The sequence below is a fragment of the Notechis scutatus genome, chromosome 1 (genome assembly GCF_049901735.1).
Source record: "Notechis scutatus isolate UNSWTSFEM ecotype Mainland chromosome 1, rNotScu1.2, whole genome shotgun sequence".
NCBI lineage: Eukaryota > Metazoa > Chordata > Lepidosauria > Squamata > Elapidae > Notechis > Notechis scutatus.
The window spans coordinates 228,886,082-228,948,764 of record NC_142009.1 but is presented as its reverse complement, the minus strand read 5'-3'; the positions used below and the strand labels follow the sequence as shown (position 1 = coordinate 228,948,764).

The window sequence follows — 62,683 nt, the reverse complement described above, 5'->3', positions numbered from 1 at the left end:
TTTACAGAGTCAGCCTATTGCCCCCAGCAGTCTGAGTCCTCATTTGACTGACTTTGGAAAGATGGAAGGATGAGTCAACTTTGAGCCTGGTGAGAGTTGAATCAGCAAATTGCAGGCAGCCGGCAGGCAGCAGAAGTAGCCTGCAGTACTACATTCTAATCACTGTGTCACTGTGGATCTTTCCTTTAGAATATCCATCCATCCATCCATCCATCCATCCATCTATCTGTCATCTGTCAGTTAACCATTCATACTGTCTGTGCATCTCTCTTATCTGTGTATTAAACACAAAATGACACTACTTCAGATTGTCACTCATCTGATTTAGAAGCAGCCTCTGATGAGTGATGCTCTCATGCCTGATGTATTGGAAGAGGAAAAACACTGTAATGACATTTAAATGGGTCCATCTTTCTACTCCTCTTAATGATTTTTTCTCAAAACATATTGCACAAATGCAAAAGGAGGAGGGAGAGGCCTGAGGTATAATTGGGAAGGCCAGTAGCTTTCCAGGATCACTTCCTTGCTGGACCATTTTCCTACAAGGCAGAAAAGGGGCTTCTGAAAAACGTATTGCTCCTGACCAGCAATACTGTAAAGATACCGTAGCTGCTGTCCATTAGAAAATGCCTAGCAGATCTTCTTGTCCCTCAATACAGATCTGTCTTCCAGGGGCAATTGGAACAGTCTGCATCATGAACACCAAAGTGAAATGGATTTATCTTATTCATTTCATCCGGAGTAAATGGAGTTAATACATCACTGTCTGCATGATCACCTTAGCCAAGATACTGGTAGAATAAGAATAGGCCAACGGCCAAGACGTAGAGAATGAAAGAAGGCCTCTTTAAAAGCAGTATCAGAAGCATTTAATTAGGGGCATGGCAAAGATATAGAAATAGTGATGTTCCCAGTCCATCCAGCCTAAAATGAGAAATTGCCTTTCTCTAAGTAGGACACTGTCTGATCTGGCATCAGAAGATTCTATTCATGATGTCCTTAGAAATTTTCCAGAACTAAAGTGTTATGTGTTGTGTGTCAGCTTAAAACAAGTTTCAGAACACAAGTGATGGGGACTTCCATATCTTTTAGGACAATAGTGTTATTTGTTTGATATTTTGGCTTACTTTTCTTCAGTTGGCTACCCTCATTCTGAATTGCTCATTTCCCAGAATCCCAAAGGTGCTTTTTTCAAGAGGCAACTGGACTTTCTGGTTTTTCTTCGAAGACGTTTCACTTCTCATCCAAGAAGCTTCTTCCCAGCATCTGTGCTAAGCTTAGAAAACAAACAGAACATGTTAAAGTTAAAGAACACCCAGAAGAGGTCAAAGTTAACTAGCCCGTATCAGTGCAAGGGATGTGCAGTGAAGCTTATTAATTTCTGTTGTAATCAACAGATATATCTATTTTTCCACCATTATCCTTCAAAGGAAACAAAAAGAAAAGGAAAAAAAAGGCAAATTAGTTTGTAGCCCTGCTAATATTTCTACAGATACTTGGTGCTACCAATGAATAACCCACCATCTTTAACCTGCTTCCAGTCCCAGTTATGTCTTTAAAAGGTATTTACAGGTAGACCTTGATCATAGCAGAGCCTGTCCCCTCATGGTTGTAACTCACGATGGTTGTAAAACGGGGTCAGTCATGTGATGACCTTTGCAGTGGTCAATGCTAAGTGAACCGATGGTTCACTACGAGTGTGATTTTGCCAAGCACCAGAAATAAACGTTGGTTTTCGGCAAAACTATTGTAAAACGCAATTGTGTGACTGCAAGAAGCTGTTAACAGCTGTAGATGTGGCCTGGTTACTGCATACCTGAAATTCAGTCATGATCCTATGGAGGTCCTAAGGCTGGAACTTTGAATCTGAGTGGTAAGTACCCCCCCACCCCCCGGTAGGTTTATCAGAATTTTGAATGGTTGCTAAGCGGCCTCACTCAGACTGCATGCACACGTGTCCAACTGCACCAAAATGGAGGTAAGGCTAAATATTCATAAGACATCAAAAGCAAGGCAATGCATGTATATTCTGGCTGCATTTGGGTATTAATCCAACATGCTTTAGTTGTGAACTAATAAGCTGTCATTTTATTGAAGGTTTGGGTGCTTGCATAAATCTCCCTGACTGAACCAGATTGCTGGTATGTGTGGTTGAGGGAAGAGTTTCACTAGGAGGTTTGCAACTCGTATCACACTTATATCAAGAAGAGGACAAGAACTGGCAAAAAGCTGTAGGGAATAAAAGATGGCCAGATGCCATGACACTGAAAGAAGTCTTAAGCCTTGAACGAGACAGAAAACATTCAAAATCACTTTAGAAAGCTAGACAACAGTTCTGATTCGATTGCATTTGTGTTCAGAAGAAGGTTACAATGTAGTACCATAATGTGTGGCTAGAACTTAGAGAAGATGTTCAATATGTTTGCTGTTTTGAATGCTAATATGTTTCAATGAGGAAAAAAAGACCAGTTTTCAGGAAGTCTCTTTGACAGAGGGCATCCTTTGATAGTGGCTTTCTGTTTAATTTTTATTTATTTAGAGAATTTATATGACTGCCCACTCACTTTCAGTGATTTTAGGCGACTTACAAAAAATAGAAATTCTATGGCTTGCCTATTTTATATAATGGCTCTGGAGAACCAGTAGCAGAAATTTTGAGTAGTTTGGAGAACCGGCAACTACCACCTCTGACTGGCCCCGCCCCCATCTATTTTCTGCCTCCCGAGTCCCAGCTGATTGGCTGGGTTTTCTTTTGTTGCCCTGCATAGGAGAACGGAGCTGGAAAGCAGGTTAGTGGGGTGGGGAAGGAATGGGATTTTGCAGTAACCTTCCCCAAGGAGTGGGGAGGGAATGGAGAGTTTACAGTATCCTTCCCCTGCCACACCTACAAGCCACGCCCACCAAGCCATGCCAGGCGCACCAAGCCATGCCAGGCCCACCAAGCCACACCCACAGAACCGGTAGTAAAAAAATTGAATCCCACCACTGAGGCTGATCCAAAGGGCTGGGCGGCTATTTCTTGGTTGAGTGCCTGCAGTCTTACACAGCCACCTATTCAAAAGTAAGGAGAGAGCATATACCATTTGAGTCTGGCTGTCCATTCCCCAGATGGGAGTAACCACTAATTATTTTTTCTGGTTTTGGACCAAAGTTTTCGAACTGACTTGCTGGAGAGCAGCAAGCAACAGCAGTCATGAGAATCGCCAAGGATGTGGTGTTGTTGGAGAACATTCTTTTTTAGAAAGTGCCATCTTTCTCCAGGTGGCACACCTGTTGCTACTGTGACTGTAGCGCGGCAGAGAGAAAGGATGTAGCTCAGGGGCAAAGGATGAGTTTGCATATATAAAGCCCCCCCAAATCAAATTGTGGCACCTTCAGTGAAAGGTTTTCAGGTAGTGTGCCTGAGAAACAGCTCTGCTCGAGACCTCGAAAGGCTGCTGCCAATCAAGCTAGACAGATCTGGGTTAGATGAATAATTGGTCTGACTCGATATAAGACAGCTCCTTCTGCTTAGTTAATTAATATCCTATCTTTCTGATCCAAGGATTCCCCCTCAGGCAGCTCACAAAATCTGTATATCTAAAGCTAACGAGGGTTCTACAAGTGTCAGAGGGAATATCTAGTAGGTATCCATGACACAATTACTGGAGTGGCAAAGTAATTTCTGCCCCCCCCCCCTCTTTTGGCTACACCTTCCTCTCCTGTCTGGTTGAATTGTGAGCTTTTTTTTGAGGAGTGCATACAGAGCCCCGTCAACCTTTGTTAATGGAAGAAACTCATTTCCCCAAGCCCATTCTGGGGTTAAAGACTAGCTGTGCTGCCATTTTGGTCTTTCAGTTTGTAGGATTAGGCAGCTGGTGGATGCTATTGGGGAAACATTATATTGAAAGTTTGAAAATAAATTCTGAAGGATATTTCCCAGTTTTCTTTGGTGACCTTCAGAGCTCTCCCAGTAGCTTATTTACTAAGCAACATACGACTATTACCAATGTGAGTTTCAAAAAATATATGCAGCACTGTAAACTGCTTTGTTTATTTGGATGGGAAGGGCAATCAGTAAAACACGTTATGATATGAGAAGAAAGTTAATTTTCATAATGGAACAGAGCAAAAAAAAAAAAAAAGTTTAGAAACTGAGGTCTGTAACCATGCTTGTCCTAGAAGTTAAATTCCAGCTTCCACAAACTAACAATGGCATCTCCTCCAGGTTCAGATGACATCATGTTCCTGAGCTAAAGCCTCTGTATTTAGTTAAGAAGCTAAACATTGCAGGAGGGCAGGTGTAAAATAGCACTGGGTGTGCACTGATTAATGGTTCCCAGTGGTTTAACGTTAAATTGAATACTTTGAGCCCAACATTTTGCAGGTGGTTGAATTCATCGAGTGCAACATTATCTAGATGACTTAATAGAAACAGCATGTGGTCTTCTCTCCAGATAGAATTCTGCCTCCTCCTTCAATCCATATTTAGGGCCCTGTTGTTTGGGCTTGGATGCTGAGAAGCATCAGGCCTTATTAGTACTTGATGGAAGATTGCCAGGGAACACTGAGGCTGTAGGCTAGACTGGAAATTGCAAAAAAGAAAAAAGAAAGTAAAAAATATCTTGGAAGGGGTCCATAGCAAACCACTTCCATGTTGCTGCCAATAAATCTTTATAGAGGAGTTCATTAAGTCACCAGGATTCAAAATCATTTTGAAGCAGATCTTCTTTTTATGAACCAGAGTTTATGCTAATGTATGATTGGTTTTCCTGAGTTCTTACTGTCATAAACCTTTATAGTGTGCCGTCATTTAATGAAATGGGGAAGAATTGGACCTCAAAAATGCTGGAAATTTTTGCTTTAAGGTTCTTGAAATGGACTTGAAAACAAACAAGATTGCCATCTATGAATAATTAAAAACTTGGTTTCAGGAACATTTGATTATATTTTAGAAATAGTATTTTCTCCCACACATATAAAGAATCTCTGCCTGGAAAATGTCAAGCAGTTTTCCTTTGTTTTCCATTATTCATAATATGCGACTCAGAAACAGCTCAATTAAACTGAAAGGCAAGGTATCAGGGACAAAAAATCCTTTCAACTAAAGGTACAGTTAATGTAGAGAATTCATGAGCATGGAACTGGAACAAAACAGGAGTAGCAATTACATGGTCATTAGGCCAGAAAGCTTTGTCTAGATTTATGGCAAATATTCAATATTCATTAAGTTACATTTATTTTTAAATGTTCGTACCCTTCTTCCAATACATATTTCCAGGGATCATATTACAAAATACATATCAGTTCATTGAAGAAATCCAATTTTTAGGAATAAGGAAGGAAAATCCCATTCTTAGAAACCATGTCTGTGAAAACTATAGCTTGTTCAGAGTGTTCGAAAGAATGTAAATTGGTTTAGACGTGCACCCTCTAGAAGGTAAAAGAAACCTTCTTACTGGATGAATGCACAAATCACGATCTGCTTAACCTAATATGAACCCAACTATTGTACATCCAGCTATACAGAATGTATTTGCAGAACGTGCCAACTCAAGGATATGTGGCGTTGTTAGGCCACATTGACCAATGGCACCAATACCTACTAATGCAAATATTTGCATTTTTAGAATGACTCAGAAAGAGTCATTCGTGCCCTGAAACTGTGGCAGCCTAGGTCACTGCTTTCTCAGCCTTTAGCTTAAGGCTTGCATATGTATCCGTATATATGTATGTTTTGGGGCCAAAGTGGCAGCATGTTGCAATGCTCCCAATTTTCTAGGTGCTCATAATATGCTAAAGTATGGATTATTATTGTTGTTGCTATTGTTGTTAATTTAATTTATATTGCCGCCTATTTGCATGCAAAGACCTAGCTCTCTGGAAAAAAGTTCTAATGCTGAGAAAGAATAAAGAAAAAGAAGAGGAAGCCCAGCTGCAAGATGGATGATACAGTTAAGTGGCAATGAGTGCATCTTTGAGAGACTTGAAAGACCAGTTTGGGACAGATGCACATGGTGAAAATCTATGCGGTTCTTAGGAGTTGAAAACAACTTCATGGCATGTAATAATCAATGGCTGGTTAGTTTGAGGTGCAGAGTGTTGCATGAATAATTTTTGGTTAAAAGTCCATTCTTCCCTTCAGGATCAAATTTGGGGAGGGGGTGGGGGGAGAGGAAAGGTTTGTCAGTTTCCAACAGAGGAAAATTCTGCTTAACAGGAATCGACTGGTCCTTTTACTATTCTTCGTCATTTCCGCTTATCTGACAAGCAATAGATGGAATGATGTGGTCATTCCATCTATTGCTTGTCAGATAAGCGGAAGTGCATCTCTTTCAAGGGTACTAAAAGACAAAAGTTCTACTGCTTTACATCAGTATCAAATCGTAGCAAATAAAATTATTGTTTGCCACATGAAAGAGGAAGATCAGGGTGCAAAAAGAAAGCGGTATTGATATGATTTGTGTACAATCCAGCGGGGGGCGATGTGAACACACTGTGATGCAGTGAATAGGTGGAAGGGTGTTTTCTCTTGTTCAAGTAGAGCATGGCTTTCAAGGCAAACACCCGGCTTTCCCTCAAGTTCTCCTTCTCTGGTGCAAGGCTGCATTTCAAGAGGGAAGGAGTGGATATTGATGACTTCTTTCCTTTTAGCCAACCTACTCTTCAAAACGTAATTTTAGACTTTGAGTACATTCCCAGCCAGCTCATTGAGAGTAGAAGCTGAGGCTGAATGAACCTGTCTGAACAGGAGGAAAACTAACCCTATCTTAGCAGGTGGCACTGCCTGGCAGACTTCTTCTGGGATAGACAATGATCAGTGCTTTGATGGGAGATTTCCAGAGAACGCCAGGGCTGTTGGGTATTTGGGGAAATAAGAAACACCAGAGAAGGTAGCAGTGCAGAACCATTTTTATAGGGTTGCCAAGAAAACTGTTTGGATCTGAGCATGAAGTCACCAGCTCAGCTCGAAGCAATCCTAAGGAAAGGAGGTAGAGCTCAGTGTGACATACCACTCTCTATCAATGAATACAAGTGTTGGGCATCTACGCTATGATTTCTCATGAACGGAGCCAAAACTTTGCAGAGAATACATTATAGCAACTTAAAATGTGGCTTTAATTTGATAATGACCTGAGAAACATTCAGCAACGTGCAAAGGGGAAAACTCAACATTCTTTTAAGAACAACAGAGAAAGGATGCTATTTTTTTTAAAAAAAGGCCAATCTCACTTCCTCTACTCCCCCCTTACACCCTCCCCCCCCCCAATCATCTGTAGTTGTAGAATATAGTCGTGTTGTGGTAGAATAGCTTGCCTTGATGATGCAGGTGCTAAATGGGTAAGGTTTTTTACAATTTTTGTTTCTTTCATAAAATGGAGGCAACTTTGTTCTTAATAACAAAACAAGCCTCTATGCGGCAGGAAACAGTTCCTACAGCTGCAGATCAACCAGATAAAGAAGCTAGAAATGAGTCAAGGCATGGGGGCGGGGAGGGGAGGGGGGGAAGAAGAGGCTCCCCCCCCCAGTGTTACAGTTATAAACAGCAACAATAAAATTAGCAGAAACCCCCAACATTTGCCCTGGTTTGGGATGCAACAGTTGCTGGGGGAAGCTGACAAAAGATTAAACAAACACAAGTTCCATTTGTGTTTTAAACATATATTTTAAATATATAGTGAAATAAAGTGGTCGATTGGATCCAAATACTCTTTGATGAAATAGATTAGGTAGACCTATCTCAGTTGCAGTTCAGGTTCAGTTTTGGCACTGAAAGAACCTCACTTGCTGTTGTAGGTTCTTTGGCAGGAAAGAGACAAGATGAGTAGAGTTCTCATTTTTAGGTGTTATACATCAGCCATGTTTGCCATTTATTGTTTACTTGGTATGTTTTTGTGTGTGTGTGTGCATATTGTACATGTGTATCTCTCTATGTGTGGTATATGTGTTACATACACACATACACACAGAGAGATTTGTCTTTCTTCTCTATGCCACTGAGTCACATTGTCTGAGCTGAGCAACCATAAAAATGCTTTAAATAGATGAACTTTATTGATTTTCCTGGACCTCTCAGCAATTTTCAGTACCATTGGCCTGGCATCTTTTTGTCCAGACAAGGTGCAGCTTACAACCGCCTTCAACTGCTTCTTGCTTACACCTGGATGGCAAATGGTTACCTGGGAGTAGGACTTATCACCGGTTGCTTTTGGTACATCTGTTACCATTTTATTATCTTTTTACACTAGGCAAAGATGCCATTAGTGTCGCAGGTTTTTAATAATAATATTCTTGTGATATTTTTGACTTTATGTGGCTGCTTTTCCCCTCTCTTACTATGATATTATGCTATTGATTAAAATATAATAATTGAATTTAATTTATGTTGTATTAATTGTTTTGAATGGTTGCATGTGTAAGTTATCTTGAGCTGTTATAAAATAAGATATGTTGTACATATATTTTAAATGTATATAAATAAACAAGCCATCACTTCAGTGGTGTTCTAAGCATATTAACTAATCACCAGAATTTAAAGCATCTGGATGGAAAATTATTCTTTAAAAAACAAAACAAAATTTGTTTGCTAGAAATCTCAGAATTGAAAATGGCTCACCAAAAGGCTTGTCCCTACCCCACAGCCCCAGCCCTCATAATAACAAATGTTAAGTCTGAACTTGATTGATGGAGAAAAGTATTAACACAGAAACAATGATTGCATTCATGGTACTGTCTGTGGAGATTTTTAGTCATCCAGGTCATGGTTGTCCCAAAGATGCTTTTTCAAGAGGCAACTGGACTTTCTGGCTTGTCTCTGAAGACATTTCGCTTCTCATCCAAGAAGCTTCTTTGAATTACGCCGTCTTCGGTCTGACTTAAGCATGGTATATAAAATCATACATTGCAATGTCCTACCTGTCAATGAATACTTCAGCTTCAACCATAACAACACAAGAGCACACAATAGATACAAACTCAAAGTAAACCGCACCAAACTTGATTGCAGGAAATACGACTTCAGCAATAGAGTGGTCAATGTCTGGAATACTCTACCCGACTCTGTAGTTTCTTCCCCAAACCCCAAAAACTTTAACCTTAGACTGTCTACTATTGACCTCACCCCTTTCCTAAGAGGCCTGTAGGGGGCGTGCATAAGCGCACCAACGTGCCTACCGTCCCTGTCCTATTGTTTCTCTTATTCTTTTATTTTTCTTATATGTACCCATTTCATGTATTCACAACTATGTATACATTTATACTTATTATCTTGTAAACAATTGGCAAATCAAATAAATAAAATAAATATTCAAAATGATGGCAGGAGGGACAGAACCATTCCTGCATCTCATGACTCATATGCTACGCTAGCCTGAATGGGGGAGTAAACCTCTGAGTGGCCATATCATACTAAACCAATATATGTGGATATGTGTGTGTGTGTGTTTTAATCGTATTTTGTTAACTGTTTCTGAGCAAAGGGGAAAAAAGAGAGATAAACAAGAAAAAAAATCTAGAGTAACTAAATAGTTATTTTTCCAGCACGATAGATTTAGATTAATTTTTTCAATATTTCTTTAATTAGTTTTAAATGATTGAGTATTTAATAGGAAGGGTTAAGTATCCTTGTAGCAATTATCAAGTAAAAAAAACTTTGATATACTTAGTGGGAAAGTAAGATTTAGTAATATTTAATTAAAATAGCAAATTGAAAAAGAAATTTAAGTTTATGAATTGGTTCCATTCTATTATAAGTAATCATTGCAATTTTTCAGCTTGCCACCAAGTTATGGAAAAATGATCCAACCTGGTTGTTATTTTACCAACAAGTTTTAAAGAGTGAACTGTCCATTTTAGCAAACAATATCGGAGTGAAATATCAGCAGTAAAATACCATTTTTTTCTAAGTATGTTTGGTATGAATTTAATGTTTTTCTTCCATTGAAATTCCTCTTGAGACATGTTGAATATTATATGTAGGATCTTCATACATTTAATCACAGCCTCTTTAAATTGTTTGGTTTCTGAACATATTTCAACACATAAGGCCCAGCAAATGCTCTGAATTTGCGTTAAAGGGTTTTCAAATTCATTAAGAGTCTCCGCGTGTTCCCACTAATTTCTGAGATTCTTTCAAATGTTTTCTTGAGGTTCTTTTAAATCTATGTTTATTTGAAAAAGGAAAATGGTTGCATCATTCTGGCATTTTCAAAGAAAGTTTAAAAATGTTTTCTTCTTAATAATCAAATCTTGCAGTTTATACAATTTATTATCTCTCAACTGTTTGCTTCCTCTTTATTAAAATAAAATTTTAATAACTAGGTGAGAGATAAGTCATTCTTCTCCTGTATTCATCACAAAATTTTTAAACACTGTTTATGATTGCATGATCACTTTATAAGCCATTTATTTCTGTTTGTATCAGTCGAAAGATTTCTGTACAAACCATTTGGGATTTCTGTTCTTTCAATAAAGGTAACTCGGCCATAAGATGATAGGATGATATGATCCAATTTGTCATCCAAGTTAGACAGTAAAGTGGTTGGAGTTGCTGGACCATCATGTTCCTCCAAATTTAAAGTTAAATAGTTAACTTAAATTTATTAGTTCATCAAAAATTGTTACTTGTCTCTATCTATCATTTAATACTTCATTTTCAATATTTATTGGGAGCATTTGGACAGAAAATTAAACCTTGCCAGTATGTTCATTTTAATAACTATGATTTCTCTTAATTAATATTATTTTAATTTTCTCCATCTTAAATATATATCTACTGTCGTATTTTTGAAATTTTGTAAAAAAAAACACCTTATGTTTAAATAGGACTTTATTATCAACCTATGTGAGTTATGGTTCTAGAATACAGTGTTTAAACTGTAGATTCTATTTTATAAAGTTAATTAATTTTGGTTATTCAAGAAACCATTTTTAAGCAAATCAAGATTTAATTTGTTATATGAACATAGCAAAATTCTTCATCTGAACGATTACCGCTTATTGTTTGAGACATGCTTTTAACTTAGATCCTTATTTTTTCACATTAAAAACTTAACATCTTATTTAATCAACAGATTTTGTTTCATGTTATTAACTAATACTGTATAAAAGAACAAGATTAAGATTTCTCTCAAATCACTTAACTAGATACTTGAAGATGCAATGTACTTTCTATGCAACACTATAAAATGAAAGCTGTTCATTCCTCAGCTTGGTTCCCAATATACAAACAGATAGATTTCATTAGGCTGTTGTAAATTATAACTTAAGTCTAATTCCAAACTTTGTCCTCCAACCCTCAGATTTGCCAGCTTGGAAATTATGGGAAATGCATCTGGGTGAGTCTAAGGCTGAAACCTAGCTTAGATAATAGGCTTGACATGACTTGAATGGCATCCATTCTCACTCCCACTATGCAACCACCACAATTATTTCCCTTTTTCCCTGAACCAGTTCTAATGAAACCATCTGTGTTTTCATTTCCGTTGACTATGGTGATAGAAGCACAGTATGATGCTATTATCAGGATTCATATTCCAGCACATTTTATGAAAGCTGCCCATCCAACAGTGACATTGTTCTTTTCTACATTCACATTGCCTTGATGGAGGACATCAGAAGACTCTGAATGCAATGAAGTCCAACCAACATGTGAAATACAAGCGACCCAGGATTTAACGAGAGCGGTGATGTGATTTGGAAGATACAGCAATATGGGAAAATGTGTCATAATTTTCTCTGAATAGATGCAGTTTCCTCTTGCTCACTCAATATTCGGAGACAATATGAAAACCCACCTAGATTAATACTCTCCACACAAAGATAAGGAAACACCAACATTTTTATTATGAGGCAGAAAATATGTATTGAAATTTTCTCAAGGCATAGTACAATTTAATATAAAGTGACCAATGAGTCCCTCTGGAAGGAAGAAGCTGAGATGAAGGATGTGGAAACTTCAGAATGGAATGGATCTTCACTGGGAAAGGCCTGCAGCTATACGTAAATCTGTGCCTTGGCTGGTAAGGGAGTGAATACTGCTGTAGCAGGTAACGAAATTAAAGACCTACAAAAGAAGTAAATTTAGATGTACTGTAGGAATACAGCCAGCAATGACTATCAACACATGGCCTGTCACTTAAGTATATGTCTGGAATAAGACACCTCAGAGTGTGTTTATACCAAACAACAATCAGGGCCTTTGCTAAACAAAGGCAGGATTTGCACTTCACATTAAACTCTAATGTGGTTTAATTACCCTTAGTGTGAACCCATCACCATAATTTGTTGGCTTAGTATGTTGTGTGAAAAACGTCATTTGTGGCTTATTCAATAAATTATAATCGATATGATGTTTAAACAGAATCACAAAGTTGTTCTTTGTTAGCCAAGATGGTTGTCTCTTACCTTTTTTTTTATAGAACTTGTAGATGCCCAGAATAACACTGTAGGCCAAGCTTTTAGCACCTAGTAGGAGGAATATAAACTGCCCAGCATAAAGGCTGAGTTGAACCTCAGAGATACCTGAAGTTGATTCTGAAGAAAGAAAGAAAGAAGAAGTTGCTGTTGTAACAGAAGCTATCAGCATGCTTAAGGAGATATTTCAGGCTGATATTTTAATACCCTGCCTCCCCCATTCAGTTTGCAAAGCTTGCAACCCAAATGTTTTGAGTTGGACTTTTTTCATGTCATTCCACTGAATGCTAATCCTTTCAATAAAGAAGCAATAGGCCTTGGCCAGTCCTCTTGGATAGTTCATGCAAAAGTAGCAAATTGTTCATTTTAAAATGTGATTTATTACTGGTGCTTCTAGGGAAAATTGCAGGATTTTTGCCTCAGCCATATACCAGAAGAATTTGACTGTTGGCGATTTCTCTCTCTCTCCCTCCCTCCTTCTCTCCCTCTGGGTGTGTATATGGCAGTAGAAGTGGTAGATATAATTTGCCATTTTGCCATAAGTAATTTGCCATTTTTCCAGCTCTGCTCAACCCTCTTTCTTGTAAAACTCTTGACTTTACATGGATGATCCAATAATAAACAGCCACGTGGTTGGGGGAAGCAGATGTGCTTGACCACTACGGTAGTAAATCAACTTACAAGGCCCAGAAAGTTTTCTCTTCCAGAAAGGAAGAAGCCACCTTCTGGCTATGTCTTCCTGATTGCAGAAGTCATCCTGCTTATTCATCCCCCTGCTGCTTGCTTAATTGCCCAGCATTTCCTTACCTGTCTTGTGGTCTGGACTGCCCTTCACCGAGTCACTCACCACCTGTCCTGTTTGGTTGACATGGCAGGAATAGCTGTGGCCTTTCTGCCACTCCTCTGCCAACACACTCATGCGGCTGGCAGTAGCGAAGTTGCATTCCCCTTCTTTCTTGATTGGCTCAGTAGCAGAGGAGAGTCGGCTAATGTTTTGGCCATCGCGCTCCCAGATCACATCCAGTGGCCACTCGTAGTGGAAGCCCTGGGCCAGGCACACAAGGGTGATACGCTTTTTGTGGCACAAAGGGCTCAGGAGAACGACGCTTGGTTGTGGCTGATCATTACACTTTGGATCTGCAGAGGAGAAGTACCCCTTATAAACCTTATAGTTGTGGTCACCACATTATAAAAAAGATGTTGAGACTCTAGAAAGAGTACAGAGAAGAGCAATCAGGATGATTAGGGGACTGGAGGCTAAAACATACAATGAACGGTTGCAGGAACTGGGCTTGGCTAGTCTGGTGAAGAAAAGGACCAGGGGAGACATGATAGCAGTCTTCCAATATTTGAGGGGCTGCCACAGGGAGGGAGGGGTCAAGCTATTTTCTAAAGCTCCTGTAGGCCAGACAAAGAATAATGGATGGAAACTGAACAAGGAGAGATTTAACCTGGAAATAAGGAGAAACTTTCTGACAGTGAGAACAAACAGCTTGCCCTTGGAAGTTGTGGGAGCGCCATCACTTGAGACCTTCAAGAAGAGATTGGTCTGCCATTTGTCAGAAATGGTGTAGGGTCTCCTGCTTGGGCAGGGGGTTGGACTAGATGACCTGCAAGGTCCCTTCCAACTCTGATTATCTGTTATCTGACTGAGCCAACCGTAACCTGTGATTAGAATTAAGACTCAGAAACGAAGCAGCCTGTCAAGAAAGAAAGGTTCCTTCTCAAATCTTCATGCCCCCCAAGAAAGGCTTGGAGTGGCAGCAGATATTCCAAGTTGAAGTCCCATAATCCTCTGGAAACGTACTGGCTGGAATTATATATATTGGTGGGCATGAAGTTGGAGAAGGCTGAACTTCGGTTTAATTATCTCACTTGCTACCACTTGGGTGGATGCTTTTACTAAGCAGATCAATGAATGCCAATGGTACCCTTGAATCATATTAATGAACAGGATGACTAGAACAAAATAAAGTCTCTGGTTTTAGCTCTGGTGTATTTTCAAAATTATGAATGGCAGCATCCATTTCCTTTGGCTGGGCTTGCTTTTAAGACTATTTGTACTAAAACATTCCTTAAGTGAACATTTCTCTAGATTAAAAAAAACAACAACTTTAAATTAAGATAAATAGGCCAAATGAATGCCAACAACAGTGAAATAAACTAGTGCAAGACCCAGTTGGGGTTCTCGTGATTTTAACTGTTGAATAGGAAGTGTGGTCTCTTGCTACTGCTTTGTTTTTAAATCTGCTTGGATGATCTAGTTTCTCTTAATTGGATAACCCTTTAACTGCACTGAGAGACAGATTGCAGTGACTAAAGACATAAGGTGAGAAATCAGAAGTGAGTTCTGGCACCAAGCCAGTTGGGTGACCTTGGGCCAGTTACTCTCTCTCAGCCCTTAGGAAGCAGGCAATGGAAAACCAGTCCCGAAAAACCTTGCCAAGAAAAATGGCAGGGTCTTGTATGGATGGTCACCAGGAGTTTTTTGTTTTTTTTAAATGACTGGAAAAGCATCCCACCATCTAAAAGCATTTAGTTCAATTAAATCAGCCTTCCCTAATAAGCAACCACATCCCATGTGCCTTGGACTACAGCTCCCAACAGCCTGAGCCTTATGGAAAGTGTAGTCTAATTAATTAGGGGCTCCAACCTTGGCCACTTTAAGACTTGTGGACTATCAACTCCCAGAATTCCTCAGCCAGCATTCGCTGGCTGAGGAATCCTGGGAGTTGAAGTCCACAAGTCGCAAAGTGGCCAAGGTTGGAGATCCCCTGGTCTCATATTATCTGAATAGCAACTGGTTGGGAAAAGCGGCCTTAAATCTGCCCGAAGGAATGCGAGCTGCCTCCGAGTTTGAGTCTAAAGCAGAACAGCTTGAAAGGCTCCACAGCGGACGGTCCACTTCCAGACCAGATCTCAGCGACCAGCTGGTCAAACCTGCCTGCCCCCCGCGCGCTCTTTCCAGCTCCACTGGCGGATCAGCCTTTCCCAAGCAAGGCTCTTAAGTTCTCAGAAAGCTGCGAAAAACGGTTTGGGGAACTCAGGCTACCTGAGTCTGTCGCAGGAGGGTTGCCTCTCCTTGCCCAGCTACGGATACAGTTTTGCCCTTCGCCCAAATTGACCGATCCGGGACGTAGCTGACATCTCCCCTCCTCGGCCCGCTGCACCGGCCAAGGCAAGCGAACCAGCCCTTCTGATGCCTGAACTGCGGAGGAGAGGGAGTGGGGGGGCTCGCTCCGGCTTCTCCTCCGCTGCTCCTCCAACCCACCCACCCTCACCATCCCCGCGCTGTGATGAATCCTCCAGGCATTTCGTGCCGGGACGGAGCCAAGCGGGTGTTTTTGGCGCTCCCTTCGCCCGTCTAACGAAAGGCGAGTGCGGCCTCCCTGGCAAAGACGAGCAAACGCGTCCCCACTACCCAGGCGGCAATGAAAGCCTTTCCCAGCCCCGGGGATCTTTTCGATAAACAAGGGTTGGAAGGGACCCTGCAAGGCCATCCAGTCCAACCCCCGCCCAAGAAGGGAGACACCCCCCCCACACACACACACCGTCTCTGACAGAGGGCAGTCCAATCTCTTCTGGAAAGCCTCCGGGGTTCGTGTGCATTTCTCTAGTTGGATACTATAGAAATGATGGTCCCTGACCCTCTGCCACTCCCCGCCTCGGAACAACCCCACCTCGCTCCCTGGCAAGCCATCGGGGTAACGACCGGGGGAATTGAGACAGAAGAAGGCGAAGGGGAGCGCGTTTGGACTCACCTGTGACCAGGAGCTGCGTCCCTGTAGTAGCGAAGTAAGCTTGCTCACACAGCGCTGCAATCTTCCCGGGCGCCTTTGCAAAATCTCCCCGGCTCCTTCCGAGCCTTTGGAGGCCGGCCTTTCCGTTCCCCTTCGCCCGCGGGGCTTCCCAAGTCCAGACGAGCCGGCTTTACTGACCGTTCCGTCCAAAAGGAGGCAAGGGTATGAGCTCCGCTCGGCCAAGGACGTTGCAAATGCTCAGTCCGGCTAGAGGGCGGCCGGCAAAGCGGGAGCCCTGGCTTCTCATTCGGCAGCCTGCCAAAGGACCCTGCGCCCCAAACGCCTGTTCGGCTCCCTCCGACTTCTTCTCCCGGGACCGGACCTGGGATCCGAACCCTATTCCGCGGCTCTTGGCAGTCCCCATCCGAGTTACTCGCCTGGCCAGAGTATCAGACGCGCCTTATACCACCGTGCCCCGTATTGTACACAGACAGACAAGGCGCAGCAAAAACTTCCGTTCACTTTTTGTGCGCAGCCCCGAGCATCCAAATTGCATCCACAGCGTTCATTCACGCTCCCTCCTCCGACGCCGGACGGGCTCTGGATATTAGGCATTTCAGAGGCCGACTCGCTGGGCCGGGAGCTGGGGGTGGGGAGTGTCCTCCAATCCGGGTGGCGGGCGGCGGCAAGCCTTAAGCGGTTCAAGTGGTTTTCATTTCTCCTATGCATTCCTCAGCTTGAAACCACCGGTTTCCTTTCAGAAATGGTGTAGGGTCTCCAGCTTGGGCGTGGGGTTGGACTAGATGACCTACAAGATCCCTTCCAACTCTTAATCTGTAAGTAAGTAAGTAATTGCAATGCCCCCCCCCCAACTTCTGGGGTTGGGGATTAGGGATTGGGATTGGTCAGATGCCCAGAGGATGCTGAACAAAAGGTGTTGTACTGTATCTGTGATTTTTCCCCCCTTCAACCTTTGCTGTAACCTCCACCCAAGCCTTCCAGGAATCCCGCCCCCCAAAGAAAACGTGGTAGTGCTGGGCAGGGCTTTGAGGTGAAAGGCCCACTGTGCTGTCCAGACAGTTTAGAGTTAATGGGATTTGGGATAGTTAGTTAGGAATTGTGAGGTGTCCCCTTAAGGGAATGCATCATGGTAAATGTAGTTAAGGCATCCTGGGAAATGTAGTCCATATCATGTGGTCACATCTGTAATCCGGATTGGTCACTAAATTGACCCTTGTTGGGTTGGGGGAGGCTCCGTCACTCTTGCCTGAACACAGCCTCGTGGTAGCAGCTCTACCCTCTGCCTCTACGATATGGGATGAAAGAGATAACCATCTTTCTACACCACAATTCAGATATGCAAAGGATTGGACATTAAGAAGAACCTCGTCATAAATGTGAGTTGATAAGGATGCCTGATGAACCAATAAAAAAAGACTTTGTATGGATGCTTTGTGGAGTTGATTTGTCTGCTTTATGCCATCCAGACATTAATAAGCAGAACACCCACCAAGTGGACATGCTGGGGGTAGCACAGGATGGGCTTTACCTATGGAAGAATCCAAGGCCAGCCTCAGTCTCAGAGAGTCACGGCATGCCTCCTGCCCTCCTAACAACAGCACCCACCCACCCCGGCCCACAAGCTCAAAAGCAGCACATTAGGATGGATAATGAGATCGTGCCGATGATGCTGGTAGCAGTTTGAAACTCGTAATTGCTGAAATATTGAATCATACTGAACATCAGAATCGTAGGATAGAAGAACAAGGATCCTCTCATCCAGTTCCCTGCTTAACCCCTTACTTCAGTATCCCTAGCAAATAGTTTTCCAAATGTTAGGTACATCACATCTGAAAACCTGTCAGTTCAATAGCTGAGAACAGCTCTTAACTATCTGGACATTCTTCCTGATATTCAACCTAATTTGACTTGTAATTAAAATTTCTTCTCTTTTGTCCTGTCTTCTGAAATAACTTTGAATAATTCTGCCCTGTCTTCAACACAACAGTCTTTCAGATGCTTGTAGACAACTACCATGTCTCATCCCTGTCTTCTCTCTAGACAAACATTGTCACCAAGTCTTATTTATGGGTTTCTTTTTCTGCCTATCATTTTGGTTGCCCTCCTCTGGAGATTCCCCAGTTTTTCAGTGTCCTTTTGAAAACAGGGTGACAAATTTTCTAGGTATAGACAGGCCAACAAACAATAAAGAGATGCCAGACTAATCTTATTTTATTCTTTGACAAAGTGACTAAATTAGAAGACCAGCAAAATGCTGTGGACATAGTAGGGTAATACTGGTAGTATAATTAGACTTACTGTATGTAAGACATTCAACAAAGTAGAACATAACCTACTTCTTGGTAAGCTAGAAAAAATGTGGGATAGACAGCATCACCATCAGATGGATTTGTAACTGGCTGACAAACCATACTCAACAAGTAGTCCTTAATGGCATTACCTCTACATGGAAGGAAGTCAACAGTGGGACACACTACGAGATTCCATTTTAGGCCCAGTACTCTTCATAAATGAATTAGATGAGGGAATAGAAGGGGAACTCATCAAATTTGCAGACAAAACTAAGCTGTCAGGAATAGCCAACACCGCAGAAGACAAACTCGGGATCCAAAAAGATCTTGACAGACCTTAACAACAGGCCCTATTCAACAAATGAAATTGAATGTGGAGAAAAGCAAGGTTTTTCACCTAGGCTGGAAAAACCAAAAGTACAAGTACAGATTAGGCAAAACCTGACTCAAAAACAATAACTTTGAGAGGGACCTTGGATCATCACTTAAACATGAGCCAGTAGTGTGTGGTAACAGCCAAAAAAGCTAATACAATCCTTGGTTGTATAATCAGGGGCAAAGAATCAAAATCATGTAAAGTATTAGTACCACTTTAGAAAGTCTTAATAAGGCCACACCTGGTGTCCTGCATCCAGTTTTGGTCACCACATTACAAAAAAGATGTTGAGACTTTGGGAAAAGTGCAAACAAGAACAACTAAGATGATTAAAGACTTGGAGACAAAAACATGTGAACGGTTGCAGGAATGTGGCTAATCTAGAGAAAAGCAAGACTAGGGATGACATGATAGCAGTATTCCAGTATCTGAGGGGCTGCCACAAAGAAGGGGTCTATAATGATTCTTAAACCACTCATCCATTTTACTATTCACTGAAATAATATGCAGTTGTACTTTCAGTGCCTTAATTATAGGAAGTTCAAAATCTCATGTACTCCCTTTGACTTAAAGATTTTTTATCCATGAGACGCTGATTGTTGTACAGTACTTCTTAAAAGGGCTTTTCTGAAAATTTAGAAGTGCATATCTAAGTACGCTGCATTTTCTTTTTTGTAGATAAAACTATTTTATTTTGACAGCTGAGCAAAGCTCCATTTCCTGTGGTAAAGCTATAAATGATTTAAAATGTGCAATATGCCAACATCTCTTTTTAAAGAATTAGCAAACTTTGTTTTTGCTTGTGTGCAAAAGCAGTTATGAGTTTCAATATACATAACCATTTAAAGACAACCCGTCTCCTTAAAAGATTATTTACTTCAGAGTTTAAAACAACTCACTTTGCATCACTGAGTCCCAATAAACTCTATTTCTGCTCAAACTGTTCTGCCCCTTAGTAAAATATTCTACTAAGTTTTAAGTTCATTAAATTGCAGTTTTATATACGCCCATTCACCATAGCTTCTAACACTAATATGGAAGATTTGTGCCATTCCTTATTCTCTCCCTTAATACCTAGATGTATTTTTAAAAGATACTTGTACTTCTTTTTGAATAAATTTCCACACCCCCATTAGCTTTGCTCTTATAATTTTATCAGCAATGATCTCCGTTATTGTATTTTTCATCAATACTCTACTAAACAGCCTTGGCAAGCCAGGATTCCCCATGAACACAAGCCTTGTCCCTAGTGACCATTCTATGATTCAAATTATGCCAGTCCTGTCTGTATAGTGCAAAACTGGCTTATCACCAGTTGGATGTCCATTGGATGTCCATTTAATTGATCCCCCCCCCAACCAGTGTCGATGCATCATAGCTAGATAATGGCAGAGAGAAGCTTTAATTGGGAGATGGAAAATGCATATCATAGAATGTCTGTGAGCCAATCAGTTCCCATAAAATCTCTCCCACCAACATTAGTACTGAGGACAATACATTCCATTAGACAGCTCAAATTTGGCGAGGCCTTATGTATATTGTTAAGCCAAGGTTTACACTTAACATTTTACTTACTTGCCTCACTTAAACTTTACCATGGCACAATCAGGCCAATCTTTCCCCTTGTTAATTTGACATTGATCTCATCTCATTCCCAGTCCATGAGTAAACCATCCTTACGTGCTTAATATAGATGTTGGTTTTGAAGTAGTGACTCTTTCCTATACTATTTTCCTATTTTTATCAGTTTTATCACTTCCCCTTTCCCTATAAATTGAGAAAGTCAATTATCCAGTATTAATCAGTTTCATTCTTCACCTGTGCAGGGAGTAGCTAGTAGAAAAATCATGTCCCACCCCCCTCTAGAGTTATTTTTGACCTGGGTGTCTTCCTATATATTCCTTTATTCCACCCCACTTTTTTTAAACTTGGGAGATGCAAAAATATGGCACAGGTATGCAAAGAAGGCTTGACCATGGAAGTCAATCCTTCTCTACAGGCTCCTGATTGCTGTTTTCCTACATTGGTTGGTGATGTACTGAAGGGGAGAAGAAAAAGAGGAAAACCAATTGCTTCTAATGAGTGGTTCACCCACAAACCAGGACAACACCACTTGGCAATGATTCAAACAAAAGGAAAGAAGACAGGATAAGGGCTCAACATAACAGGCAGTAGGCTCAAGTATCAATTCTACGTTGGCATTGTTAATGCCAAATCAAGAATGGGGTGATTGTGTTTTAACTAGCAGTTAGAAAAGAACTTGTGTTATGCTAAGGATCCAAATCTATATATAATCAGAAGATGGTGCCACTGTCATCCGTGTGTATGTGTACACTCAAAGTGGGGAAAAGGAAAAAAAAAAGCCACAAAGCATACACCTCTTAGGTACTAAATAAAACTAAGAATATAGTCATATCACATCATAAATTAAATTATTGATAATATCAACAATATAAAAGAAAAGCTTATAAACTCATATATGTGGTCCAATTTCTAATAGTCCTCCAAGCTGGACTCCTGGTGATAAAATCTTTGTTCAAATATAGAACAAGAGATGAGTTCTTTAGACCATTGTATAATTGATGGCAAATGGATGTTCTTCCAGCTTTATAGTATCCTTTTTTTGTGACCATAAAAGCAGACAATATTTATTTCCATTATCTTCCTGTTAGTTTCCAAACCATTGATATATAATTCAAAGGAATGTAAGCCTCTATAAAAAGAATGAGTCTTTGAGAACAGAATTAATACGTAAAACAATTTCTATGCAGAAAGAATCCTTGTAGCACTTGGTGACATCTGGCGTGAACCAGTGTTGCCTTTTAAGCATAACATCTCCACTAGTGGGTTGAAACTATCAATTTCTTTTTTAAAAAAGTGATAGGTAGCCACCTGAGAAATAATTGTGTTGTTGATGTTGAATTAACCATAATTTTAAACATATGGAAATGTGACACAGAGAGGCCCAGAAGACAGCATAGTGATAAACATTAATGCTTACATACCCAATATTTCCCAATATTCTTGGATGTCTACTTTAATGTGTTCTAATAGCCTTTTATAAATAGCTGTTACAGGCTGATTATTATAAACAATATGTTAAATCCTCTAGAGCTAGAGAAGCACTTAAGGCTGCTGGCCCACATCTAGATCATGTCAAAAAATGTTTTAACTGAAAACAGTGCCTCTCTGCACTGTCTGGCAAATGATACTTATATTTCAGCAACGTTTTTTTCTTCCTTCAATAAGAAAAAAAAACAAACCTATTAAATGGAGGTTGTAGATTGAACAACATAGCATCAATGCTCCAAATTTGTTTCCGGTCCAATCCTGCTTAAATTTGGGGATCAGCCTAGATCAAGACCTGCTGAGATGTAAGCCCATTTCCTGTTTTGTTTCTATTTGAAGGAAAATTAGTTTGATATGCTACCACAGACTGTGTGATGCACGGATGGGCCAGCTGAGAAAGTGCTCCACCACATTAAGGCCACTTTCTTGGATATGTTGTTATCTGATGTTGTGGCCCAGAGGTGTTTTGGGTGCATAAGTGCCTTAATTTAATCTTTAATCTACCTATCCTGCTGAAAGTTGGTTTGATGCACCATGGCTAGCCATGCTTTTTGAACCAGAAAGATGTCATTTGATCACATAAAAAATAATCCTCCTGAACTTGGTTCTTGGTTGCATAGGCCCATTAATTTATTATTTATTTTGAGCAAATTGATGAAGTGTATCATCAATGACCTTTAAGTCAATTGACAGACAGTCCCATTTATATCCAGGGACACTCAGAGATACATTTGAAGGGTACATTTCAGTGGTGGGATTCAAAAGTTTTTACTACCAGTTCTGTGGGCGTGGCTTGGTGGGCATGCCAGGGGAAGAATATTGTAAAATTTCCAGTTAGAGGAGGTATTTGCCAGTTCTCTGAACTACTCAAAATTTCTGCTACTGGTTCTCCAGAACTGGACCTCTGGTACATTTGCCCATTTATTTATTTATATTTATTTTGTTTAGAATGGAATAATGCACAGTGGGTAGTGATGCTGAGCAAAACAAGATGCTGTCCCAACCAACCCTGTCCAGCCTGCAGTATATATGGATGTGTGATTTGGGTTAGGCCAAAGCTAATTTTAAGATTCAGCGTGATCTGTGAGTCTAGCTGGTATACATGTTTAGTTTGCTTACACTAGTTGCTGTTCTAAGATAATTATTTTTCATTACATTGAAATATATATTTAGCATCGATAGAAGAAAATATTTGTAACCCAGGGTTAAACAGTGGGATCCCTGCTTGCTATGAGCTTGGTGGTTTTCCTGCAGAAGTTTCATTACCAAATGTGCTGTCCAGCCACTGTATGGGAATTGGATCGTTAGGTAGCAATTGTGACCTGTCCCCTTAAGGGGTAAATATAGCTAAGGTATCCTGGGAAATGTAGTCCATATCACGTGACCACATCTGTAATCCTGATTTGTCACTAAATTGACCCTCGAGGGGTTGGGGGAGTTTTCCTCACTCTTGGCTGATCTCACAGACTTGTGGTAACTGGTCTATTTCTACCACTAAGAGATGAAGGAAAAAGGATAGCAGATAATCATCTTTTTACCTACAAGACAGAGGATTGGTCATTAAAGAAGAACTTCATCACAAATGTGAGTTATGAGGATACCTGATGAACCAATAAAAGTACTTTGTTATGGATGTTTTGTGGAGTTTATCTATCTGCGTCTGTACAGAAGACAGATCTACCACTGTACAGTATACAGAACACCAAACATCAATTAGATAACATCATCACTGCTACATAAATACATTATTTATTTAGTTTGAAGGGCAGCATATGCTCATTACAAAGGCACAATGTAGGTACAATTGTTTTATGCACTGTTTGTGAACTAGTTACAGAAATAGTATGGTGATCATTTTTAATTATCTGTCTACAGAATGTTTACATGAATCAGGAATCAGGAAAGAATAGCCAAATTCATCATCAGTAGTTAGGCAATCTGATCCTATCCAGCATTAGGCAGACCAAATTCCATTGCTTTTCTTATGTATACAAAAAAAGAAACAGTATGAAGGAGAGAAGGTTTAATCTGGAAAAGAAATAGTGGGGAAAGATTAGTACTTATTTCTCTGCACCTCCCCTTCTTTTTTTGCTCAGGATCACAACAATATTTTGTACAACAGCTTTAGTGACTATCTATCCAGATGTTTCCAGGGAGGAAAGAGTCAACTGTCTGCTTCCTCTTAGGTTTTGCTGATGCCTTCAAAGGTAAAACCAGCTATTGGTTTTTCCCACCAAAGAAGATTTTTGTAAAGCCAGTGCCTGCTATTGTATCATAGTGTGTCCCTGTATTTCACAGTGATTGACTGCTTTGCAGAAACTCTGGAGCAATCTCACCAAGTCTATTTGGAAGCCCTAAATTCCTTTTTGATGAGTTTCCACAGACTGTTGCCCTGTAAGTATGGCTAGTCTCCCCTTCCCTCCCTGTAAAGAACTGCCTAGTAGGCAGGGATTTCACAGAGAGAAGAAACGTCCTCCGGTCCACTATCTGTCTGGCAACTAGGGCAGCACTTTAGAGTTCTGCTAAAGGTAGGTAGGTAAATCTAATTCAACTACCTATTTTCAGTACTGATGACCAGATGCTAACCCAAAAAGAATGACCTTTTCCTCCTGCTTGTCGATCTTTGCAGACTAATGATTTACATTTAGCTCAAACTGATTATTTGTTTTTGGAGTTATAATGTTGATGTACCATAGCTTGGCTGAGATACATTGTTGGGTTCTGATCTACCAGTTGGAATTCAAAAGAGATCTACTGCACCAGCCTAGGGAGATTCCACTCTACTTGTTTACTTCTTTGAAACCATCAGAATCTTATAGTCATTTACCTGGCTGGAAATAATTCTCAATGAATGCTATAGGACTTACTTTTGGAGCAGATGCTTTGTGAATGGTATGGCAAGTTGGTGGCCATCATTGAATGTTGTGAGGCAAATTCTTGGGCTAGGCTTTGATATTGCATTATGTCTTTTTTTTTCTTCAAAAATTTTATTGATTTTTAAAAAACAAACATAAACAAACAAAACACAAAACATGAAAACATAAAACATCTTTTTTGAAAGCAGCTTGATCCCGAGTTACATCTCTTCATACAGACACAAATTCAAGTTCATGCTCATTTTTATATACCGTTCCATATCTTATTACCATTCTACATTTTCTATATAGTTTCTCCCCTCTTTTAACTCTTTTAACTCTCTTAATTCTATTTTATTTATTTCATCTCAATTTAAATCATTATAGTTATATCCTTTGTCTTTCCTGTTTCAGCTGTCTATTATCTTTTCTCATGAAAACAAAATTTCTCCTGTAATCGCTGATTGGAGTATGACGCCTTTATATCTTTCCCCTAAATTTATAACATTTAATATAATACATAACTTTCATTCGGATTCTGCTTAGTACATTCTAAAGCTACACACTATATTTTAAGAAAAGAAGAAATTATAAATATATATTTTAATTAAAACAACAATCCATACCAATTCAACTCTATCATTAAAATTAATATTCATTTAAATTTTAAACATTTTACACATTACTTTTCAAATAGGTATCATGCTTCTATGGGGACACTTATAAATTTTGCGTAGTTACTTCCCCCCCATTTCACTTATATTTTAAAACATTGTGTCATTAAAATGTTCCCATTCCTTCCTAATTCAATTCTCTCATTTATTTCATTTCATTTATTTTGTTCAAAAAAGTTTCACTGAATTACACTGAGTATTTTATCCCATTTTTAAATCATATGTTGTTCCAATTTTCTAACATTATTTCTAATACAATCTCTAATAACAATAACAATTTCTAATAACAATACAATCTTATGTACCTTTGCAGAATCTCTTTTTCAGTTATATTTTTACCCATTATCTCTGAATAAGTCCTGTTTCTTTACATCTTGCTCCAAACCTTTGTAGCTTCTCTTCCCTTCCTTCCTTCCTCCCTTGCTTCTTCACTCTGCCCTTTTTACCCCCTTGTCTCCCCACCTCCATTTCCCTCTTCTGTGTTCCCCTTTTCTGTTGCTTTCTGACATTATATCCACTTTTCACCTTATTTTTCCCTTTTTTGGTTGTTTTCTTAGGTCTTAAATTCTCCATTCTCTTTCCCCCCTTTCCCCTTTCTTCCCCAGATAAAGTTACTTGTTCATTAAAGATGGCTTCTTCTTTGTCCCAATCTTCTTGTTGCACAGTCTTTTCTTGTAGTTTCTCATAGGTACAGATTGCCATTTCTAAGAAATGAAAAACGGAGCCAAAAGAGCCCTTCCCTTCTTGTTCCTCTTCTTTGTATTTTTTAAATTCCATTTTCAGTTCATCCACAAGTGATGCCATTGTAAAAAAAAAATTAAACAACCACCCAATTGTTTTTAATCATTCAAATATAATTTCCAGAAGTCCCAAAGTCACCAAACAATCCAAATACACACAAGCTGTTTCATTTAACATTTTCTTCTTTTTTCACTTTCTCTTCCTGGGGTCACTATTTAGTTACAGAGTTCCAATTAAAATGTATCTTTTAGAAGTCTTATTACGATTTAACTTTGGATTCTTTTAAATTCCAAGCAGCCTCCCCCAGCCAAATCTTGCTCTTATTCTTTTCCTCTCCCTTCCCACTTACAGCAAAAAAATTTTTTTAAGTGTTCAGAAATCTTTATTGTCCCCTTGGCATTTAATTTTCCAGTTTAATTACCTGTTGATGCCAAAGTGGATTTTTCCAATTTCTCATTCATCTGCTGTCAACGTAAGGAAGGAGAGTGAGAAAAAAACTTTCCCTTTTCACTTTCATTCTCTGCTTCTGAATCTTCTTTGGGAGCGATGTATCTTTTATAAAATTTAAATTCCAGGATACCTCAGTTGTTGCTTCTTATCTCGGTCAGCCAAAACTTTCACTTCTTAACTTCCTCCTGCACTTTCTTTTCCGGGTGAGTGCTTCTTTGAGGCGGCCATTTCTGACCGCCGCTCTTACTGCCTTTGGGAAAGGGAGTTTAGCTAGCTGAGGAGGAAAGATGCAGCTTTCCTCGACCCTGCTGGAGTCTCCCCCGTCTTCACCACCTCTATGGGGTGGCTTAGCCCTGCAGCCAGCTGGCTCAGGGCGCTCCAGCAGCGAGCCCAGGCAGAAACCGCTCACAATCGTGGATTCCTGCCTGCTGCCGAAGCCCTGCAAACCGGAAGTCCGATATTGCATTATGTCTTAATGGGGTTGATTTAGTTTTAATTCAGCATGTTCTATAAGCCCAGCCATCATGATTTACACAGGACACAGTCATTAATCAAATTATGGCTTAATATGATGTTTAGATCCAATTTCTACAGCAGAATAGAATTGTGAGCTTTCTTGTAGGGTAAAAGTGGTCAATTGAAGAGGGAAAGAGAAAGTTAGCGATTCCCCTGGAGTAGAAATAACTTCTAGTACTCTTTCATGTAGAGGGAAAAAACTAGGATTCAGAAGAATTCATTGTTGCCAATCAAGAAGAAATAGGGTTCAGAACTACCCATCCCATCCTGATGGATTTCAGATGTACTGAAACTACGACTCTGATAATCTCTAGCTGTTGAGATAGAGGGCTCAGGTTGGGCAAGTCTAACAAGAATGATAGTAAGAATTGCTAGAAATGTTAAAGCTCTTTCTCCTTCTGGCATGACTGGTCCTCTGACTCTTTGGCTAACTAGTGCTCCTTTGTATACTGTGTGTCATGAAGCAATTTTGGAATGAGATGGCCCAGGTATGCAGAGGCCAGAAAATGGCTCCCTTGAGTGTGTGTGAGGGCTTCTATACCATGATGGGAATACAAGAAGCACACAAATACCTGCTAGATTTCTACCATCCCCTGTTCCTATCTCAAGTGCTGATCCATGCCAACACCAAAGCTAGAGCCCTGAGCCACTTCACTGGAGAGCTTTCAGATTCAAAATTCAATCCTTGCCTTCCATTTGGTGACTGAACTGACTCCATAACTGCTCATCTTTCAGGTCTTCCAGCTTTTGTAGGCCTTTTCAGAGAGAGTGAACATGCCCAGATGCTGGAGGCTTATCTGTCCAGGCAGCAGGTGGTATCAACATACGTAGCAATTATCTTGGTTGATCGTGAAGTCCAATTTTACTCCTTCCCCATCAGTAGTATGGCAGGAGACAACAGCTAGGTCAATTCACTCCAGAATTATTACTCACCAAGCCTAGAAAGACAGAAGACTTGGGTGTGGGAGATGGGAATCTGCCCTCATGATGAAGAGAAGGAGGAAAAGGCTGAAAGAAAGAGAGCAACTCGCCCATCCTGTGTTGGACAGTTCATTCCAATATTATTGGATGAGATGCATATTTCCACTTCCTCTCCTCAGATGCACCAATGCTTACCACACTGCTGAGCTTCAAAGAGGAGAAGGCACTGGATAAGCACAGAGGCAGGCAGAGCCACAACTTCAGCCATCTTGGTCTTGAATTAACAGAAAAATGGAAGCTGTGGTTTCCTGCAAAGGGGCTCACTCTTTTGCATAGGAACACCAATGGTGAGCTATATTAAATGTGCATATTTCTATACTGAGGCAGTTTCACCCATTCCTCAAATGAGAAATGCACCAATTAATATTTGGTGAAACTTTTTAAAATTAAAATAAAAAAGCTAAAAACTTTTTCTGGCAAATACATTCCTTTTTTGGATTAATGTATCTCCATTTCATTTTTATTTCTTTTTCAATTGTTTTACCATATATTCCCTTGTGAGTCATGCATACTTAGTTTGCAAGCCCACTGGCAAAACCATTCGTTCAGTCTCTTGCTTTTGTTGATGTGAGCCAGTTTTGAAGATAGTAATTATCTGAAAAGTAGGATAAACATACAGTAAATAAGCAATAAACATATATGAATTTAAATAAGGAGGGAATGTGCAGCAATTAACAAGTACAGCAAATGTGCCTCTGTGGCTTATGAGCTTTTAAAATAATTTCATATAGTTAAAATTATGTTGTAGAATCATTCCAAATAATAAAAAAGTGCTTTATAAATCTATTCTTGGAAAGTAAATTAAAGAAGTAATGTCCATTCCGAACTTTAAAATGGGAAGGAGGATGGCACTTTTGTTCCCCATTCTCTGCCTCAGTGTAAATGTTGGATTTTAACACAGTGAATCTCTGAGCTGTTGTTTCTTTAATTATGACTTTTTCTTTATGTTATAAAGAAGAGCACGGGGAGACTCCTCTCATCTATTAAAACTCTTCCAGAGAATGTGTTCCTGCAAACTCCTGGGTTTTCACTGCATCCCACTGCCTGGTTTAACAATATATCAGATACATTGCCTAATGATTAAATAAATAATGCAGCTTTTTATCAGTTGCAGCAACACCTCCCTCCCCCCTGTTTTCCCTCAGATCTCTGGCTCTCTCGTGTTCCAGCCTCAACTCCTAAAAGCATAGCCCCCTTTCAGGAATCTCCATTGTCCACTTCTACTGTACAGTTGAATGGTGAGCTTCTCACCAGAAAGTTAACATGTCCTATCAAGTGAAGCTCACCACATACCGACTATATGTTAGTGGTATCTATGGGGGTGGGGATAAAAAAAAAAGGCATGAGGCAATACTGCATCCACCAATTTTCCCCTTTTTTTGACTCACCTCCCCATGGACACCACTGTTCCACGTCCATGTCTGTGTAATTTTCTTGGCAATAGTACAAGGTTGTCCTCTCTGCTTGCTTAGGGACCGCTTGAAGTTACGACAGACTGCCCCCCCCCCACCCCAAAAGCTACTTATAACCTGGTTTCAAATTTTGAAATATTCTGTAAATAAGGTCCTATTCGTGTGACTTTTTTTAAAAACAAACAAACCCCGCCCCCCGAATAGCACATGGTTTCCAAGAGGCAGTCACTCTTGGAAAGCTGTGCCTCACAGCCTCTCTGCAGAAAACAGGGAAAGTTGGGTATTCTTGGGCTGAACGCTTCTAGTTCCTGGATGGGAACTAGTGGGAAGCAGGCCTCGGCCTACAAGCAGTAACCACCCCACATACTGGTAGCTTCTGCTGCCCAGCTATAGGCTCTCTTGGTTGAGTGAATGGTAGGGTATGGAGCAGCCCAAGGCCTGCAGGGACCCTGATGGCAGAAAGCAGAACATGGGGCATTTCAGGAAGTGAAACGGGAGGCAGGTGAGTTTATCCCTGTGCTAGGTTTCCCAGGCACCCGCTAGCCTGGGGGCTTAAAAGACTCATGCAGTCCAGAGGTGGGTATTCAGCAGGTTCTGACCAGGTCTGGAGAACTGGTAGCGGAAATTTTGAGTAGTTGGGAGAACCAGCAAATACCACCTCTGACTGGAGATTTTACAGTATCCTTCCCCTGCCACGCCCACCAAGCCACACCCACAGAATCAGCAGTAAAAAAAATTGAATCCCACCACTGATGCAGTCACTTCATCTCCTCTTCAGGGAGAGCAGGCCCACACAACCTTCTCACTTAATGACCATGATGACTTGCGACCGTAATGGGCAGACTCCAGTTGCAGCTCAAGGACTATTTGAATAGAAGTGGTTTGGCATTATCTTCTAGGTCTCAAAGGTCCTATAATTTTTTTTATAAATCCCCAACTGGTTGATAGCCTGGGATTTCCTAGTGATGTCCCATCCAAGCACAGGTAGTCCTCGAGTTACAGCCACAATGGAGTCCAAAATTGTATGTTGGTAAGCATTTGTTAAGAGAGTTTGCCCCATTTTACCACATTTCTTGCCATAGTTGTTAAGTGAATGATTACATTTTTATAGTTAATAACATGGTTGTTAAGTGAATCTGGCTTCCTCATTGACTTTGCTTGCCAGAAGGTCAAAGAAGGGGATCATGTGACCCTGGGACACTGCAACCGTCATAAATATGAACCACTTGCCAAGCATCCGAATTTTGATCACATGATTGTGGAGATGCTTGAATGGTTGAAAGTGTAAAAAATGGTCATAAGTCCCTTTTTTCAGTTCTGCTGTAACTTTGAATGGTCACTAAATGAACTGTGGTAACTTGAGGACTACCTGTAATATGAACTTGCGGGTTTGAGAGACCAGTTATTAGAAAAAATAGATAGTTGACTCTGAGCATACATGAAGTTTGGCTGCATTTGTGGAACTAAAGTTTCCTATGCTGAAGTGGTGTGGTTTTCTGGATCAATATGAAGACTATCAATATAAGTAGTTCCCAACCTATGACAGGCCCTCCCACCAAAACATACTTAAGACCTGGTTCCAAAGTTCTGTTGGCTACCTTTCCCCAAAGTCACGTGACTGCGTTTTGGGCACTTGGCAACCAGCCTGCATTTATGGCCGTTTGCAGCACCCCACAGTCATGTGTCCATAATTTATGCTCGTTTTGCCAAAAACTGGCATTTACTTCCATTTTTTTTTGCAAAAGTGCTCTGATTTGCTTAATGACCACCTCAGAAAAGGTCATAAAATTGGGTCAGTCATGTGAGTGATCCGCTTTATGACCATTAAGCGGCAGGCTCTCTGAAGGTGAAGGTGAAGACTACCTGTAAGTGCCTAACAATTTGTTTTGTAACCGATTGTGTTCCTGCAGTATGTAGCTATTCAGTGGTCGATTTCAATTTTTTTAACCATCGGTTCTGTGGGCGTGCCTTGGTGGGTGTGCTTTGCGCGCACGCGCAGAGGGTTTGCTACTAACCTTAAGCAGCTGAGCTTCAAAACCAGGAAATAAAAGTTAGTAGAGAGCGGGGGTGGGTGGGAGAGCCCAGTAGCTGATCGTCGGAGCGAACCAGTTAGCTCACAGATGATCTTTGGAGCTACCGGTTTGGCTGAACCAGGCCGAACCAGTAGAATACCGTCACTGAGCTACCCCTTTGAAACAATGAGCTATAAGTTTCTAAGTTTCATTAATGCAACACTGCCACTCTGATTGCCATTCAGTGAGTGTTGCAGCTCACCCTTTTTATGTTTCCAAGGCATTCTCCTTGTAATTGAAAGTCCTAAAGTTGCCTACCTAGGGAATTGGCAAGAAAGATCGTTGCAATGCCCATCTGGATGGACAGCTGTGGTGCCTTATCGTGCAATTGGCTGGCAATTTTCGGTGCTGAATTATTGCTGACCGGCGATTAGGAAGAGAAGAGAAAACTGGTCACAGAGTCAACTAATTGGACAAGATCTGCAGGGATTGGGACTAAAGTGAACCAATAAAGAATGAGAAGATCAAATACCAGGCCTCAACATTTTGCTCCCACTTCATACACCCAGACATTGATTATGCTGTGTGACCCAGAAAGAGGATAGAATCCCAGATGGAACTGGACCAGGTCTATATTCTTGAGCCACCCAGAGTCGCAGAAGTGAGATGGATGGCTATATAAATTGAAATAAATAAATAAAGTCATCTTGACCCTGAGTGGGCTGCCATTAGAAAGGAAAATGGTTGCTCTTATTTGAAAAATCTTTGCTCTATCTTTCTCTCAATCTCTGACATGGGCACATATGCAGAATAGGAGAACTCCTGGCAAAATATTTGATATGCATACTTATTTGTAGTTTTCTTCATAATGCAGTTTGGTAGAAACAAGGAACTAACCAAGCTTGTCATTTTCCCAAAAATCAAAAATAATTATTTATTATATCCAGAAAAGATACATTAACTAACATTTCTTCAATATAGATTGCCGTTCCCAGAATGGTGAACAATGTAGTAAGAGTCAGCAACAATAAAACAAGAAAAATACAAGCTAATGTAGCAAACGGAAATAGCAGCAGTCCTTTCAGCTGGTAGAATAAAAAAAAAAAAACCTCTAGTAGAATGTTGATCCTTAATGATTCTGAAAAGTCTGAGAGATTGGATATATTTTTGCTTGGTTCCAACTACAACAGGTGAATGTGTCTTGAAAAACCATTCCATCAGTGAATTGCCGTCATCCTCATGATTTTTTCTCTGATCTTTGTTTAAATGGCAGAGGAAAAGTTTGGAAGATGACTTCTTAAGTTATTTAAAGAAGTGCTCAACAAGACATAAGAATTAAAAAACATAAGCAGAATTATACAAAGGCAAAAAGCAAAATAATGGTTTATGTGTATATAAATATATTTATACTTTTTTTAAAAGATACATAATTTTCAACATTCATATTCAATATTTGTACCCAGAAAAACACTGAAGTGGATCAAGTTAATCAAGTAGGAATTACTTTATTGATTTTACTAAAAACAAATTAGCAATCACAGTACATAATTTCTTTCTCACTTTTCATTCGACTGGAACAAAGAAAAACGGAGATCAAATAGGAATAAGATGAACCTTTAATTAAAGAATCCTTCAAGAGACTATGCTGCTGTGTTAATTTTTCAGCCCATTCTATTTCAGCCCATCTCACACTTGCTAATATCATTTATTTAAAGAAAGATGTATTTTACAGTGTTCTGCTATAGTAAATCTGGTAATAACAACTTGAGTTCGTTTTGTACCATTTATATTTCCTGGGATTTCCCCCCCTCCAAATCAACTCTTCTTAAGGAATTACTCAAAGCAGGATGAAGAAACCCTTTACCCTCAAATTCCCATCAGCCCACCTAGCTTGGCCAACAAGAGCGAGACTGGGGAATAGTATTCCATCGAATTTGATGGGTGTCCAGTTGCCCATTCTGATATAAAGAGTGTTCAGATATAAAGTTCAGTTTAGATAAGCTGTTCTCAGTCTGGTACCTTCTAGATGTATCAATCTCACCTTCCTCAGCCAGAATGACTACAAATGCCTTTGAAAGACAGAATCCTCCAAACCAGGGGTCTCCAACTTTGGCAACTTTAAGACTTGTGGACTTCAACTCCCAGGGAGTTGAAGGAAGGAAGGTATTAAATTGGCAAAGGCTAATTTTCAATGGTTCTGATGCTTTGATTTCAATTACTTTACCTGATCTGTAGCCACATGGACAAAGGGTTTTCACCAGCAAGAAACAGAGATGTACTTCTCTCTTATCATTGCCCACTTGAAACTGTCAGATGAAAACATGCTGTGCCAACTGAGAAATACTATAAAGTCTTCTCAAGCTGGGTGGCCTTCATTATATCTTACAGTAATGGATTCCCCAGATTAATTGTTCAATAAAGTTTTTTCTCTGCTTCTTTGGCCTGTTTTAAATCTCTTTCCAGTCAGATGAATGATGCCTCATCTTGTAGTTTTGTACTGTAGTACTGTAGTAAAGACAATTTGAGTCATTTGACAATTTTGGCTTTCCTCTTCAGCACTTCTTCCATCACAGAGGACGCCCGTGACGGACTTCCATTTGCCCCACGCTGCGCTGATCCTGGCTGCCACCTCAGTTTGTAGTAGGCCTTCTTCCCCAAGAGTAGTTCCCAGGTACTTGAAGGTGGAGGCACGCGGTAGCTCCTGCCCGTTCATGTGGATGGAGCCTGTCGCTTCGCTTGTCAGTGGTCAGGTATTCGGACTTCTTTAGGTTCAACCGAGCCCAAACTGCTCGAGGCGGTCGTGCCACTGTTGGACTAGGTGCTCGAGTTCAGCCTTGCGCAGGTTGGCCAGGAACACATCATCGGGCGTAGAGCAGTCCATGGGGCGGGCGTGCAGGTCGTGGTGTAATGTGTCCATCACCAGAATGAACAGCAGTGGTGAGAGAGCAGAGCCCTGGTGTACGCCGACGGTGATATTGAACTCCTCTGATATCCCAGCTGCCGCTTACACGGCTTTTGTGACATCTGTATAGGAGTTGGACCCATTGTACGAGTAGCTCGGGCACGCCATGATCACGCAGTGCGTACCAGATGAGATCGCGTAAGGGACTCAGTCGAAGGCCTTTTCCAAGTCCAAGAAGGCGTGTGGAGTGGGATTTTCTCTCTGTGAGCCTCCATCAGCATCTGCACACCGAAGATGGCATCGGTGGTGCCGCAGTTCTTGATGAATCCGCCTGGTTGACGCTGATGTCGACGATGTCCCGAATGCGCTTATCGAGGACGCGTCAAGATCTTCATAGTGTGTGACAGTAACCTGACCGGTCTGTAGTTGGAGCAGTCTGCTGGGCTGCCCTTTCCCTTCCAGATCGGAACAGTGGTGCTGCGGTACCAGTCGGTGGCACTATTCCCGTGGAGACGATGTTGTTGAACAGCTCGCACAGCCACAATGCCGAGCCCGGTAGTGCCTTTTTCCAGAAGTCGGCAGGGATGTCGTCTGGTCCTGTTGCCTTACCATTTTTCATGGCCTTGATGGCGTCGGTGACCTCGCTGGCGTGAATGCCTGAGACTGGGCCTTCGACGGGTCACCTCGCGGGTTCGTGGGTGTGGAACTCCTCGGTGGAGATCTTCAATATTGCCGCCACCTCTCGGCAGCTGCCTCTGGGGTTGACGATCAAATTTCCCTTTTGTCGTTGATCCCATGAAACTGGTCAATGTCCAGGGTCTTCCTGTGTCTGCTTTTGGCTAGGCGGTAGATCTCATTCTCGCCTTCTTCCAGCTCTATTATATATCTATATCTATATCTATATCTATATCTATATCTATATCTATATCTATATCTATATCTATCTCTCATCTCTCTCTCTCTCTCTCTCTCTCTCTATCTATCTATCTATCTATCTATCTATCATCTATCTATCTATCTATCTATCTATCTATCTATCTATCTATCTATCTATCTATCTTTTCAAGGAGAGCAAGTAGAAGTAGACACATTGTTCCAGATGCAGATTTGTTTAAGGGCAATACAGTGTTAGCATTTATTTTCTGTCCCTTTTCCAACAATCCTTAGCTTTTCTCAGAACTGCCATACTGAGTCAATATCTTTTTTGAGCTAATATTATGACCTCAAGATCTTTCTTCTTGTTAGCAATAGACAGCTCAGACCCCATGAAAGTACATTTGAAGAGGGAGGGTATTGCTCAAATATGTGTAATTTTATATTTATCTAAATTGTATCTCATTTATCATTTGGCTGATCATTCATTCAGTTTAAATTTATTTTGAGTTCTTCATAATCACCTTTAGTTTTTTTACCACCTTGGATAGTTTAATATTCTCTCCATATCTACCAGTAAACTACAGAACCCTTATCAAATTTCCTGCCATGACTGTTTAAAAGCCGAGGCGATCCATATATGCTCGCACATCAAATTGTGTGCACTCTGAATTTTCTACTTCTTTAAACCCCAGTCCCCTGCATACAGCACAGTGTGCTATTGAAAATCTTAAATCAGTAATGCTAGGCTTGCATTCCTGAAAATTCATCTTCAGATTTTGAATAGTTTATTCATATTTTGGTGAGCTGGAATTCACAAAGTCTGAAGATTGTCACTTTCAATCTGAGTTAAAAAAACAATTTAAAGAAACAGAGGGGTTTCCATCTTTTTTGGAAAGAAAAGTGGAATGAAAGAGGCAGAAAAAATAAAGGAGAATTTCTATCTTGAAGCTTCTATGGGTAAATTATTTATAAGCAATATCAGGGAAAGGTTTGGACCTCTCTCCACTCTGACTCATATTAAAGTTCAAAATAGAACAGACTGTAATGCTACTTTTTAAACCAAAGTATTTTGTTGGCAACTGTATTAGGTAGAAAATGTCTTCATTTTTCCCCTCAAAGAAAGATGAATTCTCTAACAATTTCTCAAGGGTGTAGGACTCCTCCTTCATGGTTTCAGGAGTGGAAAGTAGGACTATTAAAAACAAAGAAGCAAACAAACAGTAGAAGGAGTTGATTTATAAAGTCTTCCTTTGGGAGAAGATGGAAAGCCAAGGAGAATGCAGATCAGGTGAGAGAGCCAACAATCAAAGAGAGCCCATGTCTTCTTTGCCCTTGTCTGCATCTGACCAAATAAATGGAGGGATGCTACATTCCATTCTTGAGAATGTTTTCAAAATCCCTCATCACCCTCTCATCAAATTAAATGAGAACTGGTAAGGAAAAAATGAAGGATAGTTTTTTTTTCTATCCGCTACTTTTTTTCTATTCGCTACTTTAAGCAAAAGACATATTTCCTCTTCTTTGCTCTTTGAAAAGTGAAACTTGAGTGGCAGGCCATGAGCCTTTGCTGGAGGTTTAACAGAATAACAAAGTTGGAAGGGATCTTGGAGGCCTTCCAACCCCCCGCTGAAGCAGGAGACCCTGTATCATTTCAGACAATTGATTGTCCAATCTCTTCTTAAAAACTTATAGTGGTGGAGCACCACAATTTCTGAAGGCAGGCTGTTCCACTGATTAAGTGTTCTCACGATTGGGGGATTTCTCCTTATTTCTAGATAGGTTCCCTCTTTGATTAGTTTCCATCCATTGCTTATTGTTCTGCCTTTACTCTTAGAGCGAGCAATAGATAGATAGATAGATAGATAGATAGATAGATAGATAGATAGATAGATAGATAGATATAGATGACATAGATACATAGATGACATGGATATAGATATAGATAGATAGAGAGATAGGTAGAGATAGAGAGATACATTAGATAGAGATAGATAGATGATAGAAGATAGATAGATAGAAAGATAGATACATAGATAGATATGACATGGATATAGATATAGATGACATGGATATAGATATATAGATAAATAAAGATAGATACATTAGATAGAGATAGATGATAGATAGATATGGCTGTTGAATTATGGTTTATTATAAATCAGAATGGCTGAGTTAAATATACAGTACTGAGTTGAAATTTGTGGTTTAAAACTAAAAAGGTTACTTGCCAGTTCATTTTTCTTGCTGCCATTTTCTAATTGTGTTGATTTTTTTTTAGGTCAGGTCTGGTGGGCTCCAGTCGAGATTTCCTTGCATGCTGCCAATTGCAGGTGGGATTTAGAAAGTTTCTAAATTATTTCCACAGCTGAAAACCATTGCAGCACTTTTGTCTGCTGCTCTAACATGCCTACAGCTAAGTGGCTGCAGAACTCCAAACAATGAGGAGAGGGCAACAAGTTAGTTGAGTTTTGTGACTTTGGCACTATGGACCAAGAACACATTTTTTTTTTTTTGCAGAGGATACAGGAATGTTTGGCGGGATTTAGAAACAACAGAACTGTGTTTTGTTGCAGTGCAATTCTATGATTCTAAAGTGTGGAAAGGGAATGGCGGTAGAATGCTTTAATCTGATCTTTCCCAAATGGTGTAGGGTCTCCCGCTTGGGCGGGGGGGGAAGGGTTAGACTAGATGACCTATAAGGTCCCTTCCAACTCTGATTATCTGTTAACTAGCCCTATTTGGAAGGTCAGTTTAAAGCATTCTACCACAACCCTCTTTCCACTAAAGGAGGAAGGAGGATCCCAAAACCCATCACTCCCTTCCAGGCTGAGGTTGATGAGAGTTGTGGTCTGCCACACATTGGGTGTGCCTGGTTGAGATAGCCTTCTTTAACTGGCTCCCGATCGTAGGTTGGTTGTAAGTTCATTTTCTCATCATCTTAGAGCCAATTGCAAGACAATGATCTGTGTCTGCATAGCATATGAGAACAGTGTGATATCGTGACACATATGTCTGTTTTACATTCTACTTTGTAAAACATAGGTTTTTAGAATATAGTGAACCCATACAATGAATAATGTACAGCCACAGATTACATGCAGTCTGAAGAGTCCTTCGAAAAATTGCTGCCAGGTTATTTTAACGTAACAGAGGGAGAAAACTATTCAATTCATGGAATGGCTGACATTTGTGTATTTAATTTCATTTATATTTCAGTTACCTTTAATCCAATTTTCTTGATATCCTGGCCTGCCCATTTACCGGAGTAAATTCAAATGCAGGGCTACTTCAAGTGCAGCCCTCTGCCAGATGAAGGTTGCATCCAACCTGAGCTTAATTTGCTTGTTAGATTTATATCCTACCTTTCCTTCAGCTCATATTCATAGTGCCCCCTTCCTCCCATTTTCCCAACAACATGGACCAAGAGAGATTGGCTAGCCCAAATTTATCTAGTGAACTTCCAGGCCTGAAGGCAGAATAGAAAACAGAACATACAATACAGAATAACAGACTTGGAAGGGGCCTTTGGAGGTCTAATCTAGTCCAACCCCCTTCCCTAAGCAGGAGACTAGAAGCAGGAGACGTGTATGGAGATTCTCGGTCATCCAGCTCATGGTTATCCCAAAGGTGCTTTTTCAAGAGGCAACTGGACTTTCTGGTTTTTCTTTGAAGACATTTCAAAGAAAAAACAGAAATCCCAGTTGCCTCTTCAAAAAGCATGATCTGATTGATCCGATTCTTCCATTCCTGACCATCACCTTGAGCTCAACCCCACACTTGTATTTATGATCATTAATTTCACTTTGCTCTTTCTTGTTGGATATGTAACCTGAAACCTCCTGTTCATAATTTAGAAGATTTCACCAGAGTTTGAGCTGTCAAATGTTTAGAGTAAGCATATCCAGGCTGGAAAAATCTGGAATGACCTGAGGTTTCTTTATCTTTTTATTACAATCTAGTGGTCATCTGGATTTTTGCATTGGCAGGTCTATCAAATGTTATTTCTTTCTTATATTGTCACATTCCTATGATATTGTTACTGCTAATATTGAAAAGCCAGGATCTCTAGACCCAGCCTCTTATTCCTCCAGAAAGAGATGGATGTGTTTACCATGAGAGCATCACTGATGATCATTTAGAGATGCCGAGCTTTCATCATCCCTTGATTTATTAGAGAATGTGTATCCTGATAAAGGCTCCAGGAGGTTTGCATGAATAAAGTACACTAAACATTTAAAATGCCACCATACTCCTATACTTTCATTAATTCAGATCCTTATCATCTGATTAACTTCCAACTAGAGTCCAATTCTATCCATCAAAATAATATAGCAAAATGAAAAGAGATGGCCAAATCTCACCACTTAGTGCCTAAATTGCTTTACTGCACAGGACCATTCTTAAGAGCCAGGGTGAGTACCCAACAGACCTGAAAAGCTAAGCTATTCCATTATATTTTGGTCACCAATGAGAACATCTTCCTCTAGTCCCCCCATTCCCTCAGCCATTTGAAATAAATATATAGGGCAGCCAATTCCGATTGAGGACAGTTCTGAAAGTCAGTGGGAGACAAGACACGTAGGACTTTATAGTTTTAAGAGGAACCTTTTGACTACCAATACTGTACAGTACTTGCAGTAGCATAGCAATAGCACTTATATACCGCTTCACAGTGCTTTACAGCCCTCTCTAAGTGGTTTACAGAGTCAGCCTATTGCTCCCAACAGTCTGGATCCTCATTTTACCCACCTCGGAAGGATGGAAGCCTGAGTCAACCTTGAGCCTGGTGGGATTCGAACTGTCAAATTTCAGGCAGCTAGCAGCCAGCAGAAGCAGCCTGCAGTACTGCACTCTAACCACTGCGCCACTGTATATTGTAGTTGTACTGCTAAGCCAGCTGTCCCTGCAAGTAACCCAACTGCTGCATTTTGTACCAACAGCAATTTCTACCTCATATGAAAGGAGGCTTCAGAAAGGAGGCTATTGCAGTAGTCTAATTGTGTGGTTAGAAGGGCATGAGTCACTGTCTGAATGAGTTTGTGGAGAGAGCGACTGAAGGAGCAACAGTTAAACATGGGTACAGTTTCATCTTTCCATTAAGGTTGAATGGCGTAAGAGCAGATTTGATTATTAAATGGTTCTTGCCATCTAAAATCAAGGTAATGTCCTTGATGTTAACCAGCTCAGTGGCCCCAGAGAGCATGATTGTTGGATGTCTGCTATTCTTTTCTTGTGCTTTTTTAAATTACAAAATAAATTTAAAACAAAACCAAAAAATTTCCATACGTCTGCTGGATTGTGAACTCCAGAATGCCATGAAAATGAGCCCCTCTGATACAAGTGAGATTCATTGCCAGGTAAGCAGAGCGAATTCAGCTGCACATCCCATTAAACCAATGGAAGAAAATCATTTGTTATGACTAACCTCAGCTGGAACAGGGCACTAATGTGATTAATCTGTCAAAGCTTTAATTGCCAATTAAACCTATCCTCGACTACATCAGGAAGATTCCTGAGAGATCCAAGGCTGTACAGGCAATGCAGATGTGCTACTGCCTTCACTGTAGCACGTTGATGAAGAGGAAACTTAAAAGTGGGTTTTCCTGGCAGGTTAACAGGTGTTTGCCATCTCCAGGTGAGACTTCATGTTTTCAGTAGGAATGCAAGCAATTGGCGCTAGATTGGGTTCATCGTTGCCAAATTATGATGTTGTTTGCTGGGGCTTGGCTAGGCTTTAAGTGACTTCTTCACTGGGTCTCCAAATGGCAATGCAGAAGAATGGACAGCCTGTGACCCTTGAGCCGATTGTTCCCATCTGTTCAGATTGGCCCTGCCAACCATCTCTGGTTTAGTGTTTTGTATGGACTAAGTTTCTATGGTTACTGAATAAACTATGATTTGAACCAAGTGTGATTTAGTATGTCTAAACTCAGCATCTATTTTGGTTGCTGGTCTGAAATAAAAGTGTCAGTACATCTTTTAAAGCAAGCGTTTCTCTAACTATGCTGGAAGTTGAGCGTGTTCATTTTTGGAGTCATTTTGTGAGGTTGCTATAATAAGAAATATGATTCTGTTTTGCTAAACTTGAGAAAGAAAATATTTCAAAATAGCCTTTCCTTCTGGCAATGAGTGGCAGGCTGATTAAATTTGAACATATTTTCTTACATTTTAAGAAATCGTCCCTTTTCCTTATGGAGTATCAGAAAATATACCTTCATCATTGCAATCTTTTTAATATAGAAATATTTCCCCAATTTAATGAGTTATTCGTTTAAAAGCAAAGTATAACATTAAAAGCAAACTTCCCATTTGAGTCAATTTGATTTTAAAAATGGACAGGAGGGGGCATATATTGCTTATGTGGAAGTGGAAATGGGGTGGTGATGCTGTCCAAGGAACAGAGGGAAGGGCTGGGACTCTACCGGGCTATAACTACACCTAACTACACCTATAACTACACATACTCAGAAGCATGCTGCCACCTAAGTTACTTGCTTCCCACATAGATTATAATATTGTTACACTACTGTTGTAACAGGGTCCGTGCAGAAAAAACTACTTTTAATTCAGAATGCCAAGTGACGATTGCAGCTGGTTCAGTGCTGGGCTGAGAAACAGATCAGGATAGGTACATGAGATCAGGGAGGAATGTGGGGATTCAGGTGGGGCAATGAGAAAGCATACTGGCCCCCATTGAAGTTGCAAAGGGGAAAAAAGAGCCTTCGTCTCATGGCACTCCCATCATTCATGAGGCCCTTGCAATTATAATCATCATTGTCACCACCATCACAAATACTCCTGATCATTCAGAGCAGCTCTTTCTCAACTCTCTTTCCTCCCAGTTCTCTATTGACATGGGAACAGTTCTATTCAAAAGTCACAAAAGTCGGCTAAGTGAATGCTTCAAAGTCACTTAGAAATACTCTGAGATTAGAGACATCACACCAATGAGGGCAGCTCATCCCAGGCTGGGCCAGTAACTTTGATACACCACCCTGCTCTATTCCCCTCTCTGGGGTAGCTTTGGGTCTACTGAGCCCACTACTACTTCCTGTCTGCAACAATGGACCCCACTATGTGCTTTACCACCCAATGTAGTTCCTTGATTAGATTTCCTGGTCCTGTTTGTGATGCCATTGTGCGTGGAAAACAATCAGGGAAATCACTAATTCTGAGCAGGTTTCATTTTTCTTAGCATGTTTGTTCAGATATTTCAGTGAGTACAATGAGACTTCCCCCTAGGTAGGGATGTGTGTAAATAAGCATGCAAGCTTTGGATAGGTAGATTCTGGACTGCAGACATTGCTGAATTCGGAATGGGGCAACTCGCCGCAGCCAACTCACCATGGCCAACTCACCCATGACCAATCACCATGACCAACTTGCTGCAAAACAACTCACCATGGGACAATTCAAGTTAATTATTTAAAATAAATTAAAAATATTTTAATTTTGGTCATTCACATTTCATTCTCTTCCTCCTTTTGCATCCTTTCTTTAATTATTCTATTCTACCATTTCTTTGATATTAGTGTAACTTTTGTTCCACAGTGAGTTGTCCTGTGGCGAGTTAGCCGTGGCGAGTTGGTTATTATGAGTTGGCTGCAGTGAATTATCATAGACCATTCTGAATTTCAACTTTTAACAGTCTCTGAATATCTAGCCCAGGGTTCCCTAAACTTGGCAACTTTAAGACTTGTGGACTTCAACTCCCAGAATATCTGGCTGGAGAATTCTGGGAGTTGAGTCCACAAGTCTTAAAGTTGCCAAGTTTGAAGACCTCTGATCTAGCCCATTTGATAGAGTAGAGCAAGGGTGTCAAATTCAAGGCCCAGGGGCCAGATCTGGCCTGTGGGGTGCTTATATCTGGCCCGTGGGGCTGCCTTGGAAACAGTGAAGGACCATCTGGCAGTGCCTCTGCCAGAGAAAATAGAGCTCATGAGAGCCGCGGGTCGCCCTTTGGAGCTCTGTTTTTGCTGGCAGAGGGTTGCAGGCCATCGCAGCCGAAAACGGAGCTCGGGAGTCCATTTTCACTGGCAGAGTGCTCGGGCCACCACAGGCACTCCCAACACAAGTGACATTAAGCTGGCCATGCCCACCCTGGCCACGCCCACCCCAACCCCCTGAGGTCAAACACAACCCTGATGTAGCCCTCAATGAAATCACCCCTGGAGTAGAGCAATAATCCTGGACATGACTATTTATTCTTAAGGAAGCCATACTAAACTAGGGCAGTAAACAGCAGCACCCTCTATGTTCAGGCTGCCTTTTATAACAGCCTCAGTCTTGATGGGCTTCTCTCCAGACGTTGTCAGATTCACCATTAAATTGCGCTGAGCAACATTTATGACTTTAATTGCTTGCTGTCCAGCTGACCCCATCTTGCTAAAAAGAGAAGGAGGCTTTGTCTCTGCTTGCATGTTCCAGTTCTAGAGTGTAAACCCTTCTCTCTTTTAAACTCCACCCCCACCAAACAGTTACTAAAAATTTCACAATGGCCAAAAAAGAAAAGAAAAAAGGATGAGAAAAGGGATAGAAATAGCCTACTGGGACAGGCATGAGCTGGTCACTGCAGTCATTCCCAGAATTATCCTCAACCCCTCAGAGGACCAGCTGTTCAATTACCAGTTGTTGAGTTTCCAAGCCACAATACATGTCAGAATAAAGATACAGGTAGTCCTCAATCTGTAGGCATTTTATGACTTTTTTTGCCACAGTTGTTAACTGAATCACTACAGTTCATAAGGTAGTAACCTGTCATGCCCCTGTTGGAGTCTGAATCTGAGGAGGAAGATGAACAGCTAACAGGAAGTGGCTCGGTTGGCTGTGGAGGAAACTGGGGAAGGGCAAAGTCCGGCTGGGCAGAGCAGGGAAGAGGTAGAACAAGGGAGAGGGAGTTCAAAGGAAGACCCAGGCCCACCCCCTCTTCATCCTAGGGCATGTAGGGAGGAACAGAGAAGAGAGCAATGTGGGTTGCATGACTTACGGGGGAGGAAAGGGCCCTGATTCTCTTCATTAGCCACACCTGGGAAGAGATTTTATAAGAGATGCATGCTGAGTGTGGCGTCTGTTGGGAACAAACATGAATTTATCTTGTATTGACTTTGGTTATCTGCGTTCCTGGCATCCTCCCAACCGTGTTGAATTGCTGCCGTTCCTTCACATCTGGAATTCCTTCTCCTGCCCTGCTGGACTAGTTACCACATCTTGCCTTGATTGGACTTACAGTTACAGTTTTTGTTAACCATGTTTTGGACTTGATTCTCTACAGCCAAAGGCTGTTCCTGGGAGAGTTTTCCTCCAGCCAAAAGGTAATCAGGACATTGGGGGCAAAGTTGGAGCTAATAAAGGGACTCCTACTGATTATCTGACTATGTTGCCTTTGTGCCACCCCCTGGATCATCACAGTAACCTGTTTGTTAAGTGAATTTGGCTTCCCCATTCACTTTGCTTGTCAGAAGGTCGCAAAAGATGATCACTTGGATCATCATCATATTTATAACCACAGCAATGGTTATAAATATGAACCAGTTGCTAAGATCTGAATTTTGATCACATGATCATAGAATGCTGCAAAGGTCATAACTGTGAAAAATGGTCATAAGTCACATTTTGCAGTGCCACTGTAACATTGAATGGTCATTAAACAAACCATTGTAAGTCGAGGACTACTTATATATTTCAAAAAAGAGAAGCCATCCCTCCAAAGAGTAATTTGAATTCCAGTACTTTAAATAATTGGCTTAATCCAAAGAAGAAGTTGAAGTTGAGCTGCAGGTTATTTTTCTTAGCATCCTCTCAGTCCTTAAACCCAAATTTTTGAAGAATGCCTCTGAATATGTTAATTTATCCTGCTTCAATATTTTCTTTCCTGGAGACAAACAGAAAGCCAAAGGATGACCAAATTTTCTCAGCAGTGGGACCTTGGCTATTCAATTCCTTTCGTAAAGAGGCTCACTGGGTTCCAATAGTACCATTTTCCCTCCAGTTTGGAGCAGCATATTCTTTTCATCCAGTTACTTAAATTTAGTACCAACTTTCCCAGGTCCAACCTGACAATGTGAAGATTCTCAGTCACAAAGTTCTTCTGGATGGCTGAATCTCTCTTTCAGACTTATTCACTGGTGGATGGAGTACAATAAGCCTTACATGGAAGCAGCTGGGAGAAAGAGATGCTGAGTCCAATACTTTATGTTTCCACAGAAAATGCAAGCTATTATGCAAGAATACAAACATGCTTCTTCATTCATTCATTGTTCTTCTTCATTCATGCTTATACAAACCTTCTTTACCTCAAATCTCAGACATATGAAGGCTGATTCTTTAGTGGAAGATATAATGTCTTTGCCCACAATCATATTCAAGAACAAAATAGGCATTTGGTGACCAGTTTTACATATAACATAGGTCTTGTGTATTTAATCATGATATATTGAAAAACCACCATTAATATGCTAACTTATAAGAACCATAGGGACTGAATTCACCATACACTAAGTAAAAACAACAACAACAACCAACTATACATTATTGCTTGGAATAATGTGGGAACTGATGTTATATTATTTCATACCATGGAATTTTTATAGAATGGTTTTGAGCTAATTCTAGCACAATGCAAATGAATTTGTGTTAGGCTGTCTGGGTGTCCTCAGTATTTGAATCCTTCCCAACCAGATGCCTACTGGATGCTTTGGAGTAGAACTACCATTATCCCTAACCAGCTTGGAAGTGATAATCTTGTTCATCCAGAGAGACTATGATTGGAGACGATGGGTAGAGGTGAGGTTTCCAGAGTGGCCTCAGCAGTCTGAATCAGATAGCTTCATGGAGATGACATCAGAAGAAGTTAAGAAAAGGTGGGAAAGCTTATTCTGATACTCAGTTTTGTACCAGCCTCAATTCCTACCTCATTCAACGTGTACACAGCAGCACAGAGATAGAAGCCTGTATCATTCGCCTGAAGACGTAACAGATCCAAATGCATCTTCTTGCTATTTTGGTCTTCCCACTTTGCTTTCAGCCGATTCTGGAAATCCTCATGTTTTTGTTGAAGTTCACGGTCCAAACTGGAGAGGTACCCAAGGACTTTCAGTTCTGTCTTCCCAGGCAATTGTTGATACCAATACAATCTGTAGCCTGCTTCATCCACAGAGCACCTGAAGGAAATATTTTGCCCTGTCGAGTCACTGGCAAAGCTTGGAGTCTGGGTCACTGTCACAGCAGAGCCGCTGCCCACAAAGGCTGAAGAAGGAGAAAGAAAAAGGCAAAATCAGGAAATTATGGAGGAATTAGGTCAAGGGAGGACAGTGAAATCTGGAGGAAAATGGGGCTCTGATGAAGGAAAGAGGTCCAGGCCCCTTTCAGAGCACTTACTGCACCAGAAGGCAAGGAGGGCATGGGAGAAGTGGAGTCCAAGGAGCCCAGAGCAGGAGTGAAGAGGCATCTCGGCCATCTCAGCCTGAAGGGGCTGCTACTGCAGCAGCTGGGAAGAGAGGATAAGCTGCTGGGTTTCCTGTCACGTGCCGGCAATGTGGCTGCAAGAACTGCCTGGCGGTGGGAACCGGATGCCCAGACCCCCTTCAGGCCTTTGCTCCTGAGTTCAGGCAGAAAAGAAGTGCCCCCTCCCCATTTGCCTTCTTTGAGGAGGGGGTTCTGTTGCTTATAAAAAAGAAGCTGCTGGAGAGGGGTTGGTTTGCTGTTCCTGTTGGCTTGGCTATAAATAGTTTTAAGGGCAAAGTCATTCATACTTTCAGTTGTTCCTTCAAAAGCGATGGTTCTATGTACCCAGCCAAAAGCCACTGAATGATTTCATTTGGCTTTGACTGCAGCTCCCAAGGCCTTTAGTTTGAGCATTGTCTCTGTTCTGCCATTGTCAGTAACTGTGTTTCTTAGTTTTTAAGGTTGAAGATGTACAAGCGATGGCATTGAGTTCTCAGAAGAATTTGGAGGGTCGGAGAGATTTCAGTGCATATAGGATAAGTCCTGATATTTGTTTCTCTCCAAGACTCAAAAAAAAAAAAAAAAAAAAAAGCTAATGAATGTCTGCAGCAGGGAGGAGGGGAACAGCATCAAAACGGTGCATAAGATTGAGAGGTTGCAGCTGAATCTCTTTTTCATGTCTGCAAAGTGTGCAGTGCCCATCCAAAGGGGGCAGCACTTTGATTGCTTTGACACTGCTGACTCCCATCTGCAGAGACCCTTGCGTAGCTGTGCTTATTTTCAGCAATTGGTTCAGGTTTCAAAGTATTGAACTTCTTGGCACCAGTATTTATAACATTTTGTATGAATTGCATTGCTTCTCACTGGATGTTTCTGTACTCTACATTAATAGATAGGAAACGAAGTTTTGAGAAGAACGAGGCATTTGACTGGTAAAGTGCTAAACCCATTTTCCAAAGCAGTTCAAGAGGTCAAGGGGTGACAAAAGGAAAACACCCTCCCTATGTGTCTCTACAGTCCCCCATTGCCACTGCTGATCAGCTGCTGAATGCCCCTCAAAAACAGTGACCAGGGAGTGGTAGGAAAGAGTGTGCCCAAACCAGCCTAAAGTGGCCAATAGGATGACGGGTTGATGTCACCCAGTGGGGGTCAACTGACTTTAGCACCAATTGGCCAGTGAAATATATCAGAATACCCACCAGGAAAATTACTGAACCTTGTTGGATGTTGAAACTGGAAGGCACTCCTGTTAAATCAGATCAATTAAGGAATACTTTAGGCATGTGCAGCAGATTAGATGAACACGAGGACATGGCAGAAAAAAGAGGTTTCTGGAACATATTAATGCCATAGTTAGGTGCAAGCAGGGAAAGGCTGCGCATAAAGCAACTTTTGTGGGATTGGTGGGCAGTTAGGCTGTTGGCTACAATGTTTCAACAGTGACAGATATGGTGAATTCAGAAGAAGGCTACCAAGCCTGAAAAGATCTAGAAATCAAGCCTTATGAAGAACAATTAAGAGATCTGGGATTTGTTTTGATTGATTAATTATGAGTCATTAAGACAATGTTGATTCTTAGTGACCGTGTAGGTAGATCCTCTCCAGGATAATCTGTCCCCAATATGGGCCATCTGGTCTTCTAGGGGTGCGCCTATCAGTGTTGTAACTGAGTCCTTCTACCTTGCTCCTAAAGTCATCCTCTTCTCTTTTCTTCCACCTTCCCTGCGTTATAAACTTGAGAGGTAAGTCTTCATATATGTCTAAAATACTGTAATCTGAATCTGTTCATTTGTGCCTTGAGTGCGAACTCTAAGTTTATTTGTTTTATGACAAATCTTTTCCAACACTAAAGTTCAAAAGTGTCAATGCTCTTCCTACCGTGCTTCTTCAAAATCCAACATTTGATTACATAGACTGTCACATGTGTTCTATCGCTGGAACAAAGTAGACTCGAGACCGGAGTTGAGTTCAGCTCTTTATTTAACTGTTAGTAACTTCAACTAAAGTCTAGCCGCGGCAGCCCCTTTTATAGTGGCTGCTCGTGGCTCGCAACCAATGGCATTTATTTAAAACTCCCGCCGCTTAGGCGGCCAATCAGAACTGTTGTTATCTACCAAACGCTAGGCGATGGTATCTGTCCAATAGGAATGCAGTATTACAAGTATGCAAAACAAGTATACTACAACATGGAATACCACAGCTTGCATGATTTTGATTGTTATAGATGTAGCTACCTCCCAGCATGTGAATATTTTTTCCAAGGCCTTCATAGTTTTTACTCTGTGGTGTATTTCTTGACTGCTGGTTCCTTTACTGTTGATGGTTGATCCTAAAGGGCAGAAGCAATCTGTGACTTCAGTATCTTCATTGTTAAGGAGAGTTTTTTAAACCTACAGACAATTGAAGTGAGAGATGATGGCACTCTTCAGAATCTGAAAAAGAGTCAAATAGAACCTCAGACAGTAAAATGAGAAGCAATAGATTAAAATTACTAGGAAGAAGGTTCAAGCTAGACATCAGAAGGAATTTCCTGATTATACGAGTTGTCTGCCAGTGGAACAGGCTGCCAAATGTAGTAGTGAATTCTGTTTTGCTGGAGGTCTTCAAGTAGGGATTGGGTAGTCATCTTTCAGAGATGCTGTTAGATCTATGCTGAGCAAGAGGTTGGAGTTGATGACCTCCTATGAGCCATAGTGGCACAGTGGTTAGAGTGCAGTACTGTAGGCTACTTCTGCTGACTGCCGGCTGCCTGCAAATTTGGCAGTTCGAATCTCACCAGGCTCAAGGTTGACTCAGCATTCCACACTTCTGAGGTGGGTAAAATGAGGACCCAAATTGTTGGGGGCAATATGCTGATTTTGTGAACAGCTTAGAGAGGGCTGTAAAGCAGTGTGAAGTGGTATACAGATCTAAGTGCTATTACTATTGCTATTCCTTTTGATTCTATGATTCTGTTACTCTCCCCTTATGAGGAAAATGAAAATGAAGATTTTGATCATTCCCAGAGGCACACTATACATGCTAGTAAAGGATGCAGTTGCAACTCCTTTTGGGGGGCTCAGATTTATTTCTGAACCTTCACCACAAACTTGCCTACTGCTGTACTTAGGTAAACCTATTATAAAGAGAGCTTGAATTACAGGGCTGCTTGCTTATCTTTGTGAAAGTTTCCTTATTCTCCAGATCATTATTGCCCAATGATGTTGTACACTTCTGTTGAGAAATTTTCATTGCATTAAGTAGAACTTACAAGTATAGAAATGTATGCTTAGTATTTTTAGACAATTCTGCTACAGCGAGAAGAGGAACCATAACTTGAGCTTGTCAGCTGAATTAAAACTTTGCTTCTCTTCTTTCCCTCTTCACCCAGTAATTTTATGCAGTCTTAAACCTTTTTGCCCTTGATGGGTTTACTTAGTTTTCTATTTTATTTTATCTGTTTCACCCACAGTGTCTTTATTTGATTGGTTTGCCTAGTTGCCTAATGGCTATGATGCATAGTTTGATCAAAGTCTTGGCCACAGTTGGAGTGAGGGAATGGTGATGACCCTGAATTGACTTGTCCCTGTGTAGACTCTTTCTATCCACGAATCCTTGGTTTTAGAATAACTCTGAGAGATGAAAAAATGCCTAGAGTGCTGGAAGGCAAATCTGATTGACCATGGGTAAGAGCCTTTCTTAAGAGTTACCTTGTAAAGATAGAGTGGCAAATCATAGTGAGTCTCCTGTTCTTATTGTATGTGCATTATCTGGTGGCCCTGTTTAAGATGACTTGGTAACTCCTCAGAAAGAATGGGCTGGAGGAACATCTATATTCCTGCTGTGAAGACTGTTCTAGGCATCAATCAGATAAAGTCACAGATCTTCTCTGAGCTAGATTCTGGATGTACAGATCCCAGAGAGTTGAGTGAGGCATGCTCTAGCATAGCTATCTGGAATGAGTTCAAGCCTGTTGGTCCTGAGGAAGTGGATAGGGTCCTTGAGTCTGTGAGCATGGCCACCTGCATATTGGATCCATGTTTCTGGTTGGGTAAGGCCTCCCAGGAGAAGGCATGTGGGAGGATAAAGAGTGGTAAATGCTTCTGTGAGAGTGGGGTGGGGGGATTCTGCTGTATTTAAAAGGCAATGATCCATCTCTTCCTCAATAAGCTATTCTTGGATTCAGTGGTACTGAATAATTGTACTCCAGAGGAAATGAATTCCTCCAAAGGAAATGAATTATCTGAATTCTTTTCAATAAGGTTTCAGACTGGGATACAATATCAAAGTGGCATTAAATAGACTTGTATGTTATGTTTGGTGGGACCAAGCTGGAGTGGTGCATTTATCCTGTCCCTTCTTGATCTCTTATCAGCTGTTAATACTGTTGATCATGGTATTCTTCCAGAGTTGTTTAGGGAGTAGAGAATTTGGGGTTTGTGCTATAGTGATTCACCTCCTTCCTTCAGGGTGGTTCAAGCCAGTGTTGGGAAAGGAGGAGAACCATGTTTTGTGGAATTCCTCACAGCTCCACAGTCCTATCCAGCATCTTTATGATACTACAGAGGGAAATTGTTAGTACAGGACTGGATATCATCAGTATGCTTATGATATATTTCCACTCTGGGCTGACCAGCTGATATCAACAAGGTTCTTTGTCAATGAGTGTCTGGAGGTTGTGAGGGTCTGTTGACATCAGCACACAAAATAATCACCATAAATCACCACCAGGATATACTTCCACATTAAACAACCTTCACAAATAATTTATATTCCCCAAATACTCCATGAAAATGTTTCAAATACTTTCTTCACATTGCAACTCTTGTCGTTTTCCTCAGTGTCTTTTTTCCACTGCATTTGTAACAGATGCCTATACTTGCGTAATACAGATGTTGAATAGATTTATCACCCATTAATAATAATAGATATTATGGCATTGTTTCCTGGGCTATAACTAAGCACATACTTATTAGATTTTTGAATATCATTCACATGCCATTTCCTTGTATGTTTTCATTACCTGAATAATACATCATGTAATTGTGATCATCTGATTTAAGTTGGCTATGCCAGTTCAATTAAATTGATTTATTTCTAAAGCACTCACTGTAATATGCTTCATTTCCTCTTCAAAAATTTCTAGTTTTTCTTGGATCATCTTTCTCACACTCTGCATCCTAGATAAATATATTTATACAAAATAGAGAAACCCCTCTTTCCCTGCCTGCACTATTAGTGAGCAGATTTCCTTGTGGCTTTGAACTGGTTACATCACCCAGAAACCCCATGTGAAAGTTAATGTTCTGCCCCAGGAAACGGGAATGCTTCTAACTTAAATATAAATCAATGTATATGGCAAAAATAATTTATATTTCCTAAAATGGATTTGGGAAACAGGGTGTCCCATCATCTGGCATCCAACTTTATCTTGTTTTTTTAGCCATGCTGACAGGTTACAACCATAATGGAGCCTGCTCATCGCAGTCAGAAGTCTTAATGCTTGTAAATTGGTTGGTCACATGACTGACTTCACATTATCTTTGCTCACGTCGTTGAACAAATGAGATGGACATGAAGCAAATGTGGTGGCTTTTAAGTGAATCCATGGGTTGCTATGGCATGCAGTTTTGCCAAAAACTAGTTCTTGGCAAAAGTGCCATAAAACATGTTCACGTCACCACTGTTTGCAGCAAGAGGCCATAAATGTGTCCATGTTGCTGAGTGCCAGAAGGCAGGTAGAGGACAACTGTCAGAAGTTTGGATCCTAATCAAAAGTCCCCTTTTTCGAGTTGGTAGTAAGTTTGAACAGTTGCTAAGTCATAGGTCAAGGACTACTTGAGCCACTTGGTGACACCATAAAAAGGTTTGTTGCTGCCTTTTCCAGGTTTGATTTTGATGTTCCTTATCCTAGTGCAGAGGTCTCCAAACTTGGCAACTTTAAGACTTGTGGACTTCAACTCCCAGGATTCTCCAGCCAGCATAGCATAGTCTTAAAGTTGCCACAAGTCTTAAAGTTGCCAAGTTTGGGGACCCCTGTCCTAGTGCATCAGTTTCCTGCCTACATGCATACCTTATGTACTCTCATGGACAATATCCTTGCCCTCATTGTGCAGGGCTGTTCTTGTGTTCTCACAGTTTATTAGATCAAAAGTCTCACCCCACAGCCAGTGCAAAAATGGCAGTTCTGGGCATTCGAAATGCATAAATTGGCCAAAGGCTGTTTGAAATATGAGACCCCCTAGGGTGTAGAACAGGGTTACCCATGGATGTCAGTAAAAGATGGATATGAGTAGAAAAGAGTAGAGGGAAGACTTGTTCCTGATACTCAGTTTTGCACCTGCCATTGTTCCTTTCTCTTTCACTGTGTACACCGCAGCACACAGATACAAGCCTGTGTCACTCGCCTGAAGTTTAAACAAATTCAAACGCATATGCCGCTTAGCTGAACTGTCTGTGATACTTTCATTCAGCCGACCCTTAAAATCATTTCCAACCTCTTCAAGCTTTTTAGCGTGACTGTAGACAAACCCAAGGACTTCCAATTCTGTCTTCCCAGGCAGTTGGCGATACCAAAACAAATTATAGCCTTTTCCAACAGAGCATTCGAAGGAAATATGGGTACTTTCCTCAGTCGAGCCACTGACAAAGCTTGGAGTCTGGATCACATTCTGGGCAGACCCACTGCCCACAAAGGCTGAAGAAGGAGAAAGAAAAAAGGCAAAAATCAGGTGGGGAGGCTAGAGGGCAGCCCAGGAGACTCTGAAAGAATTAGGACAAGGGAGGACGGTGAAATCTGGAGGAAAATGGGGCTCTGATGAAGGAAAGAGGTCCAGGCCCCTTTCAGAGCACTTACTGCACCAGAAGGCAAGGAGGGCAAGGGAGAAGTGGAGTCCAAGGAGCCCAGAGCAGGAGTGAAGAGGCATCTCGGCCATCTCAGCCTGAAGGGGCTGCTACTGCATCAGTTGGGAAGAGAGGATAAACTGCTGGGTTTCCTGTCACGTGCCGGCAATGTGGCTGCAAGAAGTGCCTGGCCTGGGCCAGGTAGTGGGAACTGGATGCCCAGATCCTCCCTCCCCAGGCCTCTTGCTCCTGAGCTCAGGGAGGAAAGAAGAGCAGAAGCTGGGCAGAAATGGGGGCCCCACTTTGCCTTCTTGTACCTGGGGGGGTTTCTGCTGCTTCGAAAAAGAAGCTGCTGGAGAAGGGCTGGTTTGCTACACCTGCTGGCTTGGCTATAAATACTGTAGCTTTAAGGGCAAACTCATTCATGCTTTCAGTTGTTCCTTCAAAAGGGATGACCCTATAGACCCAGCCAAAAGCCGGTGAACGGTTTTATTTGGCTTTCAATGCAGCTCCCAAGGCCCTTATTTCGAGCATTTTCTCTTTTATACCATTGCCAGTAACTATGTTTCTAGACCTTAAGGTCGCAAAAATAAGGTTAGAGACGTACTAGTGATGTCAGTTGTCGTGTCCGGCGCAGGAAGGAAGCTCGGAGTCAGTGACAAAGTTCAGCTCTTTATTGTGCTCCAGTACATGCTTGGGAAAGGAAGGAAAAACCCGGCTTTTTATTTCCAAGCGGCGGCCCGCGACCAATGACATCGTTGAATCTCCCGCTCTTGGTTCAACCAATAGCGGGAGATTCTTAACGACCAATCCGGGCGGCTTGCCCGACCAATCCGATTGCCGCGGCGCTTTAGCCAATCGCATACGCGAGGTTTGCAAGTATGTTAATTCCTTGTACAGAACACCCCCCCCTTGGTTCGTTCCTACGCAACATAGTCCCGTAAGTAGGCGGGCTCCGTGCTTGTCTACTGGACCTGCGCAGGTCAGTTGTTTCCTGGCTCCCGGCCTGTTCGGTCGGGGTTTTGTTGCTCTCAGCCTATTTGATGGAATCGTCTGGAGTGTGGGCCTGCTGCTGCAGCTCCCTCCCGGTCTACCCAGGTTGGTCGAGCTGCGACTTTTGCTGCTCCCGCTTGGTCTTTCCGGGCTGGTCGAGCTGGCTTGGCTGCTTCTCCCTGGTGCGGCTTGAGTTGGCTGATATCTGGTGAGTATTGTTGGTTGTGTTCTATTCTTTCTTGGTCCCCTGTATTTTCCCTCCCCCTTGGTTTGTGTTAATGGGGTTGTCTGTGCTTGCTTGCGTGTCGGTTGTGTTTTTATTCGAGATCTTAACTGATCTATGTGGCGTTTCCACGCTTGTCCGTCCATTGTTTGTAGTCTGTATGAATGGGGACCTGTTATTTGGGTTATAGTTGCCGGTACCCATAGTGGGTCTCCGATAAGGTTTTTTGCGTAGACTGCATCGCCTAGTTTAAATGCCCGGTGTTTGCTTGATGAGTCCGGGGTTTTCCGGGTTGTATGTGGGGTGCAGTCTGTCAAGTGGGGACCTTAGTTTCCTCCCCATCAGTAATTCTGCCGGGCTTTTGTTTGTTGTCGTGTTAGGGGTTATATGTTGTATTAGAAGCAGTTTATTTTTTTTCCTGTATATCCCGTGCTCGATTTTTTGGATGGTTTTTTTGTGAATTGGACCATCCGTTCCACCCTACCGTTGGCCGCCGGATGAGCCGTCGCTGTCAAGGCGTGTCGTATGCCCTTTTCTGCTAGGAATTTTTCCGAATTCCAGCGAGGTGAATTGGGACCCGTTGTCCGACACGATGACATCAGGAAGGCCGTGGGTCGCGAACAGTTTATTTAGTACCCTGGTGATGGCTTCAGTTGTGGTGATTTTCATGTTGCTTACCTCCAGCCAATTGGAGTAAGCGTCCACCGTGGACGAGGAATGTGTGTCCCCTTGTGGGACCGGCAAAATCTATATGTATTCTAGACCACGGTCCCCTGGGGTCTCCCATTCTAATATTGGCGCGGCAGGGGATTTGGTCTGGTTTCTTGGCAGCGTGAACACCTGGCCACCCACCCTTCAATTTCTTTATCTATGCCTGGCCACCACGCGTAACTTCTGGCCAAGGCTTTTGTTCGTCACGATGCCTGGGTGCCCGTCATGCAGAAGTTTTAATACTTTCCTTTGCAACTTCTCTGGTACGACCACCCTGTCCCCCCATAACAAGCAACCTTTCTGTAGAGATAGTTCTGTTTGTCTGTTTCTGAAGGGTTTGAACGATTCGTCGTTGTCTTTTTCCGCCACCCTTTCTCTACCCAGTGTAATACCCGCGCCAGACGTTTGTCTTTATTTGTTTCTCGGGCAATGTCTGACGCGGTTATGGGCAGGTCGGGTAGCGCCTCTATGCTGAGGGTGGTCGTGTGGGTGCTGGGTCGTCGTCGAGGTCGGGTAATGGCGACGGCTCAGTGCGTCTGCATGGGTGATTGTCTTACCGGGCGGTGTGTGAGCCGGTAGTCGTGGTGGCAGGAATTCGGACCACCTTGTCATCCTGGGGGATAGGATGTTCGGTGTGGCCCTGTTTCCGCCAGGATTCCTAGCAACGGCTTGTGATCTGTGATAATTGTGAATCGACGGCCGTAAAGATACCGTGGAATTTCTTTACGGCTGCAACGATGGCAAGGGCTTCCTTGTCTAGTTGGCTGTAGTTTCTTTCTGGCTTGCTAAGTGTTCTTGAGAAAAATGCAATGGGTGCTTCTTTTCCATCCGTTAGGGTATGGCTGAGGGACGGCACCGACGCCAAAAGGTGAGGCGTCGCATGTGACGGTAAGGGTAGAGTCTCGTTGTATTGTATGAGGACGGCGTCCGAGGTTAGCAGGTCTTTGTTTTCCTGAATGCGGTTTCCTCACGCGTCCCCCAGGACCATTTTGTCGTTTGTCCAGGAGTCTATGCAAAGGCTCCACCGCGGTTGCCTTTTGGGGTAAGAACACGTTATAAAAATTGAGTAGTCCCAGAAATGCCTGCAACTCTGTCTTGTTTTTGGGGGTGGGCTTCCTTGATGGCTTTTACTTTGTTCCGGTTGGGTGGATGCCATGTCAGTCTAGGACAGGGGTGGGCAAACTTTTTGGCTCGGGGCCACATTGACTTTTAAAATTTGACAGACGGGCCGGGTCAGCACAAGATTTTTGGGAATCGCCCCCACCCTTCCCCCACCCTTCCCCCACCCTTCCCCTTCTTCTCCTCCTTCCCTCCCTCGGAGGCCCCCTGAGTCAGGAGTTGCTACTGCCGGCGCAGCTCCGCGCAGCTCCAGTCCTGCGTTGCCTCGGGAAGGAAAGGCAAAAAGGAAGAGCAGCGCGGCGGCACTTTGCAACGGCAACAGCAGCACCGGAGGCTCAGGCTCAGCGGCTCCTGGTTTTGCCTTTCCCTTCCCAAGGCAAGCAACGGGACTGGAGCCGCGTGGAGCTGTGCCGGCGGTGCAACTCCTGACAGCCCCAGCCGTACACCTGAGCGGAGCCGGGTGGAACTGCCTGTTGCTGCTGCGGGCGCTGCTGTGGGCGTCTGGCTGCCCAAGTAAAGAACCGCACCAGCTCAGGGCAACTGTGAGGAGCAAGAGGGAAGCCAAGGTGCTCATTTCATAGCAGTCAACTTCGCTCTCTTTTGCTCCAGTTAGGTGCTTCCGGCATGCACAAGGAGCATGAAGGGAGGCAAACACCGCACAGATGCATTTTAAAAGTCAGAGAACTTTGCCCAAGACTTCTCGTGTATTCAGGGGCTACACCTCTCCCAACGATATGTTGGTGGCGATCTAACAAAACGTCTTCCAGCTCTTAAAGATTGACTTTAAGAGCGCCCCATGGAAGAAGCCAAGAACGAGAACAAAAGTAGAGGCGGCGGGGCAACAAGGGCATGTGATGGGTCCCTCCAGGGTCCCCTCCCAGGTGACAGCCAGGGCTTTGGCACCTACTTTTTCCTGAGAGGTGCGGTGTCTGCCTCCCTTCATACTCCTTGTGAAGGGACACACATGCCCGTCACCCCTGCCACCACTACGTTTGCTCGGCTTCTTCCATGGGGGCACTCTTAAAGTCGACCAATAAGTGGTCCCGGAACATCCGCCCACCTGCCCGGCACCTGCCCACCTGCCCGCCCTATTCTATGTGTCAGGCCCAGCAAGTCCGAGCAGCCGGCACATAGAACAGGGTGGTGCCAGACCATTGGAGAAGTGGAGCAAAGCCGGAGATTAGTAGCTGCCTCTTTTGGCGCAGAAAGCTTCCCCCAACCAGCCGGCTGGTCTCCTCCTTCTCTGCCTGTTTGTTCTGTATGGCCGAGGAGGAGGAGACCAGCCGAGAAGCGCTGCCAGGCGGAGGCCACACGGTGCAGGGCAACACGCCACCGCCCGGCCCTGGCGAGGGAAAGCAGTGGGCATTCCCGGGCGGCGACCTCGGCCCCACCACCAGGAAGTGGCTGCCCAGCTCCGTGTTGTGTGTGCGATTTTTTGGCGCAGCGCGGGGTCTCTTTGGCCGGCCCCAATTTTTTTCCAGAGGGGAATATTTTTTTCCAGAGGCGGGCCTTATTAAAATGACCAACGGGCGGATGTGGCCCGCGGGCCGTGGTTGCCCACCCCTGGTCTAGGAGGTACCCCAGAAACTCGACTTTCTCTGTAAAGTTGGCATTTCTCCTTTTCACTTTTAAACCGGCCCTTTGAATTTCTCTAGTACTTCCCTTAGGCGACCCTCTAGTTCCTCCCGGTTGGTTGCTGATACTAGTACGTCATCGAAGTAAGGGACCACCCCTTTTATTCCTTGTAGGAGTCTCTCCATGAGGCTTTGAAAAATCCCGGGGCCACGCTGACTCCAAACTGGAGTCGGTTACAACGAAACCCCGGTGGGTGACAATAGTCTGTGCCTCGGCGGTTTGTCATCGACCGGCAGCTGCTGATAGGCTTGTGCCAGGTCGAGCTTGCGAAGAACTTTGCCCCCCCAGTGAGTGAAGTAGATGTTGCCGACTGGGACGGGGTATGCGCTTTGTTGCAAGGCGCAATTGAGGGTGGCCTTATAGTCCCCACAAATCCTTATTGACCCGTCTGGCTTGACTGGGGTGACTATTGGGGTCTCCCACCGGGCGTGATCAGTGGCTGCAGAACCCCCTGTTTGACGAGCTTGTCAAACTGCTCGTCTATTTTCCCCGAAGCGCGAAAGGCACCCGCCTCGGCTTTAGGCGGATGGGGTTGGCGTTTGGGTCTAAACTGAAAGAGATAGGGGGTCCCGGTACTTGCCTAAGGTGCCGTCGAATACTTCCTGGAAGTCCTTAGCCAGCTGCTGTTCCCAGTCGGTTTCCTCAGTGTGGTTTATCCGGTGACCCCGATGCCCAATGGTGCGAACCATTGGAGTCCCAGGAGGCTTGGTCGGTTTCGGTCCACTATTGTGATGGGAAGTTTTGCGGTGCGGCCCTTGAAGGCTACGTTGAACTGTCCAGTCCCGATATGCGGGGATGCGGTTCCCTTGGTAGTCTTTGACTATCAATCTTTGGTTCTCTAGCTCAGCCTTGTGGAGATTTGGTACTAGTCGCTTGATTTCTTCCCAGGCGATCATGGAAAGGTAGGACCCGGAGTCCACCTCCATGCGGCAAAGCTCGCCCTCGATGCTTACTTCCACGTGAGACCTTACGGGTATCGTTGGTCTCGGCGTGGCCATTGTGAGTGTCTGGTGGGTTTCCTCCCTCTGTTGGTCTCCCCGTTTCGTCGGCCACGGCTGTCCCTGTTCCAAGAGTGTCGGGTTGGTGCTCTCGGTGCCTGGGGGAGGTGTTGTCTCGCCGCCGGTTGCTCGGTTCTCGGCGTCGGGGCTGTAATTTTTCTAAGCCGGCAGACTCGGGCGAGGTGGCCCCTCTTGTTGCAATTCCGACATGTCGCGTCGAAAAAAGCGGCAGTCTGCTCGGTAGTGGTTGCCCCGCACCCGCACACTGGGTCCCCGACTTTACGACCTCGTTGGTCTCGTGCGTGTCTGGAGCCGATGGACGCGTCTTCTTCTTCTCCTTCGTCTGGGGTGTCCGAGGCGGAGTCAGGTCGCCATGGTGTGTGGCGGTTTCGGCGGTTAGCCTCGGGGTTGTCGGCGCGGTCCCGTTCTCCGCTTTCCGTAGTCGAGCTGCCGATTTCTTGGTGGCTTCGGTGGCGGACGCTTCTGCCAGGCGACATCAAGACTGATGTCCCCCTTTGCCATTAGACGGCTTTTCAGTGCCTGGTCCGGAGACCTAGGACCACGCGGTCTCGGAGGATGTCGTCGGGGGGGGTGGGGGGGGGGGGGGGGGGGGGGGTGGTTGGGGGGGGGGGGGGGGGGGTGGGTTTTTTTTTTTTTGGTGGGGGTTGGGGGGGGGGGTCTGGGGGGGGGGGGGCTGGGGGGGGGGGGGGGGGGGGGGGGGGGGGGGGGGGGGGGGGGGGGGGGGGGGGGGGTTTGGGGTGGGGGGGGGTGGGTGGTTGGGGGTTGTTGTTGGGCCGCCTTTGGTGGGGGGGGGGGGGGGGGGGGGGGGGGGGGGGGGGGGGGGGGGGGGGGTGGGGGGGGTTTGGGTTTTGGCCGGGGTGGGGGGGGGGGGGGGGGGGTGTTGTTTTTTTTTTTTTTTCCGCGGGGGGCCGGGGGCTGGGGGGTTTTTTTGTTTTTTTTTTTTTGTTGGTGGGGGGTGGTTTTTTTTTTGTTTTGGGGGGGGGTGCCGGCCTTTTTGTTGCCTGGTGGTTTGGTTGGGTTTGGGGGGGTGGGTTTTAGTGTTTTTTTTTTTTTTTTTAATTGGTGATCTCAGAAGAGTTTGGAGGGTCAGAGAGATTTCAGCCTATATAGGATGGTTGTAATGTTTGTTCCTGTCCAGGACTCCCAAAAACCAGTCTTCAGGTGTATGAAGGGGAGCAGCATCAAAAAGGTAGATATGATTGAGAGATTGAAGCTGCTGCTCTTTTTAATACCTGCAAAATGTGCACATTAAAAGGGGACTTCAATTGCATCCTCCATTTTGACACTGCTGACTCCCATCTTGGACATCCTTGTGTATCTGTCTTAATTTTCAGCAATTGGTTCAAATTTCAAAGTATAGAAGTGTTTTGTCAGAAGTACATCACTTTCCACCTGAGAAATCTAAAAAGTTTTTCAATGCTTACAGTGTTAGTGAGCACATTACTTTGTGGCTTTGATGGGGCTACATCACCCACAACCCCTTGCAAAAATTAATGTTCTGCCACAGTGAATAGGAATGTTTCCAACTTATATATAAATGAACTTGAGGAAAGGGGCAGGGTCCCATTATCATTCATCCCAATTTATATTATTTTTTTTACCCATGTTCATACACCTTTTTTTGGTGAGAATATAAAAAAAAGATGGCCCTTTCTGGTTCTGATCCAACCTCTCAACCATTTTACCTGACAGGCTCTATTGTCCTTTGGAAAGCAATGTTATCTCTAGGTTGGGGGCACCAAGCCTGCAAGTTCCAGTTATAGGAAAAGAAATGTATCCATCTTCTCTTTGACAGCAGCCTGGAGAGATCTGCTGGCCACTGTGAGATGCGAGATGCTGGCCTACAACAACCTGGCCCTTATCGTGTGGGGCTGTCCTTGTGGTCTTGCCATTTATTAGATCCAAAGTCTCACCCCACAGACCATATATAAATGGGCACTTCTGGGTATCTAAAAGGCATAAATTGGCCAAAGGCTGTTTGAAATAGGAGACCCCCTAGGGTGTAGAACAGGGTTACCCATGGATGTCAGTAAAAGATGGATATGAGTAGAAAAGAGTAGAGGGCAGATTTGTTCCTGATACTCAGTTTTGCACCTGCCATTGTTCCTTTCTCTTTCACTGTGTACACCGCAGCACACAGATACAAGCCTGTGTCACTCGCCTGAAGTTTAAACAAATCCAAATGCATATGCCGCTTAGCTGAGTTGTCAGACTTGGAACCCTTTCCTTTCAGCCGATCCTCCAGTTCAGGTGGAATATCTTCAATTTTTGTACTACCAAGGGGGAGGTACGCGAGGACTTTCAGTTCTGTTTTCCCAGGCAATTGGCGATACAAAAAAAAACTGCAGCTTATATCATCCACAGAGCACCTGATGGAAATATTTTGCCCTGTCGAGTCACTGACAAAGCTTGGAGTCTGGGTCACTGTCACGGCAGAGCTGCTGCCCACAAAGGCTAAAGAAGGAGAAAGAAAAAGGCAAAATCAGGAAATTATGGAGGAATTGGGTCAAGGGAGGATAGTGGAGGAAAATGGGATTTGGATGAAGGAAAGAAGTACAGGTCCCTTTCTGGGCACTTACTGCACCAGAAGGCAAGGAGGACATGGGAGAAGCAGAGTCCAGGGAGCCCAGAGCAGGAGTGGGTTGGTGCTACAGCCATCTCAGCCTGGGGATGCAACTGCAGCAGCTGGGAAGAGATCAAAAGCTGCTGGGTTTCCTGTCACGTGCTGGCAATGTGGCTGCAAGAACTGCCTGGGGTTGGGAACCAGATGCCCAGACCCCCTTCAGGCCTTTGCTCCTGAGTTCAGGCAGAAAAGAAGTGCAGGGGCTGGGCAGAAATGCCCCCCCCCAATTTGCCTTCTTTGGGGTGTGTGTGTGTTCTCTGCTGGAGAACGGGTTGGTTTGCCGCACCTGCTGGCTTGGCTATAAATACTTTTAAGGCAAAGTCATTCATGCTTTCAGTTCTTCCTTCAAAAGTGATGGCTCTATATGTATACCCAGCCAAAAAGTCATTCTATGATTTCATTTGGCTTTGGACGCACCTCGAAATGGCCTTATTCTGAAGCATCTCCGCCTATCAGTAACCATGTTTCTACGAGGGCTATCCACAAAATAGATTACGTTTTCATCTGTAGCAAGAAGGGGCGGAGCTAGCGCGGCCATCTTTGGTCTGTGCATCCGCCGCTCAGTCTGCATCTAGTCGTGCTAGTGGGAGGTTCGTATCGTTGCCCGTTATTTCACAGCAAACGTTTGAAATGTGTGCTGCAATTGAAAATCCCACGAGTTGTGAGGTGCGATCAGTGATAAGGTTTTTGTTGGCAAAAAACCATAAACCGATTGAAATTTTTCGGCAACTGTGTGAAGTGTACGGGGACAACATCATCACTGAAGGTGGAGTGCGCCAATGGTGCA

General features: G+C 42.6%; 1 protein-coding gene and 1 pseudogene across 3 annotated transcripts; both read right to left on the bottom strand.

Moving 5' to 3' along the window:
* Positions 1-11,800: 11,800 nt before the first annotated feature.
* Positions 11,801-53,704, bottom strand: LOC113422674 (T cell receptor beta chain MC.7.G5-like). 2 transcript variants are annotated; one of them, XM_087950496.1, is made up of 6 exons: positions 53,587-53,704; positions 53,096-53,427; positions 16,155-16,197; positions 13,201-13,530; positions 12,385-12,513; positions 11,801-12,043 (listed from the first exon to the last, which is right to left on the bottom strand). In XM_087950496.1, the coding sequence occupies exons 1-6, from the start codon at positions 53,663-53,665 to the stop codon at positions 12,036-12,038; spliced, it is 921 nt and encodes a 306-aa protein (XP_087806622.1). In that variant the 5' UTR covers positions 53,666-53,704; the 3' UTR covers positions 11,801-12,035. The 2 variants fall into 2 exon arrangements, with proteins under 2 accessions (XP_087806622.1, XP_087806623.1); XM_087950497.1 differs by lacking the exon at positions 12,385-12,513.
* Positions 53,705-60,954: 7,250 nt separating this feature from the next.
* LOC148133238 (uncharacterized) lies at positions 60,955-62,066 on the bottom strand (annotated as a pseudogene). The gene is made up of 2 exons (XR_015747996.1): positions 61,853-62,066; positions 60,955-61,727 (listed from the first exon to the last, which is right to left on the bottom strand). The product of XR_015747996.1 is annotated as an uncharacterized LOC148133238 (transcript).
* Positions 62,067-62,683: the final 617 nt, after the last annotated feature.

Excerpts from the sequence above, each read along its gene's own strand:
- LOC113422674 (XM_087950496.1), bottom strand. The coding sequence starts at position 53,665 with ATGGCCGAGATGCCTCTTCACTCCTGCTCTGGGCTCCTTGGACTCCAC. Across the intron at positions 16,198-53,095 it reads TGTGTGCTGCGGTGTACACA|CAAGCTTACTTCGCTACTAC; the intron begins GTGAAAGAGAAA and ends GCGCTGTGTGAG. Across the intron at positions 13,531-16,154 it reads GACGCAGCTCCTGGTCACAG|ATCCAAAGTGTAATGATCAG; the intron begins GTGAGTCCAAAC and ends TCTCCTCTGCAG.